Source organism: Agelaius phoeniceus, chromosome Z (genome assembly GCF_051311805.1).
Source record: "Agelaius phoeniceus isolate bAgePho1 chromosome Z, bAgePho1.hap1, whole genome shotgun sequence".
NCBI lineage: Eukaryota > Metazoa > Chordata > Aves > Passeriformes > Icteridae > Agelaius > Agelaius phoeniceus.
Genome location: NC_135303.1, coordinates 89,294,017 through 89,366,105, shown reverse-complemented (window position 1 = coordinate 89,366,105; position 72,089 = coordinate 89,294,017).

Genomic DNA, 72,089 nt, shown 5'->3' with positions numbered 1-72,089 from the left:
GTCTCCCAGATATTTACACTTCAATAATTTTCATGTTAGGGTGTGACTCTAGGACTGTTGTTTTTCTGACTCTCCAAACACTGCAAAACTACTTTTTTTTTTTCCAAAAGATAAACCTCCTAGATATCTGTGTATTTTCCCCATATATCTGTTTTCCTCCTCCTATGTATATATACAAAAATATATCTATCCTCACAAAATCACAGAAATCTTGAACCCTTAGTAGATATTTTAAAGTGGTAGAGAAAATTTAAGTACTTTAATGGAACAACTTTTTACTGAAATATTGGCTGTATATATTTATATAGTCAATATAAAGACTATATTTATATAGTCAAATTGGCAAAGCATTAGGAAATATACTGTAGGATTCAACTCTGATTTTGGGAAGGCTTCTAGGAATAGAATAAAAGACTTCTGGCATCTTTCAGTTAACACAAACCTGTGGTTATGCTGATGCTATGTCCATACAGATTATATCTGTAGAGAGCCACTGCAAAAAATGACTTCATGACATGTTTATTTCCTGAACAAGAAATAAGTTAATTTTATTTATCAACATTCAACAATATATATTTGCCTTGAACCTTGTATGCCCTTCCATTTATTCTTTCAGGATGTACTGGGTAGATTTTACTGCATCAATAGTAAAAACTCATTTTACTTGAGCTAAGGAACAGCCAAATCCTAAGCCTTTTAATAAAGGGATTAAAAAGACTCCTGAATAGCTCTTGTTTAGCTTGCGTAGAAATGTGTTATCTGATCTTTTTCCCTAGGTTGCTGTGAAGTTCAGGATTTAGTCATGTGTTTATTTACCTGCTGTTTTACATTTCAGGTTGCACCTGAAGAGCCATAGAAGATCATGGCAAGACTTGGAAGGTCAGTGGTAGATTCCTGTGCTCAGCATGGCTGGCTGGTGACAACCACAGGCTCCCTTCAGGCTTGGGTTAGTGTGTCCTGCTGTCTACATTTCTACATGTCCCAGAAGTGGGGATTGCTGGTCTGCTTGGTCCTTCTCAGAATCACAGGGTCACAGAATGCCCTGGCTTGGAAGGGACCTCAAAGCTCATCAGGCTCCATTCCCCTGCCATGGACAGGGACACTTTTCTCTAGACCAGATTTCCCAAAGCTCCATTCAAACCGTCCTTGTACACCCAAGTACAGGTCAAGAGTACCAGGTTCAAGAGTCAGAATGACTTGGCCAGCATGTCAACCTGCCCAGGAGGGCTCACAAGAACCACAACTCTTCCCATTTGGCCAAGGAACAGGCACTGCTAGCCTGCAGGTCAAAAATCCAAGCAATCCTCTTGGAGAAGAAGCTGAATCTTCCCTCGTCCACTAGCAGTGACACCTGCATGACCAGTGTTTTTCCATCACCAGAATATTGTCACCCTCTGCTGCACAGGCTAATTTAATGTTTACTGTGTTTGTGCCTTTATTTTTATTGTCAAAATAAGCACTTAGACCTGCACAAGATCTTTTTTATTGAGGAGCTCTGTAATCATCAGAAACCTCTTTCACTGAAATAAGGAAGCTTAATCACAGATTGGGAAAGTGAATCACTGAGAGTTTGAGCAGCCCACTAAAGAAAATATGTCAGGAACACAGACAAAAAAACAGGGACAGAGTCAATAAGAGAACCTGGGAGTGGTGGTCACATTTCCTAATAATTACAAACAGTCCAGGAGAGGTGAAAGATTGTATCTTATTTAACAAGCTAAGACTGAGTTTCATATATTTTGGAAGAGCATTTCAGGAGCTGGTGCCTGATGCAGCAGGAAATTGCATGCAGTGGTTTTGGAGGTCCCCACCAAATTTTCCCTGTGACAGGTCATTCTGTTATTGCCCACTAAAGGTTTCTTACAACTTTCTCTGAAGCATCCTACACCTTATTCAGAGGAAGGATATTAAACTAAATGGATCACTAGTTTGATCTATTATGTCAATTCCTATGTTCTTAGAGGTGCAAACAGTATGTAGGACATAGGTTTACCTTACTCTCAAATATGAGGGTTTGTACTGAGAGTGGTGAGGGAGTACTGGCTCCGGGATGGGGGAAGCTGCCAATCCTCACAGCATTTTGTGGCTGCTCAAGAACTGAGACAGAAGTTTACTTTGTAGAAGAAAGCCCCATGTACACTGCAAATGCTGTTGGCCATGTGACAGCACCATATTCTTGGATGGGCAGAAGTAATTTTCTTCTGTGACTATATTTGATTTCAATTAAAAGAAGACAGCTTGCTTCATCTTTCCTAAAAGTTGATATGGTGTATACCTGAGTGAACTGGCCAATTTCCCTTATAAATTATGTATAAAATCCACAACTGCATTCTCTCTCAGAAAGTCAGAGGAAAATTAAATTTCTCTTTTAGCTTATATTTTTTCATGGTTCTTGGGATATTCATTTCATATTTTCTGCTCATTTTTATAAATGTCTTATTTATTCAAGCTCTTCATAGAGGAAAGTAATGCCATGCATTGCTGATTTTATTACTTTGGACAGTTTACAATATCTCTTCAGAACTTAACATGTTAATTGATTTAAAAATTTCTATGAATTTCACCCATGGTTTAGGATTGTACATTCTGATGCCAGGGAGACTCAGAATACCTTCTGTGGCCCCGCTGGGCTTTATCTAGATGTGCATAGCTCTTTTCCCTTCTCTATTCCTAGTAGAGATGTGAGGAGAATAAAATGTCACTGTCCAGGCTGATGCCCAGGGACAGTGGCTAGGGCCAAAATTAGATATGTGATCTCATCCTTCATTCTGTCTTTTAAAATTTGGGACATCCACCCAGTATTATTACCTGTCATGATACTCCATATTCTCACTCTTGTGATTAACTCCCTGTTCCAAATGTAAGATTCTGCTTCACTTCAGACTATAGATCCTATGTATTGTACATATAGGATTTTTTCTATTTTAGTTATTGTGTATTTTACAGTAAAATACATGACTGTGAGCTTTATTGATCCTATCTGCAGTGCTTAAATACCACCAAAACACTGAGCTCTCAGTGTCCCTTTCCACCCTGCAGGAGTCTCAAAATAAAACCTGGGAATACTTCAGAGAACAGAGGTAGATGTCTCTGCAACATTACAGGTGTATCAAGTTGTGTTTTAATGGCAGAACAGCAGACTTGATCTAGGGCTAGAGGTCTGCAAATAAATCAGAAAACACCCTATATTTCCCATGCCACACTCACAGTCTGTTATTTCATGGATAATTTCCATAACAAGTTGCAGAGCAGAATGTTATCTATGACCAAAGTGATATGCATGTATCCTCACATACACATATATACATAATGTATATATTTATATCAAGTCTGTATGGCACAATAAAACTACTTACAGGGAAAAAGCCAGTTCTAAATATTGTTACAAAACTATCAATTTTCTGTAATCAAGTTTTGAGCCTTAACATGTCTAGAACAAAAAAAAATTTAAGTCTCCACCTTACAAGCCTTGCTCTTTTGTTAAAAAACAGCAAAAATCCCCCAAACTAAATAAAATTTTCTCTCAAGTCTCAAGAAACTTAGGCTACCACAGTATATACAAATAGTTTCTATGCCTAATCACAATTCTTATGTTCTCTTTTCATTTACTTTTTTTTTTTTTCTTTTACATAGCTTTTAAGTAGGTTTTATTTATTTGGCCTTTGAGGACTGGGATCTCAGTACAATATTTACTGAAGGAAAAAGTGAATAAAAAAGAAAACAAGTAAATCTAAGAAGAGAGAGAGTTGCCATAAAGTGCCAAGGGCTCTGCTGTGAGCTAAAGGCCTGGTTGGATGCCAGGTCATGAGTCCACACAAGTCTAAGTGGAGATGTCAGGTGGATCTTTTTAGCCTCTGACCTGTGCTTAAACTTTTGGGTTTCTGCTGTCTAATTCTGCAGATTTCCTCAAATGCAATGAACTCATTTTGTCTGCTGGGATTCAGACCTGAAGCCCTGACGGCTTTTCCACCTTAAAAAAAAAAAAGAAAAAAAGGTTTCTGGTTCTGTCCTGTGTAGGATTTCTAGAGCATGCAAACACATTCCTTATATCTGTAAGCCACCTACTCTATTTAGCTCCCCTTTCCACTCAGATATCTATCAGGACTAAATGTCTGTGCGGGTTCTATTTTCATCATATTACTTAGTATTCCTCTTTCCTCCCCCTTTCCCCAGGTGAGAGCAGAAGCTGAAGGAAGGGTAGATACGTGCTTTCAATACCAAAAATGTGCTTTTCAAGTGGCAAGAGAGGGAGGCAGTTTCAATATATAGCTTCCACACATTCTCTTAAGAGTATTTTCAATGTAATTAAGATTTTTCTTTATCCATGAGTAACGTAGTGGCTCTAGCATCTACATGCTAATGTTAAGTTACAGAATGGCCTTTCCTTTTCTTATTTCATGGATCTGCTCTCTCCATTTGTTCCTTGTTGACCAGGAAAATTGCTGAATTTAAGGCTTCTGACTGACCATAAATGTCATTGGTCATACCATAATATTGGGGAGCCTTTACAGTCTTGGTTCTGGCTCCCTTTTAACATCAAAATGCAAGTTTTGAAGGTTAGGATGGTTTATGGTTTTGAGGGTTGAAGTTTTTTTTCAGTTTGGTTTGGATTTTATTTTTGTTTGTTTGTGGGATTTTTTTTTTCCTGTTTTTGTTTTTTTGGATTATTTTTGTTTGTTTGCTTTGTTTGTATGTTTGGGGTTTTCTGTTGTTTTTTTTTTATTTGGTTGGTTGGGTTTTTTTTTCTTTTTTGGTTTTGTTTTTTGGCTTTTTTTTTTTTTGGTTGATTTTTATGGTTTTGCTGTGCATTGTTTTTTTTTTTTTAATTTGATCTTTCTTACCACCTCCCAGACAATGTGTATGTAACTAATTTGTGAGGTTTTCAAGGCATCTCAACTGTACTGGGCATGGTAGCTCAGAACTTGTACTTAGCTATCCACTTTTGCTTTGTGCAGCACGTTACATAACTCTGTGTAGTTTATTCTCCTTTTGCAAAGGTTGCCAAACACTTGCAGTATGAATTGTGTTCACATCAGCTTAATTCTTACAACTAAAGTTAGCAGAAAACCTTCCTCCTGGAAGTATGCCTCCATTCACCTCTGAAATTTTAGAGTATCTTTTAAGTGAAAATAATAGAAAGAAAAATTCCCTGCTGAACTTCCTGAAGATTCACTGAATTTGATCTTTATGTGATGATACACAGTTTTGCTGGTTCTTTTTTGGTGATGAGGAAAGAAAAGGACATGGGAACAAACATGGTGATGCTCAGGTTTGATTCACAGAAGTAAAGAAATAAAACAAAGAGACAGATAAACCCCCACTGTAAAAGATCAAAACAGAAAGAATTATATCTTAAAATGAACTCTCTGGAGAAGCATGTGCATATCTCCTATTTAGGTCTCATTTGTTTCATTCTCACTCATTGATGTGTTTCATGGAGGACAGGGTTTCTGAAGTAAGTGAAATTTTAGCTATGGCTGAAGATCAAGATCATTTTTAAATTGACAGGCTAAAACCCTGTGGAGAATCTGGTAAAAAAAGATGAATTGTGTCAGCTGTTATCTGAATTACAGGGATTTTAATTATTACTGTAATTATTGACAAAGGGCTAATCTAGCATGAAAAAATATTAGGACTTTCAGTTTTTAATATTTTTTTTAAAAAAATTGCAGTATTAATACCAGAATAATTTGGTTTTGAATAGATACAGCAACAACAACAAGAAATATTTGGAGCATCCAGAAGAATCTTCCTGGATTTTATTTGCTAGCCTGGTGTTTGTCTTCCAAACAGTAATTGGAAAAGAAAGGAGACTTTAGCTGTTTTGTTTTTGGTTTTGTTTTTTTTTTGGTCATTGCAAGTCTGTAAGCCCATACATACATGTAAACTAGAAAGATTTTGAACCCTGACAATTTCACAGTATTTTCTGAGACCTCAATTTTGTAAAATTACAGTATTGCTAACAATTTGTGGCTTGGGTTACTTGCCCAGGAGAGCTGAAAGTATGTCTGAAGCAGGTATATAGAAGTCAATTTTTAAATGAATACAAACTCGTGTAAATTACCCCATCTCCTGTCTTTAACTGGAGAAATTCAATCTCCATCTTGAAACCCAGCTTTGTTCTGTTAAACATTTCCTCTCCCATTTGGTACAGTGAATAATCTTAACATGGGATGTTAAGGGATAATAAACAATCCTTATCATTTTGTAAGTATGAAAATAGGATATATCCTACCCATTTTCATAGAAGGATCATTTTCTCTCAGGCAAAGCATCATTATCTGCACCGTGCAGTGCAGGAGGGGACTGATTCCCAGAAGCAGTGTCACAAGAGCACACCTTGCACACACATTTCCTCCTGTTTTAGAGATATTTACTTGTTTTTCAGTTGCTCTGTTAAAGTCTAAGCCCTCGACAGGTAATATAATAGGCACGTCTGAGCAGGACATCCATAACACCATAACATTTCAACTTGAGCTGGGCTGTCTGAAGAATTATGCTGCAGCAGGAGGAATTTACAGCTGCACTGGAAATAATGCCACAGCAGTCAGTAACCCTCTAATCTTTGAGTATGGTGACAGAATAACCAAATTGGATCTCTGCTGCTCTGGAGCTGATGTACCAGCCATTATCTGACACTGGTGCCAATGGATGAGAGCTCTTCCCACAGTCAGTCCCAGTCAACCCAGATATATTCAGTTGTATGGGTTGGGAAAAAGGTTTTTTCAATGTCATGGGTGCATCTCACTCAGAGGTGCTTTTCATTCATTAGCACTGGAAAAAAATAGTGGTGTGGAAATGGAGGATAAGGATACTTCAACTGCTCCAGGTGAGACAGATTGGCTGTGTTTATGGTAGTAAATTCAAGTGTGCCTGGGCTCTGAAACATGATAATATTACAAAATGACTGGACTGTTTCCTGGCATGGATGGGTTTCAATTTACAGTCTCCCAACTGGTTTGGAAAGTGGTAGAGTTTACCAGCATAAAAACAGACAGCTCCATGCCAGCTGGCCTCAGAGCCCAGGAAAATTTAATTTACCAGTACGGACATACCCTTTGGGTCCATGAGCTGTCTGGGACTGAACTCAAGTTAATAAGTCTTTCTACTCAGATCTGTGCTTAAGTCCACCTGGTGCCACACTGTGCTGGGGGAAAACAATCCAGGATTTTACTCTTGTAGCCTTCTGCTTCAATCTATTTTGTAACACACACCACAAAACTTCTCATGCATATATCCATAGTGAAACCGATGCACTTCCAAGATGACAAGTAAAAACTTCAGTGTACTATTTGCCACTAAAAGAAGCCTGAATTTCCTTTCTCCTTTCCTCTTGTGCAGTAGCCCAGAATGGAATGTGGGATTATGTCTGCCTCCAGTCAGGCTCTGTGTTCAGCCCATGGGAGCTTTCCTCTCTTTCTCAGGTCTGCCTCTGCCAATAACTAGAAAGAGTTAACTGAGGATGTCTACTCTTATTTTCCTCCCTCCAAACAAAGTCTTTGGGGAAACGCTTCTCTAAAGCATTATGTCTACCCTTAGAGTGAGTAGAATGAAGTAAGGAATTGCAAGATGTCTCTTATTAATTATAAACCCCAATTAATTGCTATTATACTCAGAAGTCTCACATGAGACAGTGTCAGGACTTCTGCAGCCAAAAGCTCCAGCGACCTGTGTGCCCCAGCTGGTTAATGGCTGTCCAGGGCTGCACCAGTTGCACTGGGGATGCTTTCACTGGAAGTCACAATCCTGGCTGTAAGCACATGTGCTTTTCTCTCCCATCTGCCGTGGGAAGGTCTGGTCAGAGAATTCACATTGTGCTGGCTCGCTGAAGCTTTCCCTGACAGGCTCATCATGCTGGCTGGATTTGATTTTTACAGACAGGCACCCCACCTTTGGCAATAGCTTTTGCTTCTGTGAATTCAGTTGAAACTGAGCTTGTTTCTTCTAATGGAAGAGAACTAGGGAGGTGTGCTGAATAAATATAGAGCCACTCATTACAGCACTACTGACCTTGCTTGACTAGAGTGTACCAACAGCGCGACAGGCTGCTTCCAACTTTTTCTGATCACTGGAGAAGAGCAGAGGCATCCAGGAGAAATATCTTGTCTCTCTCATGCAGGTTTCCAGGCCTAAAACATAAGGCAAAAGGCAAATTCTTCACAGAAAAGTTGTCACGAAACATCCATTTTCTTTTCTTTTTAAAAGATTGTAGCTAAAGCAACTATCAGATCTTTTGTTATACAAATCTCATCTGTATCCCCTTCAATTCAGCTGAGAGCATTATGGCTTGTCAGTCCCCATCCTCCTATATCCACAGGACTCAGGAGATGCTGCTGCATTGACTTCATGGCCATCTTGGGAGTGAGAGACATTTTAGGAGCAGAATAATGACAAAATGGATGTGAAACAGATGATGAAGGACTGCATCGTGATAACTATAAATCCTCCATTAGACAACATCCTTGTTAAAAGTTGTTGGGAAGACCAACAGATATCAGCAGTGCCCTGGATATGTTATTTTGAAGTGTGAGAGTTTTGATTTTTTTTTTTTAATGCCAGCACCATGATTTTTATAAAACCTGACTCCTCATATTAAACTCTTAGGGATGGTAATGCTGCTTTCCTGTCAGGAAAGAAAAGGCATGCTTATCTGCCAAGGCAGCTAAGGCTGCTACTGCTGCTGGCACTGCTCAGTGTAAGTAACATTTACCCCTGCAAACAGAACCTTGTGCTAACCTTCTTCACAGGAGAGAATTTCACACTGCACAAGATTTTACATCTTGTGCACATCTTGCCAGCTAATCTCTATGCAATGCAGGGTTTTCTCCCTCTCCCTCTGCAGTTAATGGGTGTTGCTAAATGATGTGGCCAGAGACTTCTGCTAAATGTCGTGCTTATTGAGAAAAGAAATGCTTCTTTATGATTTATCATCATTCCCACTTATGTCCCTGTATAGAAGATAATAAGCAGCACAAAGGAGAAACTGAATGATACAATCAGGCACTGGCACTAGAGTGGGAACAAATTAGGTACCAGCTTCATCACCACAGTTAATTTGCACCCTCTGAGAGAGTGGTGTAAGTTAACTCATGTCTGCTGAAGAGTGTCTTGGGATTCTCATCTACATGCAGCTACCAGGGAACTTCTGATGCTTTGTAAGTTATTACTCTGCCGTGAGTGGTTTGTGTTGGAGTCCTTCTTAACCACATTAAGGCAGAATAACTTCCAAAATGGAAGTTACAAAGTGTGTTGGAGGCAAAGGTGCTGATATAAAAGTGTGGGAGATTGCTGCTCAAGTTTTCCATTAAAGTGCAAGTTTGATGAAGCTGGGGTGCATATTGCTTTTGGGCATCTGTCAGAGAGGGAAGTGAAAGCCTTATGGAGCACTGGAGCATGTTATTGGCAGTGTTGTAGGCAGGGGAAAGGATTGCACAAGCTGCTTTTACACTCCTTTAACGTGTTCATCTGGATGGGCTGCGTTTTGTCTTCATCCAGAGAACAGGAAAAGCAAAGGGGTGGGGAGGAAAAGTAAAACTACAGGGAGGGAAAGCTGGGGAGAAAGGTAGGGAAGGCAAGGCAAGATGCAACTTCTAAAAAAAGTAATTCAGAGTTTATATTTTGGTTTTTTTTTCCCAAGGCTTTTCATTAAGAGGTGATAATCTTATCAGTACAGAAATTTACTAAAAACCAGAGTATCTGAAGCTGATCTTTCCATTTTCTGTTCTTGAACTGCTATATTCCTTATATTACAAGAGGATAAGTCTCTGCTTGAAGTCAACCTGGCAGCATTCAGTGTAACATGACAGATGATCAGAAATACTGTAATCACCAGTCCAATGTCAAATGTATTCAGTGAGGACAGGCTGAATGAGATGCAAAGCAAACTTACTTTGGAAATGTTGATCAGCCTAAAAGAATTTTAATAAATATGCATCTGAACTAGTTCTTTTGTGTCCCTAAACCAAAATAGCTCCACTTTGTAGAAAATAAATGCAAACTCAGGAAGTTCTGTCAAACTGACAATGATTTATCTGACTGATGCTCATTTATGTTCCCTTTATCAGAAAATGCAATCCATACACTTCTTGAGTGTCACTACTTTTCCCTCCATTTCACACTGAGATTTTCTATGCTCAGTAAATAAGTCAAACAAGGATCATTAAAACTAAAAAATTACCTACAGTCAAAAGGTGTATAACTGTGAATTTACTAGATATTATAATCTCTTAAATGCTGTCAAGGATGTTAAAAAATGGATAAAAATACTCAGGGATAAAACACTATTAATATTTTAATAATCTGCAATCTTAATATAGTTTTGGTTACACAATAATGCCTATCACACTATAAAGAGCAGTTGTGCTCCTGGATATGCTATCATTCACGTGCAGTATAAAATTGAGGTGCTGATCTAATGTGGTCATGGTGATACTGGGATAATTAAGAAGTACTTTGTGTATTCAAATTGTCTTGGACCATCAATTAAATGAAATTAATTACTCTGCTTCAGAAAGTCTATCTGTGATTATGGATTTTTTTTTCATATGTTTTATTAAAGCAGAGATGATGCTTCCACTGAAATTTGAGCAATTATTTCCTGTAAATAACTGATAGTTACAAAGACAGATTAAATGGTTGGTGTTAACTTGGGGGTGTTAATACTAAGAGTGTGTGATTTTGTTATAGACTGAATGTGACTTTCAGAAAACAGCACATAGAATCAATTTTAAGATACAGTTTTATATTTTTAAACAAGTCCTTTTCTTTGCACAGCAAAAGGGTGGGTACAAAGGACAGAAGGTGTACCAGGCAATTGGCTAAGAGATACAAGGACAAAAATCTTCACTGTGAGAGTGACCAAATGCTGGAGCAAAATCCCAGGAGCTTCAGAGAATTTCCATCCTTGAAGACGTTAAAAATCATGCAGACAAGGCTATGAACACCTCATGCATGAGAAATGAAGTGTTGCTGTTTAAGCACGGCCCTAAGCTGGATGCTGCCTAGATGTCCCACCCAACTGAAATTGTTCTGCAATTCTGTGATTCTGAACTTTCAGGTTGTCCCTTCCCAGAGCCAGCCTGGAGGCATCCAGGATTTCCAGCCAGAATGGCATTTCCCTCCTGGGCATCCAGGTTCAAAGTGCAGCTAATTCACACTGAAAGGACTTCTCCACAACAGCTCACTTTTGACTAAATAGCTTTGCCTACAAACCTGGCTCAGATCCTGAACTAAAATTCCCAGCAGAACAGAAAATTTGCTGATGGATAACAGAGTTTCTGAATGTCCCTTCTGATTCACTGTAGTCTTCACAAGCATTATAAAAGGAGAGTATGTTTTTAATGTAACTTTTTCATTATGGAAATTTCAGACTTACTTCCAATCCTTTAAACACTTAGTTTGGACCTGGCCGTGACTCTTACTTCTTTCTCATAGGCAAAAAGGGGCTGTAACATTTACCTTTCTTAAATGCATGTAGTAGAGCCTAATTTATTTATTTTTATTTTCTTTTAGACCCTTAAATGCAAGTTGGCATGCTGAAGCATATAGCTATAAAGTGGTGATAAAAGGCAGATAATTTTTGAGATTATGAGAAGGAATGACTGCATTCAGAACATCTAGGAAAAAGGTACTATTTAAAGTAATTTTTCCTTCTTTTCCCCCTTGAAAGCATGTCCCCCCCACTCTTTTTGCTCCTGCAGTGTATGAGTACTACCTTGCTGTCTACCTTTATTAGATCTCTGTGAAAAAAAAAAAAAGGCAATCAATATTTTAAGAGACCTCCTTTTAAAATAAAGGCTAAATCAAGAAAAAAATAACAATATAAATAAATTATGAATTCTGATCTTGTTCTGGAAAATCTAGTGCCATGTAAATTTAAAGCCAACGTTGTAGCCATTTTCAAGTTATGTTTGCGAAGTTACACGGCGTACACCTGACTGCTTTATTCATCTGTTCTGTGGAGGGAAATTTTATTCTTTCAAAAAAAATTGTTAATGTTCCCCTATTTATAATCTTATTAATGCTGTGATTATTGCTAATAGCAACTTGCTTCTGTCTTCTGGGTGTTCCTTCAACCCAAGTTTGGTGCAATAGGTAAAGGGATGATGTCAATTAAAGAATCACTTTTGATCCACCACCTTAGGAAACACTGCTAAGAAAAAAAAAAATTCATTTGCCATATATAAGTGCACATGCCTAACTTTGGGAAAATTTATTTTGCAATAGCAACTCTTTTTTAAAATAAACTGAAGAAAAAAAAAGGAATGTCATGTAAATGTGTTGCTTTTTTTTTTAAAGCCAAATCATCAAAATACTTGGTTGTTAAACAATAAAATTTTGAAAAGGTTTAATCCACAGCAACCTTATGGTAATAAATTCCTTATAAATATTGATTCACAAAAAAAGTTAAAGAAGAAAAGCACAGATGTTTTCACCTTTCGGGAATAGTATTTAATGATCCTCAAGTAAATTCATTTGGCCAAAAATAATCTTGCACTTATTCCCTATTTTGAGAGCAAACATGAAGAGGATGTTCAAATATTATTTAATACATGAAAAATATTCTCTAATTTAATTTTTATTTTAATTTAATTTTAATTAAATCTCAGCTGTAATAAGGAAAGGGTAAGAATGTTCTAACTGTACAGAAATGCTATAAAGTGCACCATTCCTCTAATTCATCCTTACACTGAAGTAGCAGGCTTGGTTCCCAAGCTGAATACAAAGCTGATGGTTTTATATTAAACATGACTGTGGTGTAATTGGAATTACACATGCATATGTTTGGCCCAATGACTTTATTAACTTTCATACATAGGCAGTTATTGAAAAGAATATTGCCAGCTCTGCTCACTTAAAATGAAGTGTGCTTCCTGTTTTGAATCCTTCTTGGGTGAGAGGAAAGGGAAAAAAAATAGGAATAATTTGGCCTGTGCCCAGATTCTGAGCACTGTGTTATTCAATTTCAATTAAAAGTAATAGGAAAAAAAAGGGACTTTTTTGTAATTGTTATTGCTTAGCAAAACATGAAATAAGCTCAGGGCTTGCTTTCTGAGTCTTCTCTCTCAGATGTGTATTTTTTAGTATTCCCAAATATGAATCAAGACTTGCTGCCACATTGAACCTTGCTGTCATTTGGAATAGTATCCTTTCATCCCATTTTACCAGCTTTTTGTCATCAAGACTATCATAAGAGTTACTCTTGGTATTTGAATTATGATGAGAGAAAACTAAGCCCGGTCCCATCTTGTGCAACTTCAGGTCTCTGTGACAGAGATCCCCATTTCTCAGTGGTCAGCTGCAGTGGTAGTTACATCCCTCTTTCTCTCCATGATGAAAAGTAGGCACTCTCAAGGTGCAATTTGTCTGAGCCATCACAGATATCTATGTTAAAATGACAAGGACCTCTTTTCCAAATTATATGTTCCATCCATTGCTGCTGTAGGGAAAGTAGGAGTGCAGATGAGACACAGATGTTAGTCCCCTGAACACCTAAATTTGGTTAGATAAATATTACAGTTACTGTAGCACATTCACACTCTAATTGAGGTCAGGGCTCCATTTTGTGGGTGCAGTCCCTAAGAATAATGGGATCCCATTTGGATTGATTAAAAAAAAAAAAAGTGTCCTAATAGACAAGATAAACAAAGTAAAATGGAGATAAGGTGACCTGCCCCAGATTAGCGGCAGAACATTGGAGAAAGCTAATGTCTTGGTTCAGTACCCAAACCATAGAAATACATTGTAATTTGGGACACAGATCGCTGAACATGGCTTCCCTGAAATCACTGAAATGGCCTGCAGTGCTTGCAGTGCACTAATCCAGAGTTGCTGCAGGATATCTTTGCTATTAATAATGCTCCTGATGAATGAGGTTCTACTGATGCTGAGTGATACAAACCCACACTCAGACTCTTCCTTCCAAGAAGTGACCTCCATACACAGTGAAATTCAACCCATGTGGATCAGTTTTTGTCCACACCATCATCCTGGAAAATATTTTGTTGAGTTGAATGTTCAGCAGGAAGTGACTTCTCACCAAAAAATTTGTGGGAGCTGGGACAATGGGAAATCATGGACTGAACCAAGGAGCTGCCAGGTCCAGACACATAGTGATCTGAAAATAAAAAGGTCTGGAAGGGAATGAGCACTGGGAGAAGATGGAGTTCCCTGAAGGTGGGAGGGAGAGGATGCTGACTTTAGAAACCAGGGACATTGCAGTGTGGAGAGAGAAGAGCTGATGTATGGAATAGCTGCCTTTGATTGATGGTTTAATAGGCAAGCATAACTGCTGATTATATTGGCAGAGTGGATATATGGTAAAGCATTAAGAATAGCCAAATTCTGGTGATTTACTAGTCACAACTACTTGCAATAAATATAAGAAAAAAAGCCTGCATAGAAGATGCAAAGGGAATAAAACCATCACTCTAGGAAATTTCACACCAATTTTCCACTCAGTTTTCAAAAAAAAAAAAAAAGTGCTTAGAATGATAATTACAGAGTTGCATTCAGAATCTTCCAGAATTATTGATAAACAATGATAGATTGCACCAGAAGGGGGGGAAAAAAAAAGGAAGGAAGAAAGAAGAACATAAAAAATCCGCTGTCAGTTACTTGATAATTGCAAATCTACAAAACAGACGAGCGGGGAGTGGAAGAAAAAATCCCAGACTTGTATCTTTATTAGGAGCTCAAAATGTCACATATAAGCAAGGAATACTACATAAAATATTAAGCGACTCTAATGCTGACTGGGAAAATTTATAGAGTTGGAGCTGTCTGTCTTAAATCATGCCCTCTAGTTATCTGTGCTTCATCTTGCCTAACTTGCATTCTCTGAGGACTATGCAAGTTTTTAATTCTGTGTATTTATAAAAAATTTACAAAGGATTAATTTAAGCACTACATTAAGATAATAGTAATAATAATGATAATAATCTGAGATGCACACAGGGGGAGGGAGAGCGATGTTGCAGGAACAAAGGTTTACCAAACAGTGGTTACAAAGATGTATCTTTATTTTTTTCTCTTGTTTGTTTGCTTGGTTTTTAATGAAAACTGATGTTTTCACATCTAGAAAAGTAATTATTTCAGTTTGGCAGTTTGTTGCTCTGTTATGAAGAACTGCTCCTGTATATCATTATGGTTGAAACTAGCCTTTTATTACAGCTTTAATAATGATTCTCTACCTGCCACTGCCAGTAAAATCAACTTCATTGGAGATTCTTATAGTCTTGCACCTGACTAAAGTATATGTTTTGGTGTTTGGTTTTGGGTTTTTTGGTGTTTCTTTTAGTTTGATTGGTTGGTTGTCGTTTGTTTTGTTGTTTGTTTTGTTTTATTTTGTTGGTTTTTTTTAGTTGTTGTAGTTTCTTTTTTTTTTTGCTTTTACAAAACTGATGCAAAATAATTAACATGTCCTAACTTTTTGTATATATTTTCTGAACCTTCATCTCACAAAGTGTCCAAAAATCTTGAAGTTTCCATATAAACCCAAGATTTGGTGATATTTGGCATGTCTTGGCTTAATTAATTAGAACACTAAGTGGTTACTTGTGGGTTTACTGTTATCTCAGACAGTGTAAACCCACAGGTGGGATCTTAATCTCCTGCACTTCAGCTCAAGAACCACCATGGACAGAGGAGGACCAAGCTGGGGAAACCACACATTTGATTAAACTTTCCATGTGGAAGTAGTAAGGGGAATACACAGTTTTACATCTGAGAGGAAATTACCTCTAGAGCTGGGACATGAGCAAAAACAATAAAGACACTCCTCTTTGCTTACAGCAAATTTATTCTGAGAAAAGAAACCCAAATTCCCAAACTCCCAAATCCTCAAATCCTCCAAACATGTCCTTTCCTGCAAGGGCATGTTACAAGGAACAGCAGGATAGGAGTCAAGTGGAGGACATGAATGTGTTGACAGTAATGTGAACTTTTAACTTCAGTGAATTCTCTGTAAGATGCTTAAAACAAGCAACAAATTACTTTCAACTAGAGATCTTTTGAGGGAAAGAAATTGTTAAACTGGGAATCACAAGTTCAGGCGTCGAACTTGGCTGAAATCAAAATTCTGTCCATGTAGGATTGATTTGCAAAGCTACTCTTGTTGTTTTCCCATGTATTTGGAATAGGAAAACTCAGAGGCAGAAGGCATCCAGAGAACATGTGAAACAGCCCTTCATAGACTTCTTGGAAAATGCATTCTCCTTGCAATCCTCCACATGGCATCTCCAGGCTATAACTCTCAGCAAGAATTCAGAATAGTCAGTTCAGTCTCTATCACAGACACAGGGAAAACATTTAAAAATCTATCCATCCTAATTTTCTGTGTTAACAAAGATATTCTGGTCTTTCAGGCTTTTGGGTAATTGTTTCAGAATGAAAGTGATGTGAAAACATTGGACTTGAAAACTCAGATCTTTGACCAGCTCATTTTTCTTATTGCTCTTTTATTTTCACTCTTACTTAACTGTGGCATGGAAAGATGAAGTTCCTTAGTAGGTAAATTGTACACATTGAACCTTGTACAAGAAAATGAGAAGACAGTTTCTTAATGGAATTTCTTTAAGCTCAGTGTTACAAAGAAGTTGGAAAAAATGGAAATATTATTATTCCCTTCATTACGGATAGGGAAATTAGAATAAAGGAGCTTAGGTTTCAGAAAATCATTGCTTTCTTAATGTAAAGAAAGCAATCCAGAAGCACAACTGTGGTAGGAGCAGGAACAATTTGTCAGAAATTATCATCAGCACTCTGTCTTCAAATAATTCCTTGATTTTCTGAAACCTAAGCTAACATTTGTGGCACATGGCCAAGCCTGAGAAGATCCCTCCATTGCCAGTGGAACCTGAGTGTGCTGCCTGCTCCATGCCTGTCAGCTCCAAGAGCCCTCTGCCATAAATCACACAAGGATGGGAAGAGACCTTTCCTATGCACCCTATAATGCACGGAGTTACCTGTCTAGAATATTTCCCTGTCTTCCTTAAATACAAAATGGTGTTACTGAAAAACAAGGATTTGTGGAAGAGAGGGAGGGAAAAGAAAAAAGGAAAGAGAAGAGACAAGGTACCACCCCATTTTGTAAACTGAAAGGACTTCAGCTAATGCTCCATAAAAACTGGCTTAATATACAGTTTTTACAAAGCTTCAGTTTTTTGACAGATTAAGTGCTATTAAATCACTTTGCTCTGAAGGCACTAAAAGGTCACAAGATGAATTAGTTCAGGCCGTCTTAGCCTACTCCTCAAACGTTGCTTCACTCAGACGAGAGAGGAGTGAAAAAAAAGAAAACTGAACTGCAAATTATGACCCTCTAAATGTCTACAGGATGCGAAGCTGTGAAGAATGACAGTGCCTTGTCAAAAGCAGGCAGATGGGCTTTTATCAGCTTGCAGGGCAATTTTCTTCCCTTTTCTCTTTCTTTTTTTCTTTTCCTTTTTTTTTTTTTTCTTTTTTCTTTTTTTTTGAGTAGCTGTTTTAATAGGAAAACCTCCCCTTCCAAGGGGGATTTTACATGTGTTTTTGGTAAGGCTGGCACCTCATGCCCAGCGGTGTTTTATTTTTCTGTTTTTCTCAGGGCAACACTGAAATCTGACAAAGACTGCAGTTGTGTGCTGCTACCAGTACTCTCTTCATACAGATTGATCACTCTGCCCTCAGTGAAGTTATTCCAGTTTTGCAAGGTCAGTGTAAATGGGATCAAAACCAAATCCTTGATGAAGCTTTCAATAAGTTACTGATACATTTTTGGCTTCAGCCTCAGCAGGAGTGGCCCCAGCCTTTGGGAATTGCACAGTGACTCTGTTAGGGGTTTAATTTCACCCCAGAAAGCAGAAAAAGATCGGTACTCAAGAAGACTCTGTCCTTAGCTCACCCCACTGGGGCCTAAAAGTTGTCGATGGCACATTGTATTTCTGTAGGGAGCGTTTGAGAGCAGCAGGGGATCTTTACATTCAATAGGCCGTGAGCTGCATTACTTCAGCACAATTGATGAAGAAAGGATGGAACAGTGACCTTCGCTTTTTGGATTTCTTTACATTTTTATGGATGAATGTCATGGCTGTCACATCTTTTCAAGGCTGTTTTTTCTATTATCATCCCTCAGGTTTTTTGTTTTTTTACCCTTTCTTTCCATTTTGTGGATCTAAGCCTTACTTCCTACTCGCTAATGACTTGCTCTCAGCAGCTCAGAGGGCACTGATGCTCTTTGTGCTAACCACCTCATTTTACAGCTCAGAACAATCTTGACTCAGCAAAGTACTTAAATATGTCCCCAACTTTACATACACAAAGAGTGAGAGTAAAGGCAATGGAAGTCATTTTGGCATGTGCTTAAGTACTTTGCAGCCCTGGGTGTTCCTGTGTATTAAAAACCTGTTGGTATGACAGCATCTCTCCCTCAAAGCCCTTATTGATCATCCAAATCAATCTTTATCACTGATAGAAGAGTAATCATGTAAACAAAGAAATTGTGTGTTCTCCTGAAAAAGGAAAAATGCTATTTAAATGAAGCAGCTCCCTCTTTAACAAACAACCTGAGTGCTCAGGTAAGTGAGTGTACAACAACTGAAGGTGAGAACATTTGCAACAGAAGTAAGGTAGGAGTAAGGTGAGATCAAGGACAATCCAAGGCACAGCTGAAAGGCTGGCACACGAAGACAGCTTCTAAATCCAACTATCCCACCAAAGCTACTTTCTGATCCCAGTTTCCAATAGCAGGAATTCATATGGAGAGACATTTTTTACCCTATGGAAACAACTTCAACATAAAACATGTATTTTCTAAGTGCAGAGATTTGCTCATGCACAAAAAAATGCAGAAGTGTTATAAAAGTATGCTGACTGAGGAGAAAATTTCCATGAAAACTTTTAATTTCAGTTTTTTATTAAAAGGAGAATTCATGAACAGTAACAACTTGGGGAATAGATTATTTCCATTATTTCCAACTGGATTATATTTTCTGGTGATTATAACATTCACAATTTATTTATTTTCTCACAAAAAAGACTAACAGTATTGAGCTCTGCTTCTTCGAAAATAATTTTTTATATCTTGAGTCCTGTCCCCTGGAGACAAAGATTGACACCACTCTAAACACGAACCAGACTTTCCTAATCACAAACTAGACATGCAAAATTAAAGTCTTACCTTCTCTGGACAGGCATCACTATAGACAAGAATGAGAAATTATAGTTTAACACAACTTCAAAAAGGACAGCTACTTTTGAGTAATCATAAGACTCAGCTTTTCAAGAGAAGCCTAAAGGCTTCTTTTTTCCCATTAATGTCTATGGTCTTTAGCTCTCAGCCTGACTAATAATATAGAATTTGTTACATATTTTAGAATATTAATTGATTGCCAGTTAAAGTGCTGTCAAGAAAATACATGGACTATGTTTTCTTCCAAGAAAGAAAGAAAGAAAGAAAGAAAGAAAGAAAGAAAGAAAGGGAGAGAGAGAAAGAAAGAAAGAAAGAAAGAAAGAAAGAACCTTTTTCCCAGTAGAAGTAAAGGTTTTTGGGGTGGAGTTTACCACTTTTTTCAAGAGAACTGTTGATCCTCCTGCAGAAATTAAGGATTTTACACTGTATAATTTAAAATTTTAATTTAAAATCATGGGCTTGGTCCCAGATGTCACCTAAAAGTAGAAAAAGCTGTATTTATATTTAAAGCATAAAGATAATTACTGTATAAACCACAAACAGGAGGTATTTTGAATCACAGTGCTGATTCAGAAACAGGGTCAGCCATAGCACCTGACTTTGAGTGAAACCTATAAAGACCTTGTAAATTTCTTATAGGAAAAAGTCTGAGGTTGAATAAACTAAATGATAAAAATTAAGCAGTAGCGGTTCAGCTGGACTGAAGCAGCTTGGCTGGATTGGTACAACCTGAGTGTCAATCTAGTTAATTTGCACAGCTGATGTGCTAATATCGTCATATTGGCCCTTGTTCCCATTCTGGGACATCAGATGTTGATGTATGGGTTGTTCTGGGTTACACAGCTTTTTCCTGAAGTGAAGATGCTCTCATGGATGCATTGACAACACTGTTAATGTCAATATTAGTTGTTTCTCTGCTCATCTCTTCTGCTGATGAAAAGTGAGATAGGGGAAAGAAATGGGAATTGCTGAAAACTAAGGGAACGCCAGGAGGAAAATAAAATGCTGCAGTGAGACAAAGAAAAGAGTGTGAAGCAGAGGAGAGGGAGGCAGGGAAAGAAAAGGGCATTTCTTGTGGCAGTAAAGAGGTTAATAAATGCCTGGAATCAAAGAGGACTCTGACAATATTCCAGACTTGACCTTTGTGCACTGCTATCAGCTGATCTTTTCTTATAGTTGGGAGTGATATTACTGTCTCCATTTTGTAATCCTACCCACAGACTTCTATAAAGAAGTTTGACTCCTCTGTCCAGAAAGTTTGATAGCTGTGGCCTGTGAGAGTCAAGAAGCACAAGCTGGGGTATCCAGTGGCTGTCATTTACACAAGGCTGTCATTGCACAAGGTGAGCAAAGTGCAAAAGAGAAAAGATGAAACTCAAACTCCTTGAGTTCAAAGCAAAACCAAGTTGCCCTCCCACACCCCCACCAAAGTTTGTGTAGAATTTTTTTCCATGACATTTTCATCACTGAAGATGGCAACAGGTCTTAAAGTCCATACTAAACCACAAATTCCTCTCTGTATTATAAAAAACAATTCCAGTAGGGGACATACTATACAAACATGAAATTGACATTATCTAACACAGTAAAACTTTCATGTGATTTTGTGATTTCAGAGTCAATAAATGTGAAAACTGATTTGATTTTCAATGTGAAAACCAAATATATTTAATTTGAGAATTTTACTCTGCTGTTATCTATTTTGAAATCTGCATGTATTCTATTTTATTTTATATTTATCCTTATAAACATTGCTGTAGAAATTTTGAATTTTGACAGATATTAATTTGCTGTTTTAATTCACCTCAGGAGAAAGGAAAAAATATTTTAGCAAGTAAAATTAAGCTTATTTAAACATTTTTGCTCTTTAAATGAATTCCAGTTCTTAAGAATGGGTGAAAGTTCACTGACTACAAGAGAGATGGATTTTCTCATTAACACTGTGAATATTTGATGTAGTATTTTTGAACACAGACCTCTGAGCTAGGTAAATGTTAGTCAATAAAGAAGCTTTCTGAAAGATTACATGCAGGCTTGCATGTAAACTGCCCATTGCCTTTAAGAAAAAAAGGTCTATATGATTTTAGCAGTGATTAAAATGCTGCAAATTAACACACAGAAGCCAGTGACAACCATAGCAAAACATGGAACTAGGGATATGAAAAGCAGAAGAGAAAAAGAAAAAAAAAAAGGTTTCTTAGAGGTTGAAGTGGCTAATTTCTTCAGGTAAGAAACACAGAGAAAGCTGGTGACAAAGCCACTTAGAGCTACACCACCATTTAATACACACTGAACATGGAACTACAGTGGCATTGCCTGAACTGGGGTGCACTGGAATAATCCACCCTCAAGGATGAATTTTACTACCACAGTGAGTCAGACACCTGAGCTCATCCAGAAAAAAACTCTGTAGTGTATCACAGAGGACTTACATGTGTATATGCAAAATATCATCTCAACCTGGAGCCAGTGGAGAGCAGGGGGACTGGTCAAAGTTGTGTTTCTGAGCACCTAAACTGGTGTCAGCTTTGGAGGATCTCTAGTGGGGCCTCTGCCTCTCTCCATTGATACGGATGTGGGCTCAGAAATTCCATTTTTGTCAAAAGCAACTGATCTAATAGCAGCAGAAAAGGCAACAGCATCCTCATTGGCAGGAGACACTTTGCAACCAGAGAAGAACATCAACAGCTCACACTGGAGCAGTTTAAGCCCCATTTTCTTTTCTCTGACCTGTCCATGGAGAGAATGTGAAAAAGGAAAAAACAATAGATTGATAAGACATTTTCTGGGGATTTCATATTTAGTTCAACAATCTTGTTTCTTTAAGTTTCTAGATTTATTTATCGTTTTCCTCCCTGTCTCTCATATCCCTGTCTCTAAAGGTTTATATCCTAATTGTTCTACTTTTATTTTTTCCTGATTTCCCAACCTTCCCTCCCTTTTGTTTCTCTCATATTTTTAATCAATGCATTTCATACCATTCCCCACTAAGTAAGAAAAATAAGAAAAAAATAACCAAAAGGATTATTTTTTAGTTCTAAGGTCATTTGCTATGCAAATATCATTCCTAATTAGATGGCAAGTTCTCTGAGGACTCACAAATTTGAAGAGTATGTGATTTAGCTCCAGTCCTGATTCAGCCCTCCAGGCATAACTGTAAACAGAAATTCCTGGGTGCTAATCGTATCACCCAGGAATGATATTTCTGCTACCAAAAAGGAATTGCATACATGCAAAAAGAGGGAAGGGTGGCAAAATCTCTTTATAGTCAGCCTCTCAAGCTACTTCTTAAGACACATATAAAATCAGGCAAATAGATTTCTTAGCACTGTTTTCAAAAAATATGTACTTGTGAAGAAATAAATATATTTTTACTTCAGTGAAGTGTCAAAATAAAGTTTTCTTTGCTTCTTTATGATAGAGATAAGCATGAACAAATCTTTGCTTTCTACACAATCCTAGGCACCACTGAAGTCAATGGGAACTGAGACAAACCAGTACCTGATGGCTATTGCAATTTTTCTTGTTATTTTATCTTGCCCTCCTGGTCTGGTCTTTTGATTCTCTCTATATTTTGTGGCAGTCAGTAGGATGTTAATGTGTTATGACATACTCATCATATCACAAAGGAAGAAATGATTCATCTCGGAGATCATACCTATCACATAATTGTACACTGACTGTAGCAAATCAAAATAAATTATTCCTTAGAATATACATACACATTATACACTGACTACACATGAGCACCTGTGGGCATGTATGTGTGCGGGGAACAATAAAATAAAACTAAATTAGAATTGCAAGGAACTGGTGGTTGACATATTGAAGGTAAACTATTTGAAATATCTCATTTTTTGACAAGGCAGGTGTTATATCTCCCCTCTTCCTTCATGTCAGTTTTGCCTGTGTCTAAAATTTCTGGGTCTACCATAGCTCACATGTGCACACATATGCACACACACATATTTCTCCTGAGGAACAACTTTAACTTTTGTAGCAAAACTGAAGAAAGCGTGTCATGAGGCTGCTGGGGGAAAAAAAAAAAAAAAAGAAAGAAAACAATCCCCCAAAAAATGGCTTCTTTCCTACAATTGTGTTTGGATTCTGCCCAAAATTCACCCTCACTGCCTTTTACTCTTGACACATTTTCCCCATGGAGTCAATTTTTTTTTTATTATTATTTTTAAACAACTGGCAGATTTTAGGTTGTGCACCCCCATTGCTGTCTGGGATCCCGAGACTCGGAGAGCAGTGACTCTAAATTCATGTCGATATTAAATAAGCATGGCATTTAAAGACAACGGTGGGCAACTTTTTCTTTTGATGCTATCTTGGGATTTTTTAAAAAGGGTTTTATATAAGACATCAAATAGTTACGAGGAATGTGGCTGTGCTTTTTATAACACAAGAAAGGTTAAGAGCAGAAATCTTTATAGACATTGTAAGAAGTTCCAGGGGAACAGAAAGCTCTGTGGACTCAGAAGATGGATTTCACCTTCAAGACTTGGATTCAAGTTCACCAGAGGAATCTCAAAGTAGCAAGTGTTTTGATCTCAGCTCAGCTCTTCAGGGTTTTGTGTGTGTGTGTATGTGTGTGTGTGTGTATCTGTGTGTTGGTTTCTCAGAAAGGGCTATGTTTTGCATCTAATCTGAAGAGGTTAGTTCCCTATAGATTAAAATTCAAATGGCAGGGAAAATACTTAAAGCTTCTCTGTAGACTGAAACCATTCAAAGTTTTGGGAGAACTCACCTGCTTCCAGGCATCTCAGCTTCATGAACTATCATTAATTGACTTTGGTGCTGCTTCTCTTTTCTGGGTGCTTGGTTGTTCATGCAGCTCCTACCTCTCCTGTGTTGCAAGGATACATATCCATCAAGAAACTCGAGATGGGTTTGAATTTTCATATCAGGAAGAGAAAAATCAAAGAAAGTCTTGTGTAGGCATACAAAGGAACATGACCATCCTGGACTAAAGGGGAGAAGGAAATTAGGGTGCAGTGAGTTGGCTCCATTAAAAGAGACAGATGGTTAAAGAACAGTTTATGCAAGCAGAACAGTCTTGACAGCAGGCTGTGGACCAGGTGAGATAGGAAGGACAGGCATTTCCTGTATGCATTATACAGGAAAAAGAGTCTTTGAAAGAAAGATCAGGTCCAGAGGAGAATATAAAAAGTACTTGAGTCAACTTATGAACAGGCATGGAGCAAGCACAGAGTTATAAAAAAAAAAAAAAAGGAGAGAAAAGGAAATGGTCTCTAATGGGTAAAATGCCCATTAGAGAAAAATTCTGCAGTGAGCAGAAGAAAATGTTAGGGATGGTACCAGGGGAAGGTCATTAATTAGTTGGTTTTCAGACTAGGAGATTGTTAACTCTATACATAAACATATAAAAAAATATAATTATATAAATCCTACAGCATATCCTTTTTTTTTCTATTTAGATTCCAATCTATATTTGCTAAACCTTTCTATCCATGTTAAAAAAAAGTCCAGATTAATACACTGGTTTAATATTTCTGGTTCTTCCCCTTTGTTTTCCTCCAATATTCTTCAATTAAAACAGTTTCTGGTCAGAGCAAAGCCCTACGCAGTGTGACTTTTCTCCTTTCCTTATTTCTAACTTGCACTAGACTTTTCAGTGATTCAGAGAAATGATAAACCACAGAGGAAACAGAGATGATGGAAACCAGATGGCTGCAGATCAACAGTGGCTCAACAACCCAAAATCTGGAAGGATTTGGCTGATTCAGATGAGCATCTAGAGGTCAATGCACTCGAAGTTGGTTCTATATGGTGATACAACCATGTTCAACTGTGTTTAGGGTTAGCATGAACAAGTGGGCAATGAAAAATCTCAATTAAGTTGTCTACATTTAGGCATCTGATGCCAATGGACGTGTCTCAGGTTATCCTGTCCTGTGTCCAAGAGCCCCTCTATCAGCTGCAGATATCCCAGCTGATGCTATACCGTGTGTACCAGAGATATTTAAATATTTTGGATGATTCAAGCTATCACCAGCAGATACATATGCTTAAGCTGCCTAGTGAGATCCAAATCTTTTCTGACATGCCAGTGTCTGGGTGTTGACTAAATTTTGGCTGCCATTATGAAGACCCAATGAGGTATTTAAATAACAGAATATACATTCTGCTGTGGGATAGCAGAGTGTGCTGTCTCTAGACCTTGCTGACTGCACTGTCTACATCCTCAAGTCTAAGAGGACTTTGGAGAAAAAAAGTGCATGTAAGGAGACTCCTGCACTAAAACCACCTAAAATTAGCTGCTCTAACCTACAAACTGAATCCCAACAATTTATAGTCTAACCTGTGAGACCCTGGACTAAATTAATTTGGTTAAGCATAGGCATCTAGTCCTGTTTGAGAAGCCCTGAGCTATCTGAAACATTCTCCCAGACATCTGACAAACATGATAAAAGACTTTGCAAAAGATGTTTTGAGGAGGTGGCTGATGGCCAGGTGGATGTCTGAGGACAGATAACATAGTGGAAGCCATCTTATAAATAAATGAATCAAGTTTCAAATATCTGATCTGTAGTCAGCAAAATGTTGACTACTGGAATATAAATGGAAGGCAGAAACCACCATGAAACAAAGAAAATTGTTAAGGAATGATGCCTGGTTGTGGTTTTGGAAAATTACATTAATTCTTATTAGCAAAATAAGCATTAGTCCCTGATTATGAATAAGAACTGCATTTAATAATGAAAACACAAGCATTTCAACATATGCTCTGTCAGAGGAAATATTAAGTTGAAAAGAAAAATAGTCTGGGGCAATCATTCTCACCCTGGGACTTAGAAAATACAGGTTTAATTGCCAGCTCTGCCACAGATTCCTCATACCCTTCTTTTATTATTTGTATTACTGGTGACTCAAGTATACCTAGTCATGTTGTGTTTTAAATCCTTTGCCCTTTAGTTTTACAGCCCCAGAAATTAGAACAGCAATTATTTTTTGATTGTTTTGCATTTATCATATTTATTTCACTTAAAATGGCTTTTGTGTGGTCTCTTTCTCAAGATCCTAGTTACTAGGACTAGTCACTGTGTTTTAATGCCTGCAGTCCCCCTGCCTTGTTCACTGTAGGGCAGTGCAATTTCTTTCACACTGGAATAAATTGCTCCTATGGAGAATGGGTTGAGGGCAGTCCTGGGGAGAAGGAGCTGATTGTGGTGGTGAATGAGAACTTCAGTGTAACTCAGCAATGTGCACTGGCAGCCCAGAAAGCCCCAGCTGTGTCCTGGGGTGATCCCAGAGCACGAGCAGCAGGTCAGGGAGGGGGATTCTGCCCCATTCCTCTGCTCTGGCTGAGGCCCACCTGCAGTGCTGCACCCAGGTTTGAGGACTCCAGCACAGGAAGAACAAGCCCCAGAGAAGGCCACAAAAACCCTCAGAGGGCTGGCGAGCCTCTGCTAAGGAAACAGGCTGAGAGAGTTGGGCTTTTCATCCTGGAGTCTCCAGGAGGACTAGTCTCAAGCTGAAGGTGGATAGGTTTAAATCATATATTAAGAAGAAATTCTTGGCGGTGAGGGTGGTGTGACACTGGAACAGGCTGCACAGAGAAGCTGTGGCTGCTCCATCCCTGGAAGTGTTCAGGACCAGGTTGGATGGGGCTTGGAGCAAGCTGGGATAGTGAAAGTTGTCCCTGCTCATTGCAGAGTAGTTGGCCCAGATAGCTTTTAGAGGCCACTCCCTTCCCCAACCATTTTCTCACTCTATGATATGTTACAGCAGGGATTTTGTGATTTGAAAGTTTGCTTCCTGTGCAAGGTACAAGCCATGTGATATAATCCCTTTCTACCACACTGATGGATTTGTTTGATGCAGCAGCTTGCAACTGGCACCATACTTTGTACACATACACAGAAGGACCTCACTGTGTAATTGCACCTCTCTGAAAATGTGCAGAGAGATGCAGATCCCCAGATGCAGCAGGACTTTACAATCTCAAATTGTATACACAGTCTTGCCATGCCCTTCCCATTTGTTGTGAGGGAAAACCCTACCTTACAGAAGAGATAATAATGAGCATCTTTGGCACAATACATGTGTATCCCAGCTATTTTCTCCCTGGAGGACACGCTAATGAGGAATTTCCAGTCTTTAAACCCACTGGAAGATGTGTTGGTTCCAGTATGGTGAGTTACATTGCTGTACCACTGTAGTAGAAGAAGCTGTAGTGTTTCGAAGCTGACAATTTTAAATTCCTCAGAAAGAACTTATCAACACTTATCAACAGAAGAATTATATATTTTTAACCTTCTGGGAAAACTGAGGACAGGTTTGCAAAAGAAAAATGTCTGGATAACATCAGGCTGGTAGAAGTAGCTGCACAGTGTTGTATTCTGACACAGAAACAGTTAAATGGATGGATTCAGGAGCTAAAAAGAAAGCAGCAACTCTGTAATATTGCAATTGTTGACACAATATAATGCAGATGTTGGCAAAACACCATGTTCACGGGGAGAAGTGAGTCAGTCCACGCACCATCTGACCATTCGTTACACCATGGAAGCCTTTGGAGTGCATTCAGTACAGCAAGCACAGCACTGTTCTAGCTGATTAAGTTGCACCCTGTATTTCAGGCTCTCAAGGCCATGAGACAGAGATGCCAACTTTAACAAAAAGGTTTTTCTGCAGGAAGGAAGCAGGGTATTATTATATATAACATTTCTTGACAAGGCAACTGGAAAAAGTGCCTGCATGCTCTCTGACGCAGTGCCAGCTTGTTAGCTGGCTACGAAACAAAGGGATATTGAAGATTTTCTCTGTTTTCAGAGAATCTAGGAACAATGGGGTATGTGCTCCTGTGTAATGAAACCCCTTTGCATCATGGTCCAGAATGATCTTTGGGTGGCACCATGAAGGAAAGAGAAAATATGGGAAAATCCAGGAATGCTGCTGGGGTTAGTCCATTGGAAAGCTCTGGCTGTTTGAATAAAGTCTGTCCATGTTTTGAACTGAGAGAATATCTCAGTGTATGGGGTAGGCACAGATGGAGGGAAGGGACAAAAATGTCAGTCATTCAAGTCTTCTGAAAAAAAATTAAAAATGTCTGTACTCCTTTATGTGAAATGAGACCGATAACTTTGGCATTGTTGCAGCAGGGAGGGCAACTCTTTATGTGAATGATATTTACATGGGAGGAGCTGCAATAGGAAGTTCCTTCTACCCTTCAGGAAGCCTCCATAGCCTACTAGGCAGGGAACTCTTCCAAGAGAAAATCCAATTTGACCCTGCATTTTCTTTCTGTGACAGGTAAGTACTCTCAGAAGCAGGACAGCAATTCATGTTTATCTTCCAGTTTGGTGAAAATCTTGCCTTCTTACTTACAAATAAGTACTTCAGGTGTACTTCAGACATGTTTGAAAGTGATTATTCTCAATTCGTAGGGCTAAGAAAATGACTTGAAAAGCAGAGTAGATCTCTTTGCTAACTCATAGGACTCCAAGAGCTAAAATCTATCTCCCAGAATAGTCTGCCCAGTAACGAGCTACATATGACATTGCTGTATTTGCATACAGAGTTTCAAAAAATTTTAATGGGTGCAAGTAAAAGTACTCTTAAGACTTTCAAAAGCTGAAAAAGGGGATTCTAATTATAATTTTTAAGCATATTTTTTCTTTTAAATTTGTAATTGAAATTTCAATTTTGAAAATTATTTTGGTTACCTGATGAATGGTTTTGCTGGTGTATTAGTAATCTTATACTGTAAAGACTTTCTTTTTAAATAACTTATGAAGTACTCTTTTTCAATACAGATTTGTACAGAGCCCACTCTGTGGTACCATACAATAAATAAAGAAAACTCCCAACAAATAAATAATAATAAACATCATTCATGGTGTTCTCTGAACCTCTAAAGCACTGTGGCCTCTCAAATCCTTTTTCCTCTGGCATCTGTTCCTCTAGTGATGCATTTCAACACACTGAAAGAACAGCTTACTCTTTTGACACGTTTTTTGTAATATCCAGGATTGCTACTGCTTCAGTGGTGCATTATTGTAATACTTTATCAAAACAATGCCTGCCAGGAATCTGTCCCAGGAGAAATTTTATATAGTTCTTTTAAATGACAAGAAAGAAAGCCCAGTTTATGGAATTTCTTGGTGATCCTCACATAATCGTGGATGCCATGGAGTCACTGTGTCTAGAAGCCTTTCACTGAGTTATTTTGCCGTTTCATTCTAAAGAGAAAACTAAATTTTACAGAAAAGTTGCTGCAGAAGAGAGGCTAAATCCTTAAAGTCTGGGGATCATTCTGAGACCTCAGATCCCCAAGGTTTCTAATAAGATGATGAAAATGAGAATAAGTATTCTGTTTTTCATCCTATTATCAAGTCAAGTTCTTCAGCAAGAATAAGAAGGTTTTGCCCCACAGCTCTTCTAAATACAGCTGCTTTTGTCATTGAGTCTTCCTTACCTGGACACAGTTCCTGTGCATTTAGGAGCTATCAGTAGATTTTTCTTCCATATATTTGGACATTGTCCCTTTGAACATGCTGAAACTTTTATCACCCATAACCTCTTTGGAAAGAGTTTCACAGGTCTTCTCACAACTGTTACTCTAATTGAGTGAAGACAGAACTCCTGGTACATATTTTGAATCTTGGTCTTGGAAGCTTACTTTGATTCCACTTGTTTTGTGGTTTTTGGTTGTTTTCTTTTTTTTTTTTTTAGAGTCAATGAACAACCAATACTTTTTTCTCATCACCAAAACTTCCATGATTGTGTAGGGTTCCGTCTCCACACTTTTCCAAAGTAAAAAATAACTGGAAAATATGTTATCATGTGTTATCATTTTACCATGTGTTATCATTTTATTAATCTTTTAACCAATTTTCCTCATTATTATGATGAGGGCATTAAAGATATAAACACACACAGTACTACAGATATGCTTGAACCATCTCTGTTTCCAAATGTCTAAATCAATTTTCTCCATTATTTCCTAATGATTTTTAGCATTAGATTTGCCTTTTTTTGACCACTACTCAACAAGAGCTGACATTTTCATAAAACTTTCCATCATAACCCCAAGGTCTCGTACCTGAATGGTAATGATCATCCCAGAAGAGCGGCATTTAAGAAACTACATTTAACTTACATTCAAATGGCAAAATACGTAACCTGTACAAAATACCAAAGAAGGTTTTCCCTGGTAAAAACTCTAAAAGTGTCACTGGCACCTGAGATTGTTCCACAGCACATGCCAAGAGGTATCAGCATTTTGGGTGGACCAAGAACCTTAGGAACGTAAATTTTTTTTAGATCCTGGATATTAGACAAACTTACCATTTTCTTGACTAAGTGACTTAATCACATACTCACAAAAAGTCATTGAATTCAGCAGAAGGTAGAAAGAATGTCCACAGCTGATTTTATTAAAACCAACCAAACAGTCAAACCTAACAGTCTAAGAAGTGACATTTTTCCTAAATTAAGCATAAGGAACAGCTATTCAGAAATGGCAGAGCATAGTTTTAAAATCTGCTCACCTTCAGGTTTACAAGTCCATGTTTAAGTAAGTTCCTTAAGAAAATCTCCCTTAAGAAGAAGCTGATCTAGAGGGAGTAGGTCTAGATGGGAATATGCATTTTTCTTTCCTCTTAATGTTGGGTATGATATATTCTGCATATGACAATATTTTTTTAAGAAAATTATAATAATAATAATTATATAAAATACATACAAACAGGTATTGTTGAATAGGTGTAAAGAGGTATAGCTATAGCAAAGTATAATTTTGGATATAAACATATACTGAGTTTCATTGCAGGTATTCCTGGAAAACACATAAAATCATAGAAGTATGGAAGGTTTTGGATTGGAAACAACCTTAAGATCATCTCAGTTCAATTCCCCTTCGTGGTAAGGGACACCTTCCACTAGAGCAGGTTGCTCCAAGCCCCATTGAACCTGGCCTTGAGTACTTCCAGGGATGTGGCAGCCACAGCTTCTCTGGGCAACCTGTGCCAGGGCCTCCCCACCCTCACAGGAAACAATTTCTTCCTAATATCTACTCTAAACTAATCTTTTTGTTAACCTATTATTTTTCATTTTGAAGCTGTTCCCCTTTATCCCATCACAACATGGATCAGATTCACCTGTCAGACCACTTAAAAGAGCTTCTGAAAATACCCATTAACTCCAAATGGTGGTGTTTTGTCCTGAAGATGTCATTGATACACCTTGATAATGGAATTTATAGGTGAGAGGCTGGCTGCTGATTAGATTAACCTATCCTAATATTATACCTCTTCTAACACAATGCAAACAACTCACAAATGAGAGGTTGCTCTATAGGATGAGTCAGGGAGCAAATGGAAGAAAACAGCCTTGAAGGAGTCAATTCTCACTCTGGAAGAAAGATGGAGCCAGGCATGGATACCTCTCTAAGTGAGCCATCTTTCCTGCAGCAAGGCTCCATTCCACTCTGACCAGCTACTGGTACCAAGGATGATTAAAATGAGTAAAAGTTCATGAGTATTGACCTTAAGACAATGCCATCAAAGCGAACCCAATTTTACAAAAACTGAGGACCCCGAAATCAATAGTAAAGAACTCATGGGTGAGACTGTAGGCATGTGTGGATACAGCGTCTGTAAATCTTCATGTTGCTTTTGAGTGCTTGTCTAAAATATATTTAAATTACAAATAAAGTTTGGGTCCAACACAATAGTAATGGCATAAACTGTGATGGCCTATGATGCACGGGAGATCAGACTAGCTGCTTTAATATCTCATCAAGAATATATGAATCCATGAAAAATAAATCACTTTGGGGGAAATGATGCATTGTAACCAACTTGCTCTACTTTTCTACTTCTAGCAAGTACATGTACTGTACCTTTGTACTTGCCTGCTAGCTCTTTTCTGAGGCTCAGGCAGTCTTATTGAGTTCAAGGGAGTCTAAGAGAGTCTGAGGGTAAGGCCTTTAAAAAATCATGCTCCTAATTGTTTCTGAAGTTATTTCAGTATGCATGTACTTCTGGTTATAATGAGATTCTTTAAGACACTAAGAAACTCACCTGACTATTTTTTTTTCATTTGTTTTTATTTTTTCTTTAAAAACATGAAAAGTGAAAGCTAAAAAGAGCTACAGATTTGTAGCTTATTCCTGACATACCTGATAGATCAGTGACAACACTTGATAAATATTGCCTCAACAAAACATGGTCAAATATTTAAAGAAATGTTAAGCTTTACTGTATGTGATTATACCTCAATAACAAGTTAATATTATAAAGAAGGACTTTTATACTTCCTAATACATATGTGAAAAAAAAAATATATTTGTATGTATTTCCAGATACCTTCAGCTGAAGTGAATCTTCTAACTTCTGAATATCAAGTCTGGGAGCTGGAACTGGGTAATCTTTCAGGTCCCTTCCAACCCAAGCCATTCTATGGTTCTATGACCAGACTCACTTGTTTTACAACCTTTATGATTAGTTAATTATTCCAGACATCAAGATGAATGTAAAGATCTAAGCAATTTTGAGCCTGCCTTGAAACAAATGACACTATAAAAATATTAGCAACACGGTTGCCTGTTTTGCTTCTGGTTATAAAATACAGACATCTCCTGCAGGATGAGGTAGTGGTATTTTGTATTATACCACATTTCAGAACAGCTACTTTACATCATTTTCAAATGGTATTGCCCTAATTTTTTTGGCTTTCTCAGTACAAAAGCCCATATCAAACTGAGACTGATGTATCACAAAATAATCCTAATCAGGGCGTTTTATGCCTGGAAAGTGAAAAGAACCCTGAGAATGTCCAAAGTCCTATGGACTACAGAAGCCTTCATTCCTGGTGTAATATGAGCTCCAACACTTAAGCCGGCTGCTTCAGAGGTGTATGAGGAGGATGAATTTCTTTAAGTGTTCAACCCAAATGTCTGTTCAGAGCAATTGGTGCAAAGACAGAAAGAACTTTGGAAGCGTGGTCAGACCTGGTGATTCTTCCTCCAAAAGAAATCTGCAAAGCTCCTGAGGGTGCTCATCAGTGTTAAGAATGCACTTGTACCCAGTCCTCTGTGATTGCCTTGATTGCCATGGGAGTACTGGTAAGGAAAACAGTGTCAGACAGTGCCAGTTGTCCAGTTCATGGTTAAAAGAGGCAGATAAAACTTGGTAAAACAACCCTGCATTAGACCAAATCTGCTGAAGCCGCCAAAGCAAACTAAGAGAGACAAAACAAAGGGCACATCAACATAATGTACATATTGTGAGGATTCTTGAAGGTCAGAGCATGCTCTTTTACTTCTTAGTGACATATAATGCCAATATTTGTCAGACCTTGATGAAGACCAAAGCTCAGTCAGAAAAAAAAGCACTGCATGACATTTGTTCTCAGACCTCTACCTTTGAGCAGCCTTTGTTGTAGGCACCTGGCTATGAACATAGTTTATAGCTAGAAAGAAAAATCTAGTCTGGGTTTGGAGGCAGGGAGAGGGCTTCAGCTGTGATGGTGAGCACTGATGAAACAGTCGCACAAAAATAGAAGTCTGTTCTCTCCACAGGCAACAAATTAATGGCAGGATTCATCCCAATTAAAATTTACTCTGAAAATCAACTAGAGAGTAAACTTAAAAACTATATGAATTTATTTGGATTTCATACTGATAGAATGTAATGGAAAAAATGAAGAATTTAATTTTAACAAGTTATCTAAACCCAATAGGTTTTCCAAGTCTTTGTCGATCTGTAAATCTTCAGGGTGCAGATCTCCATATAGACATAAATCTATTCAAAAATTCATTCTTTTGAATTAGGCTGATTAAATTTAAGTTTAATCCACCCAACATGGAGAGCTGATTATTTTTTCTTTTTTTTTTTTTTTGTTTTGTTTTGGTTTTTAATTAAGAACAACTTAAATCACTTTTATGTAAATCTCTGACTACATCTAGAATCAGGTATTTTCACAGGTTGTATTTGTGTGCACTTGCACCTTGTGAACCACTCGCTTGTAAATAAGTGTATTTCATAGAAGTTTTCTAATGACCATTTCTTTTTTTAGTAATTTCTTTTTATGGAAACTTGTTGCAAATGACACTTTCTAATTTGATGGCATTAGAAGACAAAGAAAGCAATGAAAAAGTTGAGTTTAAAAACTTTAGTTGTTATTCACAGGAATGCCATTGATGAAAATAATACTGTGAATTTGAAGATTTCCTTTTTTTATTATTTTTTTGGTTAACTTTGTCAGCTCTGCTGAAGAAATGAAATTATATAAAATGATATGAAATTGAATAAGATAAATATAAAATAAAATAAAATAAAATAAAATAAAATAAAATAAAATATAATAAAATAATATAAAATAATATAAAATAATATAAAATAAAATAATGTGAAATTAAATAAAATCCTTCATCTTTCCAGAAGGAGGACAATACAGAGGCTTGATTCTATTGGAGAAATACTCCAAAATTTTTATAAGAAATTTTTGATGTGAACCGTGTTCTCAGATTTTTAGTGATCTCAACATGAAGATGAATCTCCTCATCATTTGTAAAATCAAATCAAAGAGCCCCTCAACTACCACAAAAAGAATGAATTATTGTCTAAATTAGTAGAAATCCCATAGTACAAATTGATGAAATTATTTTACTTTTTACTGAGGAAGCATTGTAGCAGGAAGGCCACTTAGGGATAGCTCAAAGATGCTGGATGTGTGAGAGCTGAATGCTAACCTACTTTTCAGCACTGTCAGGAAGTTTTTTTAAAGTTCAGCTCACAGGTAGACACCTAAATCTACTGTTTAGCTCCTCCACCATAATAAATAATCACAGAATATCTTTCATGGCTGTTAAAATAAATATTAAAAGTACTACTTTCTCATCAGACTGATCTAGCATGGCTTCATTTCCCTTTCTAGCCTCTCTGTGAAATAGTGCTGAATATATGGCCATAGTTATTTCTGCTTGTGCTCAGATGGGTACCTGTAGCTGTCACACTCACTTTTCCCAATTTTGGAGCCCACTAGTCACTTTTATCAAATCTGATCAGGGGTTTGAAAACTTTAATGAAAATAGTTGGTCCAAAAAGGAGCAAGAAAATATTAATTTCCTCAGCACATGTAAGAATGCAGTTTCTTAAACCCTTCTGAAATGAGAGAGCACACAGAGGGAAGATGAATACACATCTTAAAAAAAAGTGGTTGCGTCTAGAAGTTGCATTAATCCTTCAATCCAAAAGCAAAAAGATAAGTTCAGTGTATGTCAGAGACACTCTGACATCAAAAATAGTTTGAAGACGAGGTCTTCATGGTTTGATGCTGAAAGTTTCCTGGTATTTACAAGTGTTCAGTATTTCACAATATTTGAGTGTTTCATTGGGATTTTGCATTAAAAATGAAGTACAAGACACTTGAAAATGTAATTTATCTGTGTCTGTAGTTCTGTGAGCAACAGCAACAGTTAATTAAGAAGCAAATCTAAATCTTATTTTCAGATGCAGTTTAGGTAAGTGCATTAAAATGGCTGTGACAGACAAGAAAACATGTATGATAGTGATGGTAAATTTTCCAAGTAAACTTCTTTTCTTCATGAGCCATGATCAGTATTTTACCATTTCAGCTAAAAAATTATTCACAAGCATGGCAACACGTACCGACTGATGTCTCTCACCATTTTGTTTGTCTCCTCTTTCCTCTGCCTAGCACTAAAATTTTCTTTTCCACTGTGGAAGCCAAGCAGAGTCGTATGTTACCTTTTAGACGGCCACACCAGTTTAATCACATTGATAGAGGGCTCTGCAATCAAAGTGACAGTGCAACGATGATTTGCATCATGCCTGACTCATTACTTTGTGAAGGATTTGGCATGCCAATCAATGGAAAATGATGTGCAGTCCCTTGAAAAATGACAGTAATCCATTTTCCACCATTTGGCAAGAGAAGTCCTTGACAGACTTACAAGTTAGGGCCAAAGCCAAAAATTATTTGGCACGTTCCTCACTTTGCTGCCATTTTGCAAATCCTGAGGGTATTGATCAAAGCAGCAACTTTTTTTCTTTAATGTTAAAATCCTTATACCCTTCAGGATTTCCTTTTGTTTTCCAGGAAAGCCCTTGAATGTACAGATGTTCTGTGTGTTCGTGTTGAATTCCATTATGACATCAAGTGCTTCTAAATGAGCGCTGCCAGTTGTTAACATCCTAATAATGCTAATAACATCCTGTGACAGCATTGATAGCATCCTTCAACAGCATCCTTGTCCACTTCCCAGAGCAATTGTACCTTCTGCAGAAAGCTTTACGCAAGTCCTTGACCCTTCCTTAGGAAGCTGTTGGACAGAATTTTCACAGAACATCTGCATTCAGGACACATCTGCATGGGCCCGGAATGGTGGTCTGCCCCATTCAACGCCTATTTTGGTTTGAGTTGAGGAGTCTTCTGTTGGGATTTAAGAGAAAATACACCCCTGCTACCACCTGGAAAGCAATGGAGGTTTCTCTGAACATCTCAAGAGCTGTCAAGACATGGCTGAGCACTCTGGAGATTCCATGCATGGATCCTGGTTCACGTCTAAATGCAGGCACCAGTGCTGGTTTGGATTTTGTGTTACTCTAGGCCTCCAATCCCTACACTGCACTGCAAGACCATGTGGGCTGGCAAAAAAGCAAGAATGTGTGTCAGTTTTTAATTTCAGGATGAGTTAAATGCCTTCTGAAATGTCTGCCTTAGTTCATTGATTCTAGAAATATTAAAAGTGATCAGGTTAACCTGTGACTCCACTCTTTTGTGCTGGTACTGGAGGGGAAAATGTGTCCTCTGCTTCCTCTTCAGTGGTCTTAAATATTTGCTTCTCCTTCTCCAAGAGTTCAGTCCCATGCATTTCAGGGAACTGATCTAAAAAAATGTGAAAAAACAAAAAAAAGAATAAAGAGGAAAGCATTATTTTTTTTCTGATTTTTTTCTCCTTTTTTCAGAGACAGAAACATTTTACTTGAATTGGTTTTTACCTTGACAAATAGTCCAGACAGTATAATTAATACAGAAATTCATTGAAATGTTGGGCCAGAAAAGGTAAATAATAGTACAGTGTATCTGAAAACAATATTAATGTTCAAGTGAAATTTAGGTTTAGATGAGACAGCTAAGTATGTATGATATGATTAGTTTTGCTGACAATTCCTTTCTTTCATCTTTTTTAATGAATATTCTCTTTGTGTGAGCAAACATAGTGCTTATTTATGTGTATTTTAAGTCTAAAAGGGAAAACTCTGTCATTTATATGGGAAAATGATCTGGTGAAATCTGTCTATTACTAGGAAAATTCTTTGTATATATGCATATACAGTCAGCAAATGGAGCTATGTGTATGCTAAATGTGATATTTATTAAATTCTCTTATTGTTAAAGCAGAGAGATGTTATTCCCTACTTACATTCACTTGCTGTCATTGGTTTACAAGTCTAGTTTCGAGATGTGGTATTTTTAGGATGTTGCTCTGCAGTGATGATTTTAAAATAAATACTATCAGGCAGCTTTACAAAACAAGTGAGTGAGAGAAAAACATACTTTTTTCAGTCGTAGACAGTTATTGCCACATTACTTTCCACCATAAATAATAGAAAGCAGGCTGAGTTTTGCGTTTTAGTTTTAGTATATATAAATATTATGAAGGAGAACATCTGCAACAAATTTTTTACAAGAAACATGGAAAAGTACTAAGAATGTTCTGAAAATTAAGCATTTAAAGACAACAGAGGAGGCAGAAAGAACAGAACACTGACAGGCTTAATAATTTTTTTTCTCCAAACTTGCATAGCTGTGCAAAACTTGAAGCCGAAACTTTTTGTAAGAAGGAATAGAAAGTTTCACAAATAAAGCTTTCGAGACTCACAGTGGGTTTTTCTCCAATTCTTTCTCTTTTCCTTTTCCAGTTAGATCAAGAGTTCTATTCTCAATGGCAACACAGAACCAACCATGTGTAACACAGTTATAAAAATGCACATACAACTCCAACACTGACAGTTCTGGTTCAAGTACCCATTTTACCTGGTTCAAGACCAGATCCTGAATATCCTGAATTTTCATTTCCCATGCACAAGCTGACTTCAGGGTTAGTGGGAATTCAATATATGTAAGCTTCTCACATGCTGTGGTTTATACTTTTCCCCACCAAAAAAAAAAAAAAAAAAAAAAAAAAAAAAGCTTCAAGACAGCTTGTATTTTCCTGTTAAAAATGTTGAAAATGTCTTTAGGGCAAAAAGCTGTTTCTCGCCTAGATCTTCGTATTGATTTATTAAAATATATAGGTCTGTTCTGCACAGGCTGAACTTATACATCATCGGAGATAAATAATACTGCAAAGAGCTTATAGTATAAACAAGCCAGATGAATGGAAAAAGAAAATATTATCCCTACATAATAAATGGGAGTTTGAAAACAAGCAGTCTGCCTAAGGAAGTCTGGATGAGTGCTGAACTGGAATCTTTTTATCCAGAATCCTGATGTCTCCAACACAAAGCTGTCATCTCTTGTGCAAAGCCTGTAACCCTAGGTTTGATATACAGATCTAGCTGAACTTTTTTGAAGAGAAAATAAAATCAATCTTTTCTACTCAGTCAGTCTCTGTGGCATTATACAGAAGAATTCTGATTTTGCATATTGGATATATCATGTTGTCACTAAAGCAACTTGAGCATTTTTGTTATCTACCCTCTTTACCAGACGATTGTAAGTTCGCTGAGAAATCAGAGGCAATATTTATTGCTTGAGTGATGACATTCATTAAACCTGACCAACTTCCCCAAATTTAGGCGAGTTCTGTATTTCATGTGGCTGACAGGTAGTCATAATGCTAATTTGGTGCTGTGATGTGAATTTATTGCTCACGCATCACAGAGGACTGATACATACATACAACAGAAAGAAAGAAAATTAAAAAAAATTAATTCTTTGTGTAGTCCAGCATGTATTAAGAGTCTTATCATCTGTCTTTATATTTTTGGATATATTTTTTCAGTTTGCCAATACTTTGTGCTCTGCAAGATCTGAAGTGAAAAGGTATAGGTAGAAATGGACCACTCGAGTACAGAATGTGGCCAACCCTCTTTCCCTGTTAGAAAAAAGGAATTATTATTACAAACTGTTTCATATGCTTAGCCAGAATATTTTTGTATTGCCTTGAATAAGCTCCCTTTGTTTCTCCTTTGTAAAAGGACATTGACAAGCCAGAATCCTCTTAATCCAGCACTTCTGGATTTCAGCATTTGTGCAGTTACATCTTGTTTTATACAAAGGAAAATAAATGACAACAAATGAATTGCAAGGCTGTAAATCAACTGAGTACTTCTGCTGAGATTCATCTCAGGGAGATTGCAGAACAGCAGTGTTAACAAAATCTGGATGGAAATACAGAATACTTTTATCTGATAATTCATGTTTTCTATCATCAGTCTGAGGAAAGTTTGGAGTATAGTGCTTTGTCAGCATAATTATTTGATGCATAAGTATTTGAAAGCCATTATCATAACAGTGGTGTTATTCATATGGAGATTGAAATGAAATTTGGATAATCCTGGAGCCCTAAAACAACACAAAACCTGATCAGATTTACTTTTGCTTTTGTCCCTGAAACACAAAAGTCTTGTCACTTCCAAGGAAAGGTGGAACATAAACGTTCCTAGGCTATCAATGAAGCCCAAAATTAGATCTGTGTATGGGGTAATGTGTGCTCTGACTATGAATCTATGGCTACTTCTGTGCCAGGGGGTTCCCAAATCACAGAAGCAGATTCAGAGCCTTGGTGATTCAAAAGATGTATTTTAATCACCAACAGTGAATGAACATCACTGCAAACTCTTTTCTCAGCTGCAGCTGTCTTCAGTTACAGTCTATATACAGGCAGAAGTGCTGAAGATGTTTATGGCTTTTCCATCTTAGTCTGGGTTTCACTGGATTTTACTGTAACAAAAGAAATGCTTGAAAAAAGGATCTGGTTATTAACATGCACAAGGAAAAAAGAACATCAAACCCTCATCAAATGAAAAAACAAAGGAGGAGGGTAGCCAGGCACTGAACAGGCTTCCCAGGGCAGTGATCACAGTCCCAGGTCTGATAGAGTTCAGGGTGAGTTTGGCCAACACTCTTCAGCACATGTTGTGAGTCTTGGGGTGTCCTGTACAGGGCCAGGAGTTGGATTTGGTAATCCTTATAAGTCCCCTTCAACTCAGGTAATTCTATTATAAGAGGCATCAGAGGCAACATCAGCTGGTAGAAAATACAAGTGCAGAGATATATCTCTTGTCCTTTCAAAAAGCAGCCTCTTCCTGCTGGACCAACAGAGCATGATCTGGCACATGAAAGACACTTGGTGTCTCAGTTTGCCTTTGGTGCTTTTTAACGAGGGACTGCAGAATTCTCCACAAGGAGAGGCAGACTCAGGGCTGTGCAAACCTTCTGTCCCATCTCCAGCTTGGCATTTCAGCTCTGTGTACTAGGGGGACATCCTCAGGAGGAGAAATGGCTCCATCTTAAGCCTCACCTCACCTGGGAGAATATCTTCTGAATATCTTCTGAATATCTTCTGAATATCTTCTTAACATCCCACTGCAGGTACCATGCCCCCTGGGGCACAGTGGAACCAGTTTCACTTAAATTGTCAGCAATGGGGCTTTCTGCAAGGGGGCTTTCAGGATGGAAAGGCACAGAGAGGAAGGGAGGTGGTGATGTGTTAGGCAGTTCAGCAGGGTCAGGAATGTGAAGAAACATTGATCACACGTGGAAAGCAGCAGAAGTTGAGATGGTGGATTATAACTGCAGTGATAGCATAAGCAAGTGTCCTAGTCACACAGCAGAAAAGCAGACTTTTGTCAGCCTGTGGTCTTGTGATGGTTTGATGGTTCTCATTAAAAGCCAAAATCCATTCCGCAAATGTAGTATCTTGACACAAGAGATGCACTGCCCAAGAATGTGATAAGTGTGTTTGAAATTATCTCTATATTCTAGCAGTACTTCCTACCTAGCTATGATAAATACTTCCAGCCTGAACTTCATTTCACATTTTTACATTTTTTTTCTCCTGGAAATGTGATAATAATTCTCTATTCTTCACTGCGGTCTGCCTGAGACAGGTATTTTAAAGTCAATGATTTCAGGGGGCAAAGTCAGATAAGCTAACCACTGTTATACTAATTCCAGTTATACAAAAGTATACTTAGGTTTTGGGATATGAGAATAGACTGTTGACTTCAGAAAGACTTGGGCGCCCTATTGAAATTGAGGCTATAAAATTGAATATATTGTTAACATGACTTTAGTTTGGATTCAGACTAAATTCCCTTTTGTTCTGTCATTGTTATAAATTTCATTCAGTAAAATCAGTCATGCAGCTATTGGTGGGTGAAGAAGAAAATCGTATTTAAAAATAGAGGATTAAATTAGGAAAAAAAAGTTACACCAAGGCAGTGTAACAATAAAAGAATAATAATAAAAAGCCCTGCAAATAAATAACAGCCAACCAGAAACAGAATTTTAAAACATAATTGGAATTAAAAGAAATAAATGTGTTTTGCTCTTATCTAATCTATCACTAGAACAGTAATGTGGTCTTTGAATTAAAACATGTAGTTGGATGAGAACAAATCCATCCTTACTGTGACTCCATTAACACCAAGTGTTACACTATGTGGGCTTTGACAGGAATATGCATGACTACCTGAGGCAGGAATATGAATTCAGTAATGGGCCAAATCCTGTCAATGACTCTTTTTCATTAGCTGGAGTTAGGTCTAGGCACCAGCAATTTTAGACCTGAAGGAGACTTGGAATAAATTGGTGGCATTACTCCTGTGGAAAACTGAGGAATTGTGGCGTGATTAAGTAATGTATTACACAGAAAATCGGTGGCAAAGTTGTGAACTGATCCTAGATCAGGTACCTGTCACCTGCCTTCTTAAACACAGGAAAACCTGCCTGCTCAGGGTACCCAGGGTAGTTTCTCCCAGCCTCTGTTTGCCTTAGGTATTTAGATTGTTAATCCAACAGTGCCATGACTGTCCTTTGACATGTGTTTGTCGAGTGTTTGACACAAAACACCCTGTCTTGGAGGGGCCTTCATGGCTGCAGTGCAAATAGTGCTAATAACATTAATAATGCTACAAATAATGGCCTGGAAAGTGGAGGTGTAAATATTTGCATTATGTGCAGGGACAGTGGATATGTTACAGATGAAGATAAGCATTCGTGTCAGGCAAAGCAGGTGTTTGAACTGGGATTTTCAGAGCCTGCAAAGGTGCTGTTCCTGCAGTGCCAGGGCATGAAAAAACCACTCATAGTTTGTAAATACCCAATGCATTCACCAAATGCTGCTACCTCTGAATCACCAGCTCATTTCCACTCTGAGCTCTACCACAAACTCCCTCTTTGGGATATTGGCTTCTCACTTCTGGTCTCTCTGTTTCCCTAACTGTAGGTCAGAAACAACCACACTTACCTGATGCAGTTGGAAAAAAAGAAAAAAAAAAAAAAAAGAAACTAATTTGGACCAGCTGTTTTGCAAATGACTGCACGAATGTGGCTCTGTTAAGTACAAAATTTTATTAACAGGTAGGAAAAAAAAGAACTTTTAATTTACCATCAAAGTATACCAATTTCTTTAAATCGCATTCAATTACTTCTTGATGGGTAAAGCTCCTTTTTTCCATCCCCATTTCTGGATTCTCATCCTTCCCATATCAAAATCCACTCTAATTCTGCTACTCTGGAGCTTTAAAAATAAGCTGGGGAGTCATAAAAACTATCCCTCTCCAGATTCTATCGGCAGCCTAATAGAAAACAATTAGCTTGAACAATAAAAACACCAAAATAACATTTGGGACATAAATATTTTCATCAGAGATGCACCTCATCATTGCGAAGAGTTGTGCAAGTCAGCAGACCTGAGTGTTCGTGGAACCTATTTTGCACTCCCTTTACACCATCAAAGATCTGAAAGCATCTTGAGACACAAACTTTTTTGTAAGCTAAGGCAGGAAGAGGAGCAGGAGAGGGTTACTGACAACCCTCTGTTGTACTATTGTACCCTGGCTTCCATGATATGCTCTTAATAAAACAAAAGGGAACCTTACGATAAAAATATCTCCCCGTTTTATAATGTAAAATACAAGCAATTTTATCAGCATTAACGCTGATTGGCTTCCATTAGCCTCTTGCCTTCTAATAAAATTTATGATACCTTTCAGAAGCACAATTTGATAGAAAGTGAAGTGATTACACCCTGCTTAGATATCTCTCCAGCATCTATTCCAACAATAATGCGGTAATTTTATGCATGAAATAGCACAATTGGCATAAATAGTTATAATACTGAGTGCTGTCTAAGGAACCTGGCTGCTGGAAAATTAGAAAGAGCTTCACACTTTTGAAACAGGTAATTAGGATTTCTCTCCATGCTCATAGGAGGCAGACTGGAGTTTCGTTTTATATTTCATGTTTCATTAAAATATATGTGTTAAAAATAAATGTTGAATTTAAAGCTGCAGAGATTATGAAAATTAAAGGTACAGCACTTCTGCAGAAGGTAGAGTAAAATAGGGCATTTTAACTTCTAATTTTGACTCTGCCAAGAGTTTTAACACTTTCTGACAGGTAAATCAGCCTTTCACTGTTTTCAAAGTGTTTAGTTCAGCAATAGCTGCATATGGCTGTGGTCAGCAAGATGGAGTTTTACTGATGTAGAGTTATGTCCCTAAAACTAGTCACAATTTTAATTTTTGCCTGCTCAGAAAAGTGGATGCTTAATGATATAGGAAGCTCTTGCAAATTAGTGGTTCCAGGGCACTTCTCCCTGACCTACCTTCTATTTATCATTTCGTTGATCAAGGACTGTCTTCAATGTGCTTCACTTCCCATCCTAACCATCAGTGTCTCCCTTTTAATTTTTTTTTTTTAAACTCCACGTTTTCCTTATTTTCTTTGAACATAGTCAGGGTCAACACCTTAAACTAGATGGATTTTCAAAGAAATTCAGTCTTAAAACAATCAGGAAGACCATTTCAGGCAAACAATTTAATTTGTGATTTTGGCAAACAGCAGATAGTTGCTTCAGGCTCTCCTGAAAGAGACAGAAGAGTTTCCCTGAGCCACAACAATGCACATTTTTTACCTTAAAGTGCTGAAATGCTGGTGCAAAATAATGATTTATACTGAAATATTATCACATTGCAAAGTAAACAAGTAGGGGAACATGCAAAAAAACCTACACAACCATACAAAAAGAAAGTCCCAGAACCCCAAATCCCCAACCAATTCCCAAATGCATGCAGAATGAAGACAAATAATGAATGCTTTGGTTCACTAAACCAAAAGAAATTGCACATTAAATGTATAGTTTGACTCAAAATCATAGATTTATAGAACAGGTTTGGCTCTAGAACAGACCTTAAAACTCATTCAAATGGACAGGGTCATCTTCCACCAGACCATGCCCCATTCAGTCTGCCTTTGAACACTTTCCCAAATTCCCTGTTTATTTCCCCATCTTGTCTGTGAAATTTAAATATTCTAGTGACGCTACTTGTGGAAACCTTTTCTGGCTGTAGTTTGGCTGTTTTAGGGGAACCTGGATAGTTACAACCCCAATGAAAAACAAGCAAGTTAGGAATGACTGTGGCTCAAATATCACTTAGACCTGTAAAATCAAGGCCTATTCATCATGGTTCAGAAGCTCCCCTTTTGTGAAGGTGCAAGGTGCATTTCAATAGACTGATTGTGAGGAAATGTTTCTCAGTTGTGATTTTTTTTTCCCTTGTAGCCAAGGATGGCTTTTTACTCAGAAAAAATTCAGTGAGAAAGAAAAATAACCCTTTATTGTATAGGCAGAAAGGAAATACTCCCTAAAGAAACCATCAGGAAAAGGGAAAGTTTATTATAATTTCCTTGTGGGCATTCAAAATCTGAAAAGCCTGACTGAAATTAAGCATCTGTTATACAAAAAAAATAAAATCAATACATTTAAATTAATGATAAAACTGCCCCTGTTCTAATGAAGAGGGAATATCTCTTCTGCTAGCAGATGCAATCAAGAAGGCACTTACCCAAACTGTCTTTGGTCAGTGGAAACAAAAAGAAATTTATTGCCATAATATTGAACTTGAAGAAAAGGAAAATTTCTCTTTGTGTTTCTATGCACATGCTTGACTGTGGTCTGGTAAATAAATTACAGCAGTAAGAACCTCCCAACTATGAAAATGAGAGCAACATTTCACAATGTTCAAGCAAAATCCAACAAAGTAATCTCGTTTTCAGTGCCTGAGATCTCAAAATTTGATTGCTATTGTTCTCTCACCATTTATAGGAATCCTCACAGAAAGTGGGGAAGATAATGTCTCAAATATTAATATGAACAGAAGAAATAAATGAACCAGCTCTCTTTAAAATAATACCAGGGGAAAAGAATAAAACAAAATAATTAGCTGGTCTTCATAATATAGAGCTGGAGAAGTTTTTTCTTTTCAAGATGTTTTTTCTCTAAATTTCTGTACATTTTTTGGCTGGTTCTTGTTGCTTATTCTGGTTTTGTTACAATTTTGTTTGTTTGGGGGGGATTGTTATTGGGTTTTTTTTTCCTTGTTATCTTGGGGTTTTTTGTATTTTAAACTTCTGTCACCATCACATATTGCTGCAGCACTGATTTCACCAGGTTGTGGTTTTACTTTAAACACTGGAGACTGGCACACAGCACATCTGTGCCTTGGTGTCTGCAGCTCAGCTTGGAGGGAGACAAGGTTTTCTCCAGACATTGCAGGTTGTGCTCCAAGCCCTCTCACTCCGTCCTGCTTGGGGCACAGCCAAGTCCCACTTAATGCACGGTGCCTTTTGGTAATGTGCCACGGAGAGAGGCTCCAGAGAATACATGGGAGCTATCTGAATAATTCCTGGGGAATAAATTATTCAGGAGGCTTGGCCTTTGTTCCCAAGCCATTCCTGAATACTATGAATATGATAGTTATGCGTAAGTATTTACCAAATAGTTTATACAAACAAATCGCGGCCTATGGATAGCTTGTGAATTATTCACTTCAGCTGCTCATTCTCTGTTCTTCCGTAAACTGTGCTGTGCCCCTGAAATCATATGTTCCCTGATTGGATGGCTGAAAAATTGCATCTCACTTCTCTCCCAGTGGAGAACTGAACTCCCTGGAAGAAGGGAATTACACATAATGAGCAGCAAGCAGCAAGTCTGTGGTGCAGCCGCACACCTTTTTGGGTGGCAAAGCTGATTTATAAGGCTCATTCCCACCCCAGATCCTGCCTCCTGTCTTTATCCTTCTTTAGTCACCAAAATTTATAATGTTTGCAGCTAATTTTGCAGCCTTGCAATTCCAAATGTGTGCATGTTAGCTGTGCCTGCATCCAAAAGGTTTCAACAGCATTTTGGAGCTAATGCTTGCAATTTTAGCACAGGAAACTGAGGCAGCTGTAACCCTGTAGCCCTGAAATACAGTATTGCCACAGCTATCTTCTTATTAACACTGTTGTTAGTGAAAATATCAGTGAATGGTACTACTCTTTGTGTGAGTGCAATTAGATTTAGACTAGAGGCATTTTCATCTCTATCAGAGACCACAGTTCTACTGAAAAGGTGTAAATAGCCAGCCACAGTATTAGACAAAGGGGATTAGGACTATCCTTTTTATTTTCTCTCATCAACATAAACTGGTTATGAAGTGCATCTTCCAGACATTGACAGATTATGGCAAATGTTGATTGTGAAAGTGTGCTACTCTCAGAATCATTTTTATGGGCAAATAGTAAACATGTCTTAAAGCCTAGAGTTTATCGTTAGCATAATAAAATCTTAGTTGCTTAATCATTATCAGCCCTCATCTAATTAGTGCGGAAAAAGAGAGAACGTTTCTATGCAGGAGAAGTTTCAGCACTAATAATTCTGTGCTTGAGACTGTTGCACACACACCTGAGTTTCTGTCACCTTCCCTGGTGTTATGCTCACACATCTCCCTCTCTGCTGGGACTGAAGGTGAGTGGTTTCATCCTGGTGGTGTGTGTGGCAGGGTTTATGCAGAGTTGTCAGCATCTGGAACTTTTGCCAGGAGGAACATGATGGTGGTGATTGTGGTTTCTTCTTTTTGACTTTAAGGTCCACTTGTGGTCATTTTGACATGCTTCTTAGCACAGCTGTACACCTTGTCCCTTTTTTTTTTAGTTGGACTCCATTTCTACAATGCATCCAAATGTACCAGATACTTTACCTTCCTTATGTCTCAGACAGGATTTCCTCTTTTACCCCTAAACCTGGTTTCATCCAGCTCTGGGTCCTTATTTTTTTAAGTGACCCTGAGTGAGTTATTTATAGCCATGCAGTCTCCAGTGCCAGTCCCATCTCTTATCACCCCACTCCTCCACATCCCATGTCCCCACTTCTTAAGGCCTCTCTTTTCTTAGCAGGGCTGCATTTCTCTATACCACATTGAATTAGAGTTATAAAACCATGGTGGTAGCATAAAAAGATAAACAGAAATAAAACAAATTAGCCATAGCCATCTGGTCATTAGAAAAATTGCAGTTTCAGCTAAACCAAGCAAAACAAAGCTGCAGGGGGGTCAAGAAAAGTTCAAACAGAATAAAGATGTATCTGAGGCCTTGCAAACTCAACACAAAACTGACAGCCTGCTACTAGCGCTAGCAATGTGTTATTACAGGGCTATGGGGATACAAGTAGATTCCACCAACTGGGAAAGGAAAAGGCCTGGACAATCTTGTACTGTTGGTGTTATTTTGGTTGGGGCAGGGGAGGAACAGGTTTTGCTTTTAGGGGGTTTTATTGCTATGATTCATTTTTTGCTGTTGGAGAAAGGTTTCTGCATGAACATTGCTCCAGAAATGCTTATAATTCCTGAGGTGCCTGAATATTTTTGGGGCAGAAGTACTTCTGCTTCTCTAGTAGATATTAAAACTCTTGTGAATGGACAGATTATGTATTTATCTGACATCTCTGTGACATGAACATCTGGACATTAAAGGTGAGTCTGTTAGGCTGGTCCATTAAGAGGTCTGTGGGGACTTTCAATCCCCACAACTGCATTTGAAGGCCTAGAAAAATTAAATGGTAACTTTCTTCCTGAAAGGTACATGCTGGAAGAGAAGAAAGTGATTTGATAAAAATTGTTTCCTTCTTTACCTGAGCAAGGTACAAAAGCCACAAAGCCCAGAAAGCCAGAAGGAAAAAACCCAGGATGTTTTGTCCTAGAGAAGAGGGCACTCAGCAGGAAGTGATAATACTCTCTCATTTGTGTAGCTTCAAATCACCCAAGGGGAAAGAAACTCATCCTGCACACACACGTGAAAGCATCATTTGTTAAATTAGTTTTCTGCAAACTTGAACAGAAGAACAATTGTCATCACGACATGAATGAAAGAATAGCACTCCCTAAATAAATTCAAACTCTACTACTGATCTTTCTGTGATGGCTTCTTATGAAAGATTAGTCACAAAGAAATCTTCCACCACATAGTATGAATAAAATCTTCAGAAGAACCAAGACCAGAGCTGGTTCCAAGACAGAGGATTGTTCCTTCCTTAGATTTCCCTATTTGATTTTAAATTCTGGATCAAAACAAGTGGAAAACCATAAAAATGACCAGGAAAATTTAAACCCCAAAAAGCACAATGTATAGAGATTTGGGATGTAGCTCATTCCTGTAGAGAGGAATTTCTTGTATGGACAGGACTCCACCCTCTGGTTCTCAGAGCACTGCAAATTTCCAGGGGCTTTCCTTGGGGACGGGGGGTTAGAATTTGAATTCTGCATCTCATTCCTCTCCTCCCACCCAGCTTGGCTCTGGACCCCAGTGCTGCGCAAAGAAAGGGTGCAGTCTCACAACCAGCTTCATCTTGCATTCACCCTGCCTCCTTTTGCTGCTGGAGTGGCACATGCCTCTTCCTCCAGCAGCTGGTGGGCTCATCTGGCGCAATGTGCGAACCGACTCTCTCTTTTGTTTTCCTCTTGCTTCCCCTAATAACTTTGCCAGCCTTTTCTGCACGCTGGCAATGAATGTCATGGAAATGCCTATCAGCACATAAATTAAGCAAACACTGGGGGTGTCCTGAAGAGCTTTGCAAAGTAATGTCTGAGATGTCAGCGGGGTTGTGTCTGAGTTAGGCACAGTTTATTATGCGCTCAACAATAGAGCTCATGCACAGCCCTGGATGAGGAGCAGGAACCCGAGCAGGTTGTCGGCCATCTGAATTTTACTTGCTGAGTTATTTCCCCAGATAGAGTCTTCAGTCACAGCCTGGCAGCCGCCTCAAGCACTGCCAGAAAAGTCGCACCACTTTATTAGCATAACTAATGCCACTGAAGAGGATCTGCAGATATGGAAATCATTCTGCTTCATATGAAATTTCAACATGCCATCATTTAGCCTGTCCAGACAGCATCACTTATGAGAACAGCTACCTGGAGAGGCTGTCCTCTCATGTCTAGAAATGGCAGGAAAAGTGAACTCTCACATCACCTCTTCTCTCCTTCTGTCTGCAGCTCACAACATCTAAAGGGACAAAGGAAAATCGTATCTCTGGTACAGCTTTTAGGACTAAAAGCAAACAACAAAAAATCAGGAGCTGGCTAAATGGAACAGAAAGATGCCTGGTAAACTGCTTCAAAGAGCTGAGAGAAATGCTTTTAGGGAGAGGTCTCCCTGATTAAAATATCCTGCTAGATCAGAGAAAAGATGAGAGGGGACTCCTAACATAAATATAAAAGGAAGAAGACAGTAAAAGTTCTTTACATGTGGATTTTCAAGTCACGTAAATTTTTCTGTATAAACTATTGTAACAGAAAACCAGAACTTCCTGTTCCTTATCCAGCCAGTGGACCCCTGAATCCACTGTGTTTTTCAGCAACAGCAGCCAAAAACAGCCGTTTCCAGAGAAAGTTTAAAACTCTGTGTATGTGCCTAATTGTGACAGATTGGGGTGTACCTGACCCTAGGTACTGATCAGTTTATGCCCTGAAGCATGAGAATACACAGCTCTTGTAATTTTTATCCCAGCTAGCAAAACTGCAGATGTTCTTTTTAATTTAAAAATGTGCTGAGCTTCCCTCATTCAGCCTATATGTCCTTTTTGCTCATGCCTTGGGCAGGCCGTATCTGCATTTCTGTAGGGACATTGAATACCAGGAGAGAAGAGAGGGAAAAAGAGGGGAAAAAATAGACAAATCAGTGGATGGGTTTGCAATAAATCATGGCTCCAAAGCTCTCCTTGTGATAATAATTTTTCTTTCTCCCAATAGCAAGATGGTACTGAAATAGACAAGTATGCCATCACAAAATCCCAATCACATAATGATGATATTGGAGAGAGGTTAGGCTTAAATGATAGCATTTATTTTAAGGCAAACTGTTTGACACTAGGGGTGCCTGGAGTTCACCTCCCTCTGCACACACACAAATTTTGCCCTATGTCTGGTTGTATATCCCTGGGCTGCTCACTGCTGTTTGTCTGTAATTCCTGGTGTATGGACTGTTCATGTATGCTCAGAAATGTAAACCCACGTGCACTGAAAGAGAACTGAGGAAAATCCCCTCTACTTTCAACTGTCTTTGCATCAATGTGTGTGACTTTCTGCCAGGTGATTCCATGGGGCCAGGAGGAGAGGACTGGTGGGGGGAATCGTCTGGAGGGAAGGAAAAGTCTGCGAGAGTTCATTCTGGTCAAAAGAGAATTCAGGATTAAAGTAGTATTTGTGCTTCCCAGGCTGAATGTCCTGGGTGTTATATAGCATGGGGTTAAATGCATTATAATTTTGATCTGCAGCTGCAATTTCTACCCTCTGTATTGCAGAGTCCTTTCAGCTGGCACAATGGCACTTTTTCCCATTTTCTCTCTGCAGCTACTGTTTATAATAATGTGTTTGCATACTCTGAGAGTCCATCAGTGAGTTGCAGCACAGACCATCCCCACTCATTATTGTCATTGCCACTGTTAAGCAATAAGCCCTCTTTCAAACTACTTCTTTGAGTCCCTGCTTGTGGCTTCCAAGACTGCTTTGGGGTGCAGAAATCACTGGTTTTCCTGATGGAAGAGTTTCAACTAAGACTTAGAAGAATTAAAAGCTATGTTATGCATTTCTTCTCCCATTCAGGCTTATCTGTCATCCAGATGAATTTATCCCACACCCCCCGGTCTTGCAAGTATTTTACAATGATGGTTGTATTTTACTCCTTGGAACACTTCTTTTCTTCCCTCTTCTAAGAATTGCACTTTCTCTTTTGGAGTTTTCAGGTCAAGATTTTACAAGCAGTCTCTTTCTGAACTCCCAAACACCCACCTACTTCTAATAAAGTTAGTGAGAGATGTTCCATAACTCCACAGATCTGATCCTAACTATGATTAGAAAAAGCAAAATCCTGTTTGGATATATTAACCTTTTACTGAAATGTTATTTTTATTTACATATTTTAAGCAAAAGATCTCAGATAAGCTAAACTAATCCAAGCTTATGAAGTACTAAAGCCACAAAGGAAAACATAGTATAATAGCAACCAATTTCAAGAAATAATTAATACCACCAGAGAAGTCAGCCTGACCAGACAGAACAAGAGAAGGTGAATTTAAAAAGAAAATAGGTAGAAAAATGCAGCAAGAGAGGAGTAGGAAAATGGTATCATATATAGAATTTTAGCATTCTCGTTTATAGTAGACCTCTGACTAAAGGAAAGGCAAATCACCTGTGTGTACCTTGTCTTTCCTTCCCCTCAGCTGGGGAAGAGAGACAGGAGGTGCCAGAGGGTGCCTGAGGTGCTGGGATGGAGGTGGAGGAGGATCCTGCACCTTGCGCAGGGCACACTGACCTTTCCCCACCTGGGATAAGAGTGTGCTGGAAGTCAGGGACACAGCAAGGACTTTGTCACGTTCTTCTCTTCCCTTTGCTTCTGGAACAATCCTACCCTAGGCTGGGAGGCTGATTTAACAGCATCTCCTTGTTAGCTCCTATGGGATCCTGCTGCTCCTCTGCAGACTGTCAGTCATGAAGTGCTTTAGACACTTATTGGCAGCTAAATCAAGAACTTGTTTCACCCATATCTCCGCTCAGCTAGAGGAATGCAGAGACTGCCCGAGGGCTGCATTTCAAAAGGTAAATTCAAATGTGATGCAATCCCATTACAGGTTCCCTGTGCAACTTGGAACTGGGGAGAGTTGAAAGCCATCATTTGGTGGGGAGGAGGCAATATGGATTCAGTGTCACGGGAGAAGGCTCACAGCTTGGTCATCACATAGTTTCTCTGAAAATATCCAAAGGCAACTGCAGAACATCAGGTGACTGATTATATTTCTGGTTCTGCTGTTCATGCAGTATTGTGACTTTGGTCAAGACAGTTAAAGCTGATGTCTTGCAGTGCCTATCTGGAAATTGGTTTAAGGAAAAAAAAACAAAAACAAAACCCGAAACAACCAGCTGAAAACCTATGTCAATGAAATATCCTTCATAAAAACAACATAACATTTATTGTTATCATTATAATAGTAAATTGAAACATTCCATGGGAGATAGGTGCATAATTGATAGTGATGACCTTCACAGCAAAGTAGAGACATGTTTCAAGCTAAGCAATTGGTCTATAGTTATTGATGATATGTTATTGAATTATTTATCTCAGCCTGAATGAAGGAAATTATATTTGCTGTTGAAAACCACAGCAATACAGTAACAATGGAAATTCTTAGAGGGGAACTGCTAGGTTTCATATGCAGAGAGGATGTTGAAGCAATATGCATTGTATATAATTTCAGATGTGGGGGGAGGCTACCAATTAGGCAAATTATTAAGCCTAGTAATTTAAAAAGAGAATGTTAGGGATAGAAGAGAAAATAGGTGCATTAGCAAACCCTTACAACAGATGGCAAAGTGTCCTCAGATCCTCTAGTGGTAAAAAAAATCCGATATATATAAACTTCCAAAGAATATTTTATGTGATGATATCATCTAGAATGCACTGACTCTGAGGACTCAGAAAACTATCTAGGAGACATTCAACTAAATTATTTAGCACAGGATGACAGTAAAGAATTAAAGAAAGAAATTTTCCCATCTAAAAGTTAAAGCAACAATCCACTCTGTATCCACTGTTAAAGCTCAGGGTCCAGATGGTTGCCCAATAGAATTTTTAGCAAACATTTGGAGAGATAATAAGGCCTGTAACAGTAGATAATTACTCACTTCTATATGGCTCAGTGCCCCCCTCATCTACATTTGTTTCTGTAGCAGGTTTTTTGCCAAAAAAAAAAAAAAACAAAAAAAACAAGGAAGCAGGCCTTCATGTTTTTGGGTTTTGTGGGTATTTTGGGGAATTTTTTTTTTTGTTGTTTTCTCTTTTCTTCTTAACTTAATTTGTAATATTGTCTCTACTTTATCCAGGGAGATGTCAACATCCAGGGTGTTTGTCATTTGGCTATCTATGGGCCAATCTTGACAACTCAGAAAGGTGAGTCTGCCTTGAATTTGGTATATAGAATGTGACTTTAGATTGTGTTTGGCTTTTTTTTTTTTGACTCATTCAGTCCATGGGAATAAAGAGAATGTGCAGCACAGAGCAAGATAAACTGGTAGTATAATTCCATACAGTAAACAGTAGCAATACACTGTGTTTTACACACATATTTTGCAAAATGGTCACACTTGAATAGAAATTGAAAGGGAAGGGCTAGACCAAACAGTTCAGATCAGAAATTATCTCTGGTCCTTCCAGCAGTTTATGGGGAAAGAGGAAATTCAAGTCTGTTGTTCTAAATACTTTGGTGTAAAACTCCTTGCACGGTTATGGGAGTTGCTATACATTTGCAGCTAAAATTTATGCCTCAGTCTGGAAAAGCACTAATGTGAAATGTACGGGCCATGAACCAAAACCAGTGTTGCCATCAGCAAACTGAAGTGCAAAAGAGACACTGTTAAACTAAGTCAGTAGAGCTGTGGCAGTGTTCTAGATCTTACTGTTTACTTGAGGTTTTTCCCCCAAAACCAAATCCGCGTATCTAAAGAGCGAAGGTGCCGATGTCTTTGAGGGGGTCACGAGAAAGAAAGTAAATGGTTGGATGCTGCTGCTGCTTTCCATTTTCCCTTAATTGGATAGTGTTCATCAATGGGTAACCAGCTTGAGCTTTAGCATAGTTCAGGTAACAAACTTCAGGTGGGTGAACAGATTGGAGATGTGCTTTCCTTGAGCCTGGGCTGAGCAGAGCCCCGGGCTCGGATTCTCGGCTGCAGCAAACTGGCACCATTTCAATTAAATCAATGGTGCAGCACCAATTTGCAGCAGCTGATGGCCTGACCCCTTCATTCTCTCACCCTCTCAGCTGCTAAGGAGTGAGATGGCCATTAGTCCAGTTGTTAGTGAATCATCTGGACAAGACAGTTGGAAGAGGATAGTGCATAAATAGATAAAATGAGAATTAGTAAAATTCAGGGCAGGGGAAAGATATCAGAACAAAAAATTAAAGAAAAGGTATAGAAGACATAATTCAGAGGAAAACTAAAGATAATAAAATAGTTCTGATTTACCGATAGGCTTATACCACTTTAAAAGAAAAATAAAAATCTCTATGAAGAATTAAACCAGCAATGTTCTGAAGACTGGAATACTGGCAAGTTAGCAAGCAGTATAGGAGACTTTAATCTATTGTTTCAGCTATAAAGAGGATAAATTCAATAATAAAAACTCTTTTTGTCTGTTTTAATTTGAAACACAAATGAAATCTCCGTGTTATTTTTCCCTTGGTCTCCCTAGGCTAGATGTGAAGTGGGGATTTCTGCTGAGCCCTCCTCCTACTCCCTGCTTCACAAGACCAGATTCTGGGTGTCCATTATGCTGCTCATTTCCATTCTAGCCCAGCAAAGTGGGCTTATGGGACATCTGTGCTGCAGAAATTGACCCAGGCCCTCAGTACCCACCCTGAATGTCTGACTGACTCTTTTTTCAGATCATGTGCACAGTATGGCTTTTCACATCTGTCCAGAAAGGAAAACTCTCACCTCTCCTCTCAACACCTCGTATCTCAATTTCTGTAATATCCCTTTTATCTGGGTGTGAATGCTGCAGACAACTTTTCTTTTGACATAAACCCGGGATTGTCTCTTTTTTCCCTTCATGCCATCATTCTTTCTCTGCTTTCAGAAGTGCAAAAGACAGTCATAGCTCAGGATTGTTTCTGTACATAATTTCTCACTGCTTTCAAGAGGTTAATTCCAACCTCCAGCTGGCACATGGTGTTTAACCTGCATGATCAGCTTGTGAAATTTTCAATCATTTTGTTCTTTCCACTGTACTTATCCCCATGGGGTTTCATTGGCATTTCCTGTGAAGAAAAGCCATAACATCTCTGCAATCTTCTTCAAATTCCTTCTTAAAGCCCTTCCTTGCTGTAAAACCTTTGCAGAAAGCCTGTCAATACATTAACAACAACAACAATAACCAGTACTGTCCTGTAGTTTCCAGTATTCCTGAGGGGCTCTTTAGATTTTGTCTTTGTCTTGCCCAGTATTTCCGGGGCAGGGACCATTTTTATGTTCCATGCCTGGAAAGCATCTGACACAATAACATGGTTCTGGAATTAATGTGCTCTATTCTTTCAGTAAGAGAAATAATAATGAACATCTGAGCACTCCTGAACATGTTCAAATCAAGCTTTTGCTTTCTATCAATATTGGATAAACTTGATAAAGTTTGAGACAAAGTTCACAGACATGAGCACAGTGTATGATCATGGAAATCATAAGGCTCCCCTACAGGAATGGAGGTAAAACTGACTGAGGTGTTGCACGACCAAAGTTATTGCTTGGACCCCTTTGATTAGTGAGCAAACTGAGGGAAGCAATGATCTTCCTTAGAGTCTCAATCCCGAGACTAGATAATCAGGCCAGATCCACCTGGGGGATACAGCTATAAATATTCAATTCATTCACCATTTTCTTTTTCTTGCTGAAAATCAGACCATCATAAATTACAACAGAGAAAATATTTTTTTTTCTGCACTGACTAAAGCACTAGAAATTTTTATCATAATAAGGAATGTGAAGAATTATGCTTGTTAACTAAATTCTGCATCTAAATCAAGCTATATTCAGCCTATATTTAAAGAAGAACAGGATTCATTGCACTAGGTAGGAATTTCACTAACCTAGAACTACAGTTAAACCATGAGCAATGCAGAAAAGTGATGAGGTTATTCTTATCTGACTGACTGCTGAGTCAAACCCCAGCAGAGTGCTAGATAGCACTCTGACACAGGAATTAAAATCTTTGGGATTAGACAAAGCTCGGAACTCTTGGTTTTAGACAGCTAATAGCACTTTTCTCACAAGAATTCGAAACATCAGCCGTTTTAATTTGACCACTTCAGGAAATATTCTTTCTGGGATGTGGTATAGGTGGCTTGGCTGTGGACTCTGTTTTGGTTGAGCACAGGCTTCATACTGCTGCTCATGCTGCATCAGAACTCCTGGGGAAAGGAGCAATTCAGCATCATCAGCTTTTAGGACTGACTCTTGGTGGTGGTCCCTCCATGATGGAGATGGCTTGTCCCATTTCCCAGCATGTTCTTTTGGAAGGTGGGGTAGAGTCACAGCAGAAGCAGTTTCAGTTCGGGCAGAAAGATCTGTGTGCTGGACTGTGGATCCAGCTATTAATTTTGAGTACAAGGTTTGTCCTGCGTTACATTTCTCAAATCACAGAATTTCTGTATTTTCATGGGGGTAGGGAGACAAAAAGAAAAAGGGATTGTAATGGATGCATGTTTGTCTTTTGATCCATACCAAGAACATGTTTCTGACCCCCCAACTGTCAGACACACAACCCAAAAGAGAGGAGATATTTTTTTTTTTTTCCTTTTTTAAAAAATAGAAACATACAAAAAACCACTTGGTCGCTCAGAGATGGACCCTCAAGGGTGACAGTCCTGTGACAATATGCATCCTTCTGAAATGATGTTGAGTCTGGGTTACTGCCAAAAATATTTTGTTGTGCTACTCTCCAAGCTATGCTGGGCTTGGCTCTCGAGTGAGCTGCAGTCAGTGTCAGATATATTATACAGGGGTTATACAGACATATGTCCACCTATGCATGTTGAAGCTATTGTTATTTCTGCATTACCATAATATACAGTTCCTCTCTGGGTTGTTTTCTCCCCCTTCTTCTTCCTTAACCGCAGAGATTTTTTTTTTAGCATATATGACACACAATTTGGCAAAAGTCAAAGCAGGACAGCATTGCTGAGGCAAAGTGATAGCAGTATGTGCTGAGCCTAAGGCTACAGCCAGAAAGCAGCTGTCAGTGGACAAGTAATAGATACACTGGAAGACAGAAAGCCCACACAGTTACAAAAAGTGGCACATTCCTTGAATTGAGTAACAAATAAAAATGGCCAGGAACTGTGAGGCTTTGTTCCCTAACCCCCTGGCTTTTAATTCACAGATTTCATCCAGTTCTTTTCCAAACCCTAATTGCTTCTTATTAGTAAAATTGAATTTATATCTGTCTTCAGCAACATTTCTTTAGGCTATTATACTACACTTTCAGGTTTCTACCTGAAAATAAGATGCAAGTTCGGATGGAATCTTCATATTCAAGGTCAAGTTCTGTGTCAAAATGGAACTTTTCGAAGTGAGAAAAAGTTCTCACTCTTAACTATTAATTTTTTTAATATGTCTTATTCATAGCTTTTGGGTGAGAGCTGAGGAAAAATAATCTGCATAGCTGGGTAACAATGAATGCTCATCTCTATGTCAAGTTTATGGAAACTGTGAAGGGGTGGGACTCTACCCTTTTCAGCTTCACCTCCTGCAAATGCTACAGTGCTTCCAATTTTGATGCTGCTCTAGCAGGTGGAAAGGTAGAAGCACTGTGAGAACACACAGTGCTTAATGAGCAGTCTTTTCTCTGTGAGGGGGACATTAGCATTTCTAATCCTGTGTAGCATCACACCAGTTCCAAAGCTATGTGTTCACAGGATGGCACAAAGTCAATTTACCCAAGCCAGTTATTTGGTTCAATAAATTTCCTTCTGACCACAACTGGAGATGTGCTTGTGCTTTGAAACATGTCTCTTTTCTTGTCAATGTGGGGAAGATAGGAGTAGTCAGTTTTGAGGCTAGGGGCTGGGTATTCTGGAGACAGACACAGAGGGACCCCGAGGCTGCACCTCAGCGTGTGCAGGGACAGCACCTGACCCCAACCCATTCCTAAGCACCTGAAAACACCAGGGCAGAGAGTGGAGCTGCTGGTGTGTGGGAAAAAACATCCTCCCTCCTCTGTGACAGTGTAGCTGGACAGTGTAAATATTTTTCTGGGCTCTTGGAACATTCTCAAAGTACTAAACCCATAGTCCATCTGCCAGACACCAATATTTGCCTGAAAATGTACTGGAGGCCAAGATGATACAATCTTCCTGTAAGCCAGATCTACGCCCTTTATACCCTTCCCTTTCTACTGGCTAGTCTATATTGAGCAGCCTTTCAGACTGCTTAGAAAGAATGGAAAATGGTCTGAAATGGCTACATAATTTGAAGGGCAGTAATAAATGAAGCTTGTTGTCCTTATGTACTGTATAATAGTCAGCATATTTCCTAAAAAATTCTGCCTTCTGCAGTTGTTTTCAAGTGGGATGTGAGTTTTCTCAATTATGAGATAATTTTATTGAGATTCATTGTTTCCTTTATTATGAATTCTTTTTCCCATCAGTAACTATTTATATGTATTTCCTTTTCCCCAGTGATGAAAAAGTTGTTGTTTGATTGCTTGAATTTCAACATTATGAGGTCAATGGCTTTGCTCTCCACTTATGAAAGCAGGTAGGAGAACACTTCCCTGTATATTATATCTAATGAGGTGAGCATGAAAAATATGCCTAGGGCTGCAGAAGGGCTCTCTATTAAAGCAGTTGTCATGAAATTCCTAGTAAAGAGAAAAATGAGAACAGTTGCCTTGATCAGCAGATGAAAAAAGATAACTTTTTCTTGTGACAGTGGAAAGGCCTCTCATTTTTCCAGGCCCTACAACCTAATGAGGAATCTCACATAAAGTCAACAAAAAAAGTTGCATGGATATTGCAGTGGGAAAGAATGGGCATGTACTGCCTCATTGAACGAAGGTGATCACCCAGATGATATCAGCACAGAAGGACAGTTTCCCTTTCATCTGCAGCTCAGAAGAAGACACGTGCCCTGAAATATTTAATATGTGCAATCACTGTGGATGGAAATAAATGATACTTCTCATCTTTCTCTCTCTTCTGCCCCTAGTCATCTAGCACCTCTCATAACTGGCATATGCTATGGCTCAATAACCTGGCTTCATTCACAACTAAATCAGTACTAAAACAGTCAGAATGATAGATAGCAGCTTATCAATAATTGAGAAGAAAGGCTTAGAGATGTCCCATTATCTAAATAATTAATGCTGCACATGGGCTTTGTAATTCCTTAATAAAACTGACTGATTGATTTGCTTAATTAATTCCTTCTTTGACAGGCTTATTGCTTTTTTTGGAGACAGGGCTGGACAAAAAGTTTTTTAAAAAAAAGCAAAAATAAAGAAAAAAACATTAAAAGGAAGACTCAAATTCAGAAGGAAAAGAAAGATTTAAAATCTTTCATAAAGTTTAACCCTCCACTGGTGAATAGAAGAAATGTTTGACAGTTAATTCTGCCTTACATCCCAGACTGCCCCCAACCTCCTCTATGTCTTGTCAACCACAAAAATGGCTCCAGAAATGGAAATATCGACAAAAGAAAAAACACCCAACAGATTTTTTCCGCCTCCTTCGCATTTCCCCTTGTTTCGTGTCCCTCTGCAACTGATCAAACATTATGATAAACCATAAAGTGTCCCATGACCACACCAGTAGTAAACTTGGCTGAGCCTTAAACACTTTTGAATAAATCGATCTGAATGAAATGTTTAAAGCCCTCTTCAGTTCAAAAGCAATAATTGCTTTGAAAGTTGGCTGCTGCTACCACTGCACTGCTCTGTCATAAATGAAATGTTTCTTCAACTTGGAGGGTTTATCTTGGGGGGAAAAAAAAAGTAACTGCTGGCTCAAAATCAGCAGGTGCTGTCAGCTTGCTGTCCTTACATTTTTAATTTATTGTGTTAAACTTGCTTAAACTGCTGCGGAACTCATGCTGTTATCTAGTGTGAACCTCTCCAAATACCAGTGGGTTTACCCTTGCAGCATCTCCTTATCTGGGTAAAAACAACATGAGCATGATAAGGGCAGCCACTGGAACCTGCCCATAAGAGTCATCTGAGCAATTCCGACATGGTGAACACACCCAGACCATGATTCAATTTATGTGTCTGAGCAACAGTTTTGATCCAGACACACATTGCCACGCCACTTGGGGGCATGGCAATGCTTGTTGCAGATTTAGCTCCGTGCAAAGCTGAATTTATTTCTAAAATCTGGAGACACGTTGCCCTAAAATAGGACTGTATAGACATGATCTAGGGATGAAGCAACTTTTTATTTCTAGAAAGTTCCTCTGTTTCTGGAAGCTCCTCTTTAACCTAGACAAAACTAACCCAGACCTCAGTCAGCACCTGCTGCTAAAATGCTATTTTGCATTCAAATATCTTGCATGGAAAATCCATTTATTTAGAGTTGCCTTAGGGAGTTTACCCCATTATCTTCCTCTTTACTAGATAGGGAAAAAAAGGCAAATAGTGAGCTGAACCTGCTGAAAAGTGAGAAAAGTTAAAAGGTTGTGTGTCTTGTGCAGACTTGGAAGGCCAGCATGCCATACTCTGTGAAGGCAGTCTGCAGGGAAAGTGCAGATTACTGTGCAGACATGGTTTCTGGTTTAATTTCTATTATATGCTAATTCAGAGACTCTTACAGTATAGTGAAATCTGCAGTGCAGACATTCCTGTAGGTTTTAACTGTGGAGAACTGATCATTATCATGCTCTTGACAAGCAAGGGAAAAGGAATGTGTGGACAAGATGACTCAGATCAATATTCATCACTAACTGTGTTGGAAAAAAAAAGGCAATACTTTGACTAAAAATTATCCTTAATTTTTCATGTGAATTAGATTTCTGTTTTTTCTAGAGGATCTGGCCTTTGGTTGGTTGGTTGGTTTTTTTGGGTTTTTTAGTCAGAAAAAAAAAATTGTTAGGACAACCTCAGCCTTTTCCTTGGGGCTTGATCCTTTTTAGATGAAAGATACTAGAAAAATGAGAAACATAAAGGTGGAGAAGGTTAATGAGATTTGTTTTTAAAAGTTAACACAAACTTCAATTACTTCAATTACTACACAGTTGAGACAGGCAGTTTAAGGTAAAATGTTGTACCTCTTTCTCAATATATGGGGACTGAAGAAAAAGAAAATTGTATAGGCTGTCTGAGATGGAAGGGTCATTCTGACCAAGATTTCAGGTATATGGAGTTTCAGGTATGTCTCGTGTTGGCAGTGGTGCACCATTTTCTTTTACGATGATTTGACAATACAGTCAAAAAATGATTTTTTTCCTGAGGACCAGGTCTGTATGACCCACTGTTTATGTTCAGTTATTCAACTCTTGTGTATGTGTGGAGGATCTGAATCTCAAATGACACATTAAATTGAATGCACAGTTGAGAGAAATAATTAGCAAAAGAAATGGCTTTCTTGAGACTCATGATGAGGTTTCCAGGCTCATCATAGGGGAGATTTTGACACAACCAAGACAACTCGTTTTCAGCAGTTCTTCAGCTACATAATCCACTATCCCTCTACTCAGCATTTCAAACCACAAAATCACCGAGACTTACAATTTCAGCATCTTTCAGAGCCAGTGTCTGACATCAGCATTACTCACTGCCTGACATGATCAAGCCAGTTATTTCCTTCTGCCTCATTTGTTCAGGATGGCAGCACCCCTAGAAAAAAGGATGGACTTTTTAAGCTAGAGAGTTCTCATGCAGAAGGCGGAGCCTGAAAATTTAACACTCCGTTTAAATAAGATTGCTTCTCTATCCTGTTAAAAATGCTGTGACAGGAGAATTGGTGCATTATCTAAGTCACATGATTTAAAACAGCTACAGTGTCTTTTATTTATAGTAGATTATTTGCCAGTATCTTTTTTCCCCCATGGACACAAGGGTGTGATTGTAAAAGGTCCAGGCAGTACCGAGATATTCTGCTTGCACTTCTCTTCCTCATGCTCCTGTGTTAATCCTATATGGAAGGACAGGAAAGGGCTTTCTCTTCCCAGATTGGATTTCAAAGTCTAGCCCTAACATACTCTAAAATAGATAAGTATTTCCAAATAATTTCCACTTAGTCTTCAAGTGGAAACTGGAAAGTAGTGTTTAATACTCAGAAAAAGTTTGTAAATAGTGTAAGACAATTAACCACATTTGAAATGCCAATCTAAATGGAAAACATAAACTGTTTGTACTGCATGTCCCCATAGTGTTCCACCACAACAGCTTATGTTTTTATTTTCCTTGTGATCTAAGATATTTTCTCAGACCATGAAGGTGTTCCTGATGTCTCTCCAAAAGCCTGGAGCTATTTGCTGTGGCCCCCAGCTCAGCTGTGGCAATGTATTGCACAAACTCTCTGACTTTGTCCTGTTCTTCTGGGTTGTTTTTTGGCTCATGGAGCTTGTTTACATGGGCATATAGAAAGTTGGGCTCCTTGCCAGTCTCACGGGAGGCTCTCCTTGGAAATTATCTAGAACAGTTGCTGTCGCCCGAAGAAGTTCATGCTGGAAGCCTCACCACAAAGGAGAAAGATTTCCGAAGCCATTTCTGATGTCCATATTCAAAGTCTCCCAAGGAACTGACTCTGCTGGGTCAGGCAGATGGTCCATGACAAATGACAGAGCAAAACCTATGCTGTTTTCCTCAGGGCTTCCCATTCTTCCCATTTCAGCTGAGCTGCCTAGTCTTGCTCTCCACTTTCTCCTCACTGCTTGTAACTTTCTGTCAAATGAGAATTTCTGCAGCACAACTCCTGTGTATTTTATATTGCTGGAATGGACTGTGATGCCTCATGGTGCTGTGTGTTTTGCCTAAAAGGTATTGCCTCTGCACAGGCTGAGGAAAAAAATTGGCAGTACCTGTCAAGTTAGCTGCTGGCTCAAAGACACAGCCCTCAGCACAATATTTTGGGAGAAACTAGTCATCCGTCTAGTCCACTGGTCTGATACTGCTTTCACTGAGCTGAATATGAATATGGAGCTGAATACCTGCCAGTGGAATTGCAATCATTAAGGGGGGAGAAAATAATGAACTCTAATTTTCAATTTACTGATTAGGATGTTTGTTTATGTTCTGCCTCTAAGGCATCTTGTAACAACAAACTATCATATTTTAGTTCTCACAAAGCTCTGCAGTAGAAAACAAAGATGAAGTGTTTACAATTTTTTCTTAATGAAAAAGAACATCATTACATTAAGTTTCACTTTGATTGTATTGAAATCTTTATTTCAAATTAAAAATCAACCCTTTCGCTTTAGTATAGGCATGGATATGCATGTCTATGTGTATATCAGAATTTCAGCATGCCTTGTAAATGTACTTATATATATCCATATACTTACCCATATTTTCATGAGTTGTATTTATATGTGACTATGTATTTTCATAGTTATTCCCTCTCATCTTTCTTTTTTCTGAGTGTTTAATACCATATTAAAAATAAATTAATTAATGCAATGAAGGCTAGTGTTTCAAAACAGTTTAGCATGCTAAAAACTGAATTTTCCTAAAAATCTAGCCTTTATACTTGACAAAATAATTTAAATTAAATATAAATTAAATATTTTTTTTAGAGATGGGAAGAAATATAGAAAATGAAAAAAGAATTATGGTTTTTTACTCCACCATTAGGCAATTTATAGTTGTGCATGACTAGAAATTGTTGCTTCTTTTTCTTTTACAGAAATTCGATTTAGAGAAAAAAAAAGAAATTCCAGTTTTCCCATGTAGCAGTATCTTGATTCATTTCAGTACAGGGAAATAGTACTTGAGAACTTAGAAATAATGTAATTACATAGATTGTGGTTTTCATTTATATCCATATATATATCTACACATATACATGTGTTGTTTTAATTTTTTTTTTTAATTGTTTCCTGGGGGAAATAATAATGCAGTTCAGAGATGCTAGAGATTTTATGGGTACCATGTATGAAACAAATGCTTCCTTAATTGTTTCTGGCATATAAATGTGAGCTGAAAAATGCAAGATCATAGCAGCTGTAAAGAGGCTGATCCTAAGGAAATGGAACTGGGATTCTTGAGCTTTAGCTATGGGATAAGCCTTTGATCCCAAAGGAACAGCAGACCATATTAGTGCATAGGGCAAAATTAACTTTGTGCAACAGAAACTAGTGATGCACACAGTTACTTCAAAATGATTTGAAGGACTGAGAAATACCAGGTCTGCCTAAATCTTCTGTGGAGTTGAAGCAAATTGGGACTTAAGGAACAAGAAGTTGTACAACAGGATAATGGGCAAGTCATCTCCAACCCATGGGAAAGACGTTCCCTCTCATACCCAGAGACACTACGTATAAGTAGATCCATGCATGCACAGTTTTACTTAGTTATTAAGGATATCACATAATCAAAATATCATCTGGAAAATGGTCAAATGTAGCATTTATGGATTTTTTTATTTAACAGCTAAAGCAGGTGCCTAATCATTATGAGAGTCTGAATATGTGCTTGGTGCATAGATGACAGCCTCTTGCATCAATAATCTTGAATGGACACATATCAGAAGACAACTAACATGAGCACAGTTCATAATGCCCAGACATCTGCATATAAACAGTGCTGAGATGATGCCCATTGCTAAGTTTACAAAACCAGAGACATCAGGACCAGCCAGTCTGATGGGCTTTGGACACATATGCAAACTTCTATATTTATCTGAACCCAACCCTTTTAGTTTTGCCCATTGCCAAGAAGAGCATTGATCCATATCTTATTTCAAAGTGGAACCACAATAAACATTCAACTGAAAATTAATAAAGTTTGTTAAGCCATCAGTTGCTCTCCAGCAACACTGAAGAATTTCTGAACTGGCGTTTATTGAAATGCAAATTACTGATCCTAAGTCCCACAGCCTTCATAACTATCATTTAAAAATTAATTGCACAGACCAAATCATCTCAGTGCTTGAGTATCTGCCAGTTGAGAGTTCTTTAACTTCTGGTGTTGATAAATTGCTCCAGTCCCCTCCTGTAACACGTTCTGTGCTGACTGCAGACAGTAAAGAGGAATTAACTGGTTTCAAGGGAATAAGTTTCCTTGTCTTACTGCATATGTTCACTCATAATATAAGGCATGGAGCAACAGCAAACCAACAGGTTGCACTGCCCATGACTTTTCCAATACTGAGCTTCTTATGTTATTACAGCCTGAGGCAGTTATGGGTTTCCCTTGTGGTTTACTGTGGAAGAAAGCAGGTTCAGGACAGCTCAAATAAATTTCTCATTCCCTGTGTCACTTTAGAGGGCAGAAAACAGCCATAACATACTTCGTTGTGGCCACCCCTCCTCTCCACTTCCTGTCTTCTCCTCTTATACAAACTCCTCACCATAAACTGAGACTGAGAGGGAGCTTAATCTCTTCATATAAGTTTTCCCTGATTGGAAAGGCCCACAAAATAAGTGGGCCAATCCTTGGGCCTTTTACCATTTTTGTCCTCTATGAGAAGAACAAAGGCAGTTTTATATGAGTTAAATATGAACCTGGTTTATATATATATATTTTCCTACCTTAATCTGGCTGCTGACTGTACATTCTCCTAAATCTCAGTTTGCTGTATTCTTGGAAGCCTCTCCTTGTGCCTTTGGGAAATACCTTTCATCTTAACTCCTCTAGTTTTATTCCACTTAATGTTTCTCCTCTTGACTTGCAAACATCCTCGTGGCAGATGAGTGAAGAAAGTGTCATGTTAAGCAAAATGATGCCACTGCAGCACTAAAAACAACACAGCCCATTACAGGAGAGGCCAAAAGCCCCGCAGGGAATCCTGAGACTTGGAGTCTGTAGTGTCCGTGTATTGATTGCTTTCTCCTAAGTTATTGAACAAAGAATATATTATATTATGACTCTGGCAAATAGAATGGCCATTAATGTTCAGGGACTCTGCATGGATTATGTTTTAGGTGCCTTTAAAGACTGGAAATCTCTGAAAACACTGTGCATTTCTAGCTGATTTGGAGTTGTATTTTTTTTTTTTTTTTGGTCTAGGTTTGTTTAGTTTAGTTTTTTGTTTTTTTTTTTTCCAATAGTTTTCCTCAAGAAGTAAAAGCTCTAGTAAGACACATCATGCAGTGACTAATTATTTTGAGCAAACATATCATCAGAGTCTAATTATAATCCAAGTTGGCCAGGCTTACATTTTATGTTTTTCTTTACTTCATATATAAGTTGCTAGCTAAAAGCAAATAAAATGTTATCACCCTTATCATTGCCATCATTAGGAGTTTTGCTTATTGTTTACATCTATGGGCTCTATTCTCACATTGCAGTTCCACTACAGCAAAGGTACAATAGGGAAAAATAGGCAGTCCTGCCTCAAATAGTTTAGATAATTAATTTAATGGGTAGCAGCCTGACAGGCAAATACGAGAAAATTACAAGATAACATTTATGGAACAAGAATGCCGTTATAGCCTCCAAGTAAAGATTCAATTCAGTTTTCAGTAAAAGCTGTAATGAAATGTATTCATTTCTTTCGTTAAAAGCATAATCAAACTTAAATCTAAATTTTCAAATGGGCTACTAATTTTGACTGTTTTTATTTCCAGGTAAAAGCCCATTTAAATGAGCCTACTTTTCAACACATGGGAATACAGGCTATGTATAAAATGGGATATTTTTGAATTACTAATAATTTTTCAAAATTCAGGCCATATTTGTTAATGAAAATCAAATCACTTAATTTTAAAAGGAAAATTTAACTATCTGGAAAGTTTTAAGTGAGTCCTCTAAAGAGTTTGAATGAGTTCAAAATTATTCCTTTGGGATATTTTATGGATAACTCAATCTCTTTCCTGCCTTTCTCACAAATGAGTTTACCTTAACATTAGTCATTTTGGGTACATATCAGATACTAGAGTTCTTGTATACTGCAGCTTAATAAAACAACAGCAACAATTACAATGAAGCTTTAATCCAACCTAGTTTATTACAATTTTCTTTATTGGTGATCTCATTTATGCTAGAAATATTAATGAAAGCATGCTTATCTTTTGCAGCATGCAGACAGTTCTGTTTAAACTTTGATCCCCTAAGTGGAGAATTTTCAGTCCTGGTTTAAATAGGAAGTGAAGGGCTTGCCACTTCTCCAGAGTAACAAATCACTCAAAATCCAGGATATAAATCAGACCTCCTCCACAGTTCACTCTTCATTTTGAGAATCTGATAGATTTCATCCAAATATGGATGTCTTTTTCCCCCCCAGACTGCTCTGTGCTAGTCTCAGTCTCCTCTGAGCCTTCCCCTATCCTGCACAGAACCTCTGTGCTGTTCCCTTGATCTCTCCATTGAGTGCAGCCAATCCCCAAAATTTAATTCTTAGTGATGCAAGATGGACATTTGAGTTGTCTTACAGCATGGAACCGCAGAACCACTAAGGGATCATCACATACAATTGTTAACCTTACACTGCCAGCTCCATCAACAAAACGTGTCCCTAAGCATGAAGAAGGTCTTTGCATTTATGTGTTGATTCTTTTTTTTTTTTTCCCCTCAGGGAAACAAAATAAAACAAAACAAAACAAAACAAAACAAAACACAAAGCAAAGCGAAGCGAAGCAAAGCAAAGCAAAACTGTACAGACTTATGTTACTGAATGGGCAATTTTCTGACACGAAACCAGAGTCAGCCACACATATTTTGGAGAACTATACAAGTCCTCTGCTAAAGTGGGTCAAGATTTCGTTATTGACGAGTTAGTGGCCTTGGTTCCTTGCTTCTTGTAATAGACAAGGATTTGTTCTTGTGGAACACCCCATAAAGCCTCCAGTTGTATCCAAAGAGCATTGCACCTGGTTTCAGCTCAGTAAGGCATTTCTGTCAGTGCTTTTTCTTGCTTTCCAGAGCCATTGTGCTGGCCCTCAGCCCATGTGCAGAAAAGATGCGCCAAGACTGCGGTGGCTTTTTGATTTTTCTTTCCTGATCTATTGGTCAGTGGAGTACTAATGGACACTGGTGCAAGGAAAAGGATGACAAATCTTAGGATCTGTTGACCAGGAAGAATTGTGTCACCTGCAACTTGTGCCTTGATATAAGACATTTAATCTCCCTGTAGTTAAACTCCATCTGTAAAATGGGTGTTAGGACACTGCCATGGCAGGAGCTGAGAGGGAAAGGGTGCATAATTAATAGATGACTAAAGGCTGGATGGCAAAATTCATTTGATGGTGGGGAGGTTCGTAATGAATTTCTAACCTGGGGGACAAACATCAGTGGTACTTCATTACTTCAGTACTGGGATGAAGAAAAGATCCTGTATCATTAAGCAGCGGGGAAGGAAGTGTAAATTGGGAGAAAAGAGGGAAGTGAAGAATCATCTTTTTCAGTGCACTGAAGGGAAGTGACCACACTCTGCAGGTAAGGAGACTCAAATGCCTAAAGGCAAGTTAAAACCACAGTTTAATCTATTTTCTTTACCTTTCTTTGAGGATTCTTGATATTACACATAGTAAAATCTGTTTTACCCATTTGCTTCTTTTATCTTCCCTTTCTGGTCATTTGCACTAAAAGCTTCTTATGATCCCTCTTCAGAAAGTTCACCTAGGTGTGCCTAAACTCTGGATTCAAAGAGTCTCAACTGTCCAGTCTTATCCATATTCTCCTTTTGTAATTGTCTCTAGTTTAGAGGGCCCCTAATATTGAATTTATTTACTTTCCCTCGTCTTAGCACTTATAAGTTAAAGCAAATTTCTCAGCTCTCTGATTCAAAACTAAAAGAATGCTGTTTCTAAGCATACCTAATGCTCTCTGTCAACCTGTAAACAATAAACTTTGAAAAATAGAATGGCAACCTGTGTTAATTTAATTTGGTGGATGCCATCTGATTGTTAAAAGAAAATGGTAAAAAAATGCTTCTCTTCTCAAGAAAAAAATTAAAAAACTAAAATTAAAAAAATCAAACAAACCCAGGAAAATTGTCCACTGCTGTTTCATATGCAAGAATAGGTCACTTGCAAGCAGCACTAGGTTAATCAAAGCATTTACTTGAAGTAGGCAGTGTTTAATATAGCTTAAATTTACAACTCATATGGATGGTCTCTGTTTTCTGTCTCTTTAGTTGCCATTCAGAAAATATGTACATTGTTTTAAAACATAAAAATTCTGAAGTGGGTGTCAGATGAGTACACACATTTGCAGCAAAGGTTCTGCTCTCTCAAGAAAAATGAGAATTTCAGGTTAGCAGAACACAATATTTACCCAGAGAAGACATAGATTTTCAACCCCAGTCTTGCATATTTTAGATGCCGTCCTAAGTTCAGTATTCTCCTTTGTAAAATAGGTGTTTTTCAGCATGGTACAATCCTGAGGGCTTGAGGAAATGTACACCAAGGAACACACATGGGCACAGCACTGGAGATATTTTTAAATAGTGAAAAATGTCATTCCGCAGCATTTTTTTAACGACTTTCTTTTTTGAATCTTTGGTAGATTTTTTAGTCATTCTCAGAAACTGGATTGCACATAGAAGTGTATAGATGTTTCCTCCTTGGAGCCATGTAAGAGACATAATGGTGAATTTTCATCCCCAGTTCTTGGGTATATGAAGTTCTGGTTCATCCCCTGACAGCACACAAACATTATACAGGGGTTATATTAAGTAAAAACAATGGTTTTAACTAAACCAGCATTAGTTCTGTGAAATGCAATAACACTCCAGCAATGGCCTTTTTTGGCTATTCTTCATGTTAACCTCTGTAGGAAGTAATTACCCACATCATTACTGAAACTAGTTTTAAGGCATCACTTCAGGAGGATAAAGCAACTTTTTCAAATTATTCCTTCTGAAATGAGAAATTGGAATAGTTCCAGGCAAAAAAAAAAAAAGTATAGTAAGGTGAATGAGGAAGGATACCAGCAAGATAATTTGGTAGATGGCATAATGGTAGCAGTGTTATTTCTTTTCCTATGGTAACTTTTTGTTTTAATTGAAAGATTGGACAAACTCCTGTCCCTAATCCCAGCCTTCTCCTATCCAATTTGCCATGTGATATACTTTCATAGTCAGCATTGTTGAGGATCTCTTATCAGCCCTATTTTATATGTCTGTTCCTGTTGTATTTGTGTTATTGCGGAACCTCCACAGACTTCCATAGTGTTTTTTTTGTCCTTTTGACAATACTACCTTGTTCACAATTTCTTTATTTCATTCCAAATATGTGAATGGAAGAAAACAATTGCAAATGGCTGTAGTATAAGTTAAAACTGCTAAATAAATTATATAGAAAAATTAAAAGCTGCAAGTATGCAGTATAATGCATATTTTATTATTTCCTCCTTACAATCTTGTTTAAAAATACATAACCTCTTGATGTATGTATATTTCCTTGAGGAAGGTGCTCTGTAGCTCTGAGGCAGGATAAGTAGCATGTGATGTGGCAGCTGTAACGTAACAGCATATTTTCCCATAAAAAGCAGAGTAAATGGGCACATAAATTCCATATAAACTGTCAGCATGTCAGCTATGCTAACACTGGGTAAGCTACTGCCCTTGAGCCTCACAAACTTATGCACCATCATTCTTCAAACAATTCTCTCCAAGAAGTGGTACTGCTCGTGTAGAAGCAATGCTCTCACCACACTTCCTTTGGCCAACTCAGCTGACTTTTGTTCCTATGCCAGACACAAAAAGGGATGAAACCCAGCCTTTATCTGCTATAGGTGATGTTTTCTCTGGCGTCTGAAACTCTGCAGGCTGTTTAACTATATTTTCTTATAATTATCCCAGTCCAGTTTTCATCTCATCTGGCGTCAGGTATCAGCAGAGCTCTGCATTATGGGCAAGTCACCCCAGCTCTGCAGGCACTCGTGGCAGTCAGCTGGGGTGCTGGGCTCTTTTAGGGAGCAATTCATCTCAGCTACTTTAGCTGTGTACTTTAGCTGGCATGCATCATGCCCCGAAAGAGCCTAGGGAATTCAACAGACACCAACACCTGCATTATGAGTTAGAATGGCATAAGCTAGAAGGCATAAATCAACTCCTGGATGCCTCCAGACCTCTAAAATAAAATAAAAATGTTCTGCTAAATTTTTTGTTTGGTTTGTTTGTGCGTTTTGAAGTCTATTTGAGTTCCCTACATCTTTGGAAGGATATATGTAAGTCCAAGTACCTTATACACTTGGCCCATCTGAGTAGCCCCTACTAAGCTACCCACCTCATATTTCTTGTTTATGAAAAGGAAATCTGAAGACTGCTTGTGTCTCCCCACATAGAGTGAACTGTGGAATGTGGAAAAGCTGTAGAAAGAAGGAATTATGATACAATTTTGATGAACTTCATGCAACATTCAAATGCAATTATATTCCAAATACCACACACATGTCAGGAAAAAGATGCAACCGTGCATGAGTTGGAAACTTTCTAGGCCAAAAAAGTTTGTAATTGTGTTTTATCAGGTTCATTATTTGTACTACTTATTTCAAAAAACTATTCGTAAGGTAGAGAAAAAAATCATGTTGATAATTTTGCAATGAAAATTTCTGTGTGGTAAAAATTCTTTCTTGAATGAAACATAACAATTATGGATAAAGAAAGAAGACAGGAAGAAGAATCCCTTTCACAAATTTGAAAAACCTTTTGTTTTCCCCTTCATACTTTTCAAATGTGTTTTAGAATGGAAACCCATTACCCAGAAAATTTACAAAGGAATATTTACTG